General features: G+C 42.9%; 1 protein-coding gene across 4 annotated transcripts; it reads right to left on the bottom strand.

The window, feature by feature from the left end:
* Positions 1–15,600: 15,600 nt before the first annotated feature.
* LOC147892578 (peptidyl-prolyl cis-trans isomerase FKBP13, chloroplastic-like) lies at positions 15,601–49,753 on the bottom strand. 4 transcript variants are annotated; one of them, XR_015542343.1, is made up of 7 exons: positions 49,400–49,753; positions 49,161–49,253; positions 48,997–49,057; positions 31,399–31,467; positions 16,379–16,445; positions 16,231–16,307; positions 15,603–16,090 (listed from the first exon to the last, which is right to left on the bottom strand). XR_015542343.1 is itself a non-coding variant. In XM_087387319.1 (6 exons), exons 1-5 carry the CDS (start codon positions 49,727–49,729, stop codon positions 16,381–16,383), a joined length of 618 nt encoding a protein of 205 aa, XP_087243445.1. In that variant the 5' UTR covers positions 49,730–49,753; the 3' UTR covers positions 15,604–16,090; positions 16,379–16,380. The 4 variants fall into 4 exon arrangements, 2 of the variants coding, with proteins under 2 accessions (XP_087243444.1, XP_087243445.1); XR_015542342.1 differs by having other exon boundaries at positions 15,604–16,090; positions 16,231–16,297; XM_087387319.1 differs by lacking the exon at positions 16,231–16,307 and having other exon boundaries at positions 15,604–16,090.
* Positions 49,754–72,089: the final 22,336 nt, after the last annotated feature.

Below are 72,089 nucleotides of genomic sequence, written 5' to 3'. Positions count from 1 at the left end.
GGTACAATGCAGAGAGCAAGGGCTACCGTCTCTACAATCCTATCACATGCAAGATTATTGTTAGTAGAGATGTTATATTTTCAAAAAATTCAGCTCACACTCAAGCTGAATTTGATTTGCCTACTCCTTCTGATGATGTCTTTGAGGGATTACTACCCATTGCCTTGGGTTCCCCTGCTGATATATCTGATACAAATCAAAATTTTCAGATACCTCCACATGCTCCGATTCAGCCATAGGATGTCTTACCACCTCCACAAGCAGTGGAAGAGGTTTTTCAACAAGAAATTGCAGATATACATGTCGCAAAAACAGTCCCAAATTGGCTATTACAAACTCTCAGGGAGAGTCCAAGGGGATTCACTCTTCATTAAAGGGGGACATCACCTGCGTGCATGAACTTCAAGAAAACCCCCTATTTAAGATCCATGTAGGATGATAAAACACCCCTATTTAAGCTTATAAGATACCACCAAAATTCCATTATGTCCCCCCCTTTCCTTAAATCTACATTCTCTCTCAAGCATTTAGATTACACAATAAGCAAATTTAGGTTACTTTCCCTATGACTATTTAAAACCATACACAAAATCAAACTTATTTGGACTAGTTACCCAAGGTAACCTATATTATGTCCCCCCTTCTTAAATATGACATAGTCCCCCTAGCTTAAATTCAATATTGGGGAAAAAAAAAAAGGCCCCCACCCCTAATGTATAAGCTTATGCCTCATTTCAAAAAAACCCCCTATTGTACACTCACGTGATATCATAAGTTTCCCCTTGTGAATCCCCTGGGGGGAGAGTAAAATTGATGCTCCATTACCTGGTAGAACTCGGAGTGCAGTAAGGCATGGGGGAGGTGCTCTTTCATTTGAATCAGCTTATGTAGGTACTCTTCTTGATGAGGAGGAGCCTGAGACATTTGAAGAGGCACAGGATAATGTGCATTGGATGAATGCCACGCACGATGAATTGCAGTCCATTCAGAAAAATCAGACATGGGAAGTTGTCGATTTGCCACCAGGTAAACATGCCATAGGTACACGGTGGGTTTTCAAAGTTAAAAGAAAGCCAGATGGGACCATTGATAGGTACAAGGCAAGGCTGGTTGCAAAAGGATATGCTCAGAAAAAGGGCATAGACTATGAGGAGACTTTTGCTCCTACATCTAGAACGACAACCATCCGGTCAATTATCGCCATGGCTGCAAATTTTCAATGGAATGTTCATCAGTTGGACATAAAAACAACCTTCCTTAATGGAGACTTGTTGGAAGAGGTTTATGTCAAACAACCTCCATGCTTTGAAATTTCAGGAAATGCACTTCAGGTATGCAAGCTGAATAAAGCTTTGTATGGGCTGAAACAAGCCCCACGTGCATGGTATGCCAAAATTCATGCCTTTGACTAGCAAGGGGCTGCACAATAGTCCAATTGAGAGCACCCTCTACATCAAGAAGGATGGGGGGGATATTTTAGTCATCATTCTTTATGTAGATGACTTACTGCTCACACGGTCAAATGAAGATAATATTGTAGATTTTAAAGCTGAATTGCAGACCACTTTTGACATGTCGGGGCTGCTACACTTTTATTTGGGGATCCAGTTCACTCAAGAGAAAAGTGGCATCGTTATGTCTCAATCTAAGTATGTGCAGAAACTCTTGGATAGATTCAACATGCAGGATTGTAAGCCCATAGCTACTCCCATGGAGCCGGGGCGCTTACAATGCATGAAGCAGGTGAATCATTTGATGTTACACTCTACAGTCAGGCTATTGGATGCCTCATTTATCTCTACAATACACGACCTGATATTCAGTTTGCAGTTTCTCAGGTGAGCAGATATATGCACAGCCCAAAGACTATGCATTGGCAAGCTGTAAAACGCATCTTCCGTTATTTGCAAGGTACCAAGTCTTTTGGCTTGATGTTTCCTAGGGGGGGTGACTTGCAGATGCATGCCTACAGTGACTCAGATTGGGTTGGAGACTATGACACTAGGCAGTCCACAAGTGGCAATTGTTTCTTTTTGGGCAAAGCTTGTATTTCTTGGTTGAGCAAGAAACAATCTACAGTGGCTACCTCTTCATGTGAAGCTGAGTACAGGGCAGCTTTCACAGCGACAGTTGAATGTGTTTGGCTGCGTCGTTTATTTGCTGATCTTCATCTTTCATTGGAGGGTCCTTCTCCAATCCTCACTGATAGTCAGAATGCTATTGCAGTGGCAAAGAATCCTGTGTTTCATGCTCGCACGAAGCACATTGAGGTTCACTATCACTACGTCAGGGAGAAGTTGCATGCAGGAGAGATCAGTATGATCTATGTGTCAACACATGACAATGTTGTAGACATTTTCACCAAAGCACTTCCACGTGAAAAGTTTGAGGCATTTCACAGTGCCCTGAACTTATCTCCTTTTGGTGATTGATCATTTCCTTGTACATGACATTGGCACTACAGGGAGGTGTTAGAATTATTGTTATAATTTAGCAGTGACCAATGTAATGTAATAAGTAGGTTAGGGGTACTTTTCCCTCACTTAGAGGTTTTTTCCCCTAACCACAGTTAGTTCACTAACTATGGTTAGTGAAGGATAAGGTTTTGTCACTTAGACAAAACCTATCAATCTCTTCAGTTGTAACACACTCATCTATTGCAACTATCGATTTCAGCTCTCACTCTCCTGCTCTCTCCCTTTCACTCACACCACTTTACTTTTCATTCCTTGCTTTTTCCATGCAGAAATCCTTGGCCATCAATTGGCTCCTTTCATCCACCAAGGAGAGCCATCCCTCCTTTGCTTTCCTTGTGTCCCACTTCCTTCACTATGAGTTCCTTTAAGAGCGAACAATGTTCACTCACTTCATCATTGCCAATGCAAGCTCCAAGGTCCACATCCAAGCTTCCAATGGTCATCCAAACATCAAACTAGCGACAAAGTCTTTTCATCGCTTCCTGTAAACGGGGTTCTCCAAACAAGCATATAGTTATTTCCAAGATATATATTCAATACAAAAATCATCTCAAAAATAGAGGAGGCCACTGTCATGCTATTCACTAGCTACTATCTCCTAGCCTGTCCATGATAGCTACACGTGAGCCTATTAGTGCTACTTTCTCCTACAGATGAGTACTCTTGTGTATGATCTACATGGCATTTTCATCCGATACAGAAAGATATCAGTCGCACAAAAAAACCATCACTGTCCCTCTAGAAATCTCCACAAAAAGTTCTAAATTAGAGTTGTTACTAAACAAAATGTTCAATAGTTCCTCCTTATTCCGATGAATGAAATCTAGTTTCTTTCTATGTACCAGTCAACAATACTTGCGTAGCATCTTGGGTTCTCGCTCGAAAGACTGTTTTTGGTTTCGAATCTAAGCTGACGACGTAAAGCCTTACACTCATCATCGTACCAACTATTACAGGGTACGAATCCAGGGGGTGGTGGGTGGGTGGAGAAGGTGGCGTAAGGGAAAGCATGAAGAACAGCCTCGTGTAGAGAGAGAGAGAGGGAGAGAGAGAGAGAGAGAGAGACACACACACACACACACACATAAAATAATAATTTCATCCCTTAATGAGGGGGTCTTGAAACTTGAAATTTTAATTTTTTTATTGAAAGAATTTCTAAGATCCCACCTTGAGACGGAGCGAAGTGGGTCTCTAGCCGTCACAGACGGGTCAAGTTACTCATGCTCTCAAATAAACCACAATCACTAAGAAACGATCACATACCAATTAATCTAAATCGACAATTGTGATTTTCCATCTTGTCTTTCCAAAACTATACACTTCCCAAGGAATTCCAAATCCATATGAAACTCTCAATTAAAGATCAAATAACAGCAAGATTCAACAAATTGGCTCTAAAACCTCCATTAAAGTATAAAGTGACTCCAAGCTCACCCCTAAAAGTTGTAAGTCAAGGTCTTACCAATGTCCAATAAGTCTCATCTTTTGCTTCAATCCATTACGTTAAGCCAATACCTAGGCCTCCCAATAGCCCTAGTTAATTTCAAGTTGATATAGCTAGCTTGGGTGATTAAGCTTCCTGAAGGGATGACCTTTATTACCTCAAGGTCTAAAATAGCAACTTGCTACTTTGAGGATAATATAGATAACCACTAAAAAATGCAACTAGACAAGATAGAATTAACAAATTAGGGGAGAGCAAAAAGAGAGAGTACTCAACACGCCTAACTCCCAAAAACTAACTTGACTTCTAAACCACGGAAGCAATAAATTACAATGGTCAAATCTAAGGGGGGTTTCACACCCGTCCGTGGATGGGTGAGGCTCCCAAGAGTGATGTCAAATCTAAGGGGGGTTTCACACCCATCTGCGGATGGGTGAGGCTCCCAAGAGTGATGTCCACCTTCTTTAAAGACGTCTGTCCGTCAAGCATTTCACACATAAGCAGATGACTTTTCAATATATAGTAAATGTGCCATACTTATGTCACCAAAGGAGCTTGGCCCATTGGTAGGTAGTGGACCAAGCTTCGAATCCCGACTTCTTCTGATTTGCTGTTGAACTCCAGATGCTGTCTCGGGCATCGTGGGAAAGCCGCTCGAGTCTTTGCTGGTGCCGGGGCATGACTAAGATCTGTTGGATTTTTTATTAGTTGATGGAGAATGAAATTCCCCAAACACTTTCTTATAACACTAATCAAACAACAATGTCACACGTTTGACTCCCAACGTATTGGCATACTTTAGTGCACAATATCTCCTCACGTTGCTAAGTAGGATTTGAATGAATCCTAAAAACCCTATTTGTTATGCGCATGTGCTATTAACTAGAAAAGAAATCAAGGCATGAGGCTAAATGCTAGGCATGGCGACGCTCGAAGGCCAAAGAGGAAAAGGGAACGTGAGGGAAGAAGCGTTAACATGGGTGGGGAAAAGGGATTAAGAGGGGTGGGAATGAAGAGGGGGAGTATGGCACAAGGGGAAAGGGACAAGGGGAAGAGGAGCATGTACATGATGGGAGGTGAAATGTAGAGATGGAGACATAATGAGCCAGAATATCTATCTCTAGTGGTAAAAATGCCTCAGTACCGTACACCAACTCGAAAGGAGTGTGACCTATAGACGTTTTATGGGTGATGTTGTAAGCCCACATGGCTTCCATGACCTTCTGATCCCACTGGCTCCTGTACCCTGTGGCCATTTTTCCCATGGATTTACAAAAGAGGCGATTGGTCTGCTCCGTTTGTCCCATGGATGCTGGATAATAGATGCTAGAAGTGCGATGATCAATACCCATGCGATCCATGAGCAACTCCACTGTTTCATTTAAGAATGGACTCCCATGGTCAGATACTATTTCCATGGGTGTCCCAAACCTTGTGTAAATACATTCAAATATGAAATTTGAAACTACCTTACCATTTGTAGCGGGGAGGGCGATAGCTTCAACCCACTTAGTGACATCCCGAGTGGCTACCAAAAGATACTTCTTTTTGCGAGCAGTCATGGGTAGGGGTCCGACAAAATCTATTCTCCACTTTTGAAACGGATGGATGGACATCACTGGATGATATTGCCCAGGATGCAAATCCTTCCTACCACAGAATTGGCATGGTTCACAAGTTTTGCAATACATAGTGACATCCTTGAACAAGGTCGGCCAATAGTACCCAGCATGTAAAATCTTCTTAGCTGTATAGTCATCGGCATAGTGGCCTTCACAAAATCCATCATGATAATGCTTGAATACCTTAGATACTTCATCTGCATCAATGGCACGTCTTAGTATCCTATCCGTGCCTTGACGGAACAACACCCCATCAAAGAGAGTGTAGCACCTAATATCTCTATGGATCTTCTTTCTCTCATACTTAGTACTTTTTGGAGGAAAGAAGAAAGCGGTCAGAAACCTGTAGATACCACCATACCATGGATCCCCAATTTCTATGGCCGCTACAGGGGTTATATCGAGGCATTCCTCTAAATCAATCAAAGCATTCTTCAAGTTGGAACAACCCCCTTTTACAATTTTGAAAGAAAAATCATATTCATGTAGAACTGCCAACCATTTGGTCAACCGGTCCATGGGATTTGGTGATTGAAGAACCTGCTTTGCAAGACCATTGCTAGAGATTACAGTGAAGGACTTTCCAGCCACATAATGCTTAAATTTCTCAATGCAGAACACCAAAGACACTGCTACAAGAGTTACATTGAGGCACTCCTCGAAATCAATCAAAGCATTCTTCAAGTTGGAACAACCTTCTTTTACAATTTTGAAAGAAAAATCATATTCTTGTAGAACTGCCAACCATTTGGCCAACCGGCCCATGGGTTTTGGTGATTGAAGAACCTGCTTTGCAAGACCATTGCTAGAGATTATAATGGACTTTCCAGCCACATAATGCTTAAATTTCTCAATGCAAAACACCAAAGACAAGGCATGCTTGTCAGTCTCAGAGTAGCGTCGTTCAGTTTTGAGCAATTGTCAAGAAGCAAATCGAACGGGATACATGAACCGATCCTTCCCTTGCTGGAGAAGAATACCTGCTAGAGTGTGCTCACCAAACCCAGGATTGATATAGAAAGTCTTTGACCAATCAAGATTGCGTAGAATGGGTTCTGAAGCCAAAGCAGTCTTGATTTGTACAAACCCATGATCACAATCCTCATCCCAAGAGAAATCAACCCCATCTTTTAATAGCGTAGTCATGGGTCGTGTCAAAGTAGCATATTGATCAATGAAGCAGCGATAGTATCTTGCTAGATTGATAAATAAGCGTACCTGACGTTTGGTTGTTGGCGGGGAGAGCTTAAGGATAGCTTCTACCTTCTCGGGGTTAGGCTTGATGCCCTCAGATGAGACAATATGTCCCAGTAACCTCCCTTGAGTGGCTCCAATGGTGCATTTATCAAGGTTGAGACTGCCATTCACATCATTGACCCTTTGGAAGGCCAACCTAACCTTCATGACGTGCTCCTTACGTGCCGAGAATATACAGAAATCATCCAAAAACACCTCCAAGAAAACCCCCAAATAAGGAGCAAACACCATCTACATAAATCTTTGAAAGGTAGCAGGAGCATTGGTGAGGCCAAATGGCATTGAACGCAAACGTCCCCTAGGCTGTGGCAAATGTGGTTTTAAGCACATCCTCCTCAACAATTTTTGATTTAATAAAACCCGGAGTAACCATCGCAGAAAGTATACATCTCATGACGACTTACCTTCTCAAGAATGAGGTCTTGAAAGGGCAGAGGATGATGGTCCCTCTTGATGGCCGCATTGAGTTTCTTATAATTGATGCAGACTCGCCACTTGTTTTTCTTTGGGGTGACTACCATTGGTGAAACCCATTCAGTATTGTGAACCGGAACAGTAAACCCAGCTTCTACAAGCTTCTGTAACTCTGAGCGCAAAGTGTCGGTTTGTAGGGGCCCTAATCTCTGATACTTCTGAACCACTGGCTTAGCATCAGGCTTCAGCTCTATCTTGTGTTCTATGGCCGTCACATGGCGAAGGTGGTGGTAGCTAGTTGTGAAGAGGTCAGGGAAACCTTTGAACATTTCTAGGAACTCATCTTTCTCACTCGGAGTGAGGTTTGGAGAAAGCATAGATTCAAGCTGTTAGAGACTAGCTATTACCTTTTCCACGGGTGGCGGGGTCGGAGACACCCCTATCATGTAAACTTCTTCCTCTGAGAACTCCTCCCCCCCGTCTGAATCTTCCATTGACTCAGACACCGAGGATGAAAGAGTATCACTGTCTTGCTCCTCTTCTTCTTCTGGCTCAGTGGCACCTGGTTGCATCGGGATCTTTTCCTTTGAAGCACCAAAAGACATGTGTCCCGTCTTCCAATAAATGACTGCATCACTCTTTCTCGACCACAGTCTCCCGAGTATGGCTGGGTAACTCCTCCCTGTATCTTCAATGTCCACTACATAAAAATTGACGATGGTCTTCAACCCATTGATAGCGATGGGCAAATCCTCAATGACTCCCAAGGTGATGACCCATCCGCTACTTTGATTCGAGTGGAGGAACGACTTGTGCATTTCAAATTCAACCTCTTCATGATACAGGGCACCATGATATTACATGCGGCACCCCCATCAACACACACTTTTGATACGGCAATTATCTATGATGACATCTACTGCATGCGGGCGCCGATCAACATCTTCAGAGATATAAGAAATGTCTCGTACCTTTCCCTTTTTCTTGCTCCTCCTTGTTGAGAGACCTTGCTGCAGCTCACGCCTTAGGGCTTAATGATATTAGTTGAGGAAGCGTTGACGACCGCATAGTCTTGTTACCCTGAGCCGATAAGAAAATCCGAGGGCGACCACTTACTCATGCGAGATCTTTTAGCCTTCTCTGTTGGTGGGTCTGTCATCTCAGCATCTGGGGGCTCTGAGAAGGACACCTTCTTCTTGGGGTGGCCCGGTCCACGGTTTGGAGAGGGGTCCGAGGTGGTACAACTTCTCTTCCCGAGGTCAAGGACCTCTACACCAGAATCCTCGGTGCCTGATTCACCTAGAAGATTCACCCTTGGAATATTATGGCATTCGGTGCGATAATGATCCTTCTCGTGGCACTCGTAGCACACAACACTGGCACGTTCTCTTGGAGGACGATTGGCTGGGTTTTTGATGCCCACCATCTCAAGCCGAAGATCATTTAGGGCCTTGGCAAGGTCATTGACTCCGGGTTCTTTAGCAGGAGGGGCCGGGGGAGTAGGAAGGAGGGGGGCTCGTGGACGAGGCTGGGGAAATCTTCCAGGCGGAGGATGAGGATATACATCTCGTTGAGAGTAAGCATCTAAGGGAGGACCATACATTTTAGGTGGAGGCGGTGGATACATCCATGATGGGGGATGGGGGTATGCCTCTATGTTGGACCCCCTAGGTTGTTGTAAGAATTGAGGGGGTTGCAGAAAGACAATCGTCTTCTTTGAAGCAGGGTCAGACTGAACTTTGTCAAACTTTTGAGTAAAATCTTGTGCTTGCACCATGGTCTCTGGATTCTCCCATTTAAGCTTGAGGTGGAATTCATCACTTACTCCTGCTACTAGGTAGCGTAGCACATGCTGAGTCATTTCAGCTCGAAATCCGATGTTGTTCTCTTGCATGGCAATGAAACGGTCCAGAACCACGGCTGCTTGATCCACATATCGACACGCCGTCTCACCTTCTGACTACTTCAAGTTTGCCACCTGCAGGTACACATTCTCCGACTCCTCTTCTTTACCGAAATACTCAATTAAAGTTGCTGTCAACCTTGACCAACTTTGGCGAACGTCCTCAGCCTACTTCTCATACCACACTTGAGCCAAACCCTCTAGAAATGTGGGAAGAACCAACAACCATCTATCTTCAGTAAGAAAGTTGAGAGAAACACAACGGCGCTTGAAGGCCACAAGATACTCATTTGGATTTTCTTTAACCCGACCACAGAACACAGGAATGTAAGCCATGCTTGGAAAAGAGGAGGGGATCGAAGAATACAGTCAAGCAGGTATGAAAATACAAGATTATGTATTGACAATAGAAAGTGGAATTTTAAAATGGAAGTGCGGGGACGAGACTTCTAGAAAGCAAATGTAAGCTGAAAACGGAGTACTGAGAGTGGTGCGATATTCCGTACGGGAAGAGTCAATGGCGAAGAAGAGTTCGTAAACAACTCTTATAGTCGACATCATTGCGAAATATTGGGGGTGCGGCGTCGCATCAAGTTGTTCATCAAAGCAAAGAGGAAAACCATTACCATGGTAGGAAGATGCAGGGCCTGCACATCACCTTCCGAATCCTCAAGCTCTTGTAGTCTCCATGAGATTTCTTCTAGTGGGGTGAGGTTCGACATTCTCGTTCCTTTAAAGAGATATCTCCTTTTGATTCACAAAACGCTCATGCAAGTGACTCAGTGATGCTATTCTAAGTTCTTGGAATATGCTTCACTTGAATCTCTTCAAAGTTTTGACAAAGTTGAGTAGCCTGTTGATGGTGGCCTGTCAAGGCTTCACTTCACCTTCCACTCACTGCTCACTTGTCGGCATACCAATTGTGAGTCACCTCGTACCTCTAGTTGAGTAATTTGATATTCTTTGGCTTTTTGTAAGCAAAAAATGAGTGCAGAGTATTCGGCATGATTACAAGTGTCTGCTGTCACGGGGTTGTCATACAAAAACTTTTCTTCGTCGAGTGAAGTCAAGGTCACTCCTACCCTCGTCGCTTTTGTCGAAGGTCTATAAGCACCATCAAAGTGTAAGACCCAAGCCGACGTCATATGAGCACAAAGACACGTACATCCCAAGTCTCCCGATAATCTAAGATTGGGAGTGTGAGTGGATGAGGGGATGTCAAAACCTTAGCAAGGTGTTCTGTCCCAAACAAGCTCACAATTTTCTATTGAAAATTCACTTTGTGTCCAAACAAAATTACCACATGAAGTTCATGATGCGAAACAAAAGGTTGATTAGGAACAAACGGGTTCCGAGGACGGAACATCTTAACCATATAAATGCATGTTATTACATAAGAACTCGGAGAACACTAGCTCTTGGGCATAATCATAGTAATAAATCCTTGGCTTTTCTTGGACCTTGACCTTTTTCTTGAACACTCTTTTCTTCTTGACCTTCAAAGGGACAGAGTTAGATGAACAACTAGATTCTGGCATTTTGTCGACCGCTAGAGAGAATTCTCTAGAAGACTCACTTTTCACGCGTCTTCTCCACCTAGAAGGAATACTTTCTGATTCTGACCAGCCAATCGTAAAGAGGTCGGAGAACTGAACACTTCTCCTTTTTGCGGCACTGAGAAATTTCACCTCAGCAAAAAGATACGGTCCCCAAAAGCTTTGTTGCCATAGAGGATATAGGATGCAAAGCAGGGAGGAGGCGGTGAGGTGGCGACGGGCGCGAAGCGTGATGGAGTGGAGAGCGAGGCGGACAAACACGACGCGTAGAGCGCAGAGGTGATAGCATAGGCGAAGGTAGCAGAGGGATCGACGACCGCGACAACGGGATAGATAGTACGCGCAAGCTACACAGATAGCGACAGTAGGCGAAGGCGTGGGAGGAGGCGATGAGGTGGTGACGGATGCGAAGCGCGATGGAGTGGATAACGAGGCGAACAAACACGATGCGTAGAGCGCAGAGATGGCAACACAGACGGAGGTAGTAGAGAAAAAGACGATGACCGCGGGATAAATAGCAGCGCACAGGCAACACACAGGCAGCGACAGTAGGTGCAGGTGGCACAAGCCTTGGAGACGCTTGGTGACAAGCGTAGGTGGCGACGACGCAAGCAACGGTGGAAGTAGCGACAGTAGCAGGATCGACGACGGTGCGACGGATGCGACACGGATGGCGAGGTGTACGATAGCACGAATGACGAGACATCGTTTGAGGATGGCGCACGGATAACGAGGCGACAACACGCACAACGCCTGATGGCAGTACACATATGGCGAAGCGACGACACGATGCGAGGCAGAGTGGGAGGTAGGAGGTGAGGGAGAGAGAGATAATGCGAGTGAGAGTGGGGAGAGGGCAGAGGAGAGGGAAAAAAAAATCTAGAGAGGGGAGAGAAGAGGGAAAAAAATCGGCCACCTATGCAAATTGATGGCGCATCCTCACTTCATGACACAACCAAGAAGCTCTCACGAGCTCATTGTCACTAGTTAAATCAACAAGCTGTGATCTGGGTCAACAGCTTTCTATACTCATCAACAACCTCTAGGGCAACTCTGAACTGATAAAACAAGATGGGCACCTCCCACCGTAAACTAAAATGAGCCAGAAGCTCATGAAAGCATGATTAACTGCCCTCTTCAATCTGAGATGAGCGCGAAGATGCTTGTGAAACGAGGCTAACTGTCCTTTTTATAGATGGCCAACTACTAGTTGCGTTTCACCCGCTTTACTTTTCATCCCTTGCTTTTTCCATGCAGAAATCCTTAGCCATCAATTGGCTCCTTTCATTCACCAATGAGAGCCATCCCTTCTTTGCTTTCCTTGTGTCCCACTTTCTTCACTATGAGTTCCTATAAGAGCGCACAATGTTCACTCACTTCATCATTGCCAATGCAAGATCCAAGGTCCACATCCAAGCTTCCAATGGTCATCCAAACATCAAACTAGCGACAAAGTCTTTTCATCCCTTCTTGTAAACGGGGTTCTCCAAACAAGCATATAGTTATTTCCAAAATATATATTCAATACAAGATATCATGTCAAAAATAAAGGGGGCCACTGTCATGCTATTCACTAGCTACTATCTCCTAGCATGTCCATGATAGATACATGTGAGCCTATTAGTGCTACTTTCTCCTACAGATGAGTGCTCTGGTGTATGATCTACATGGCATTTTCATCCGATATAGAAAGATATCAGTCGCACAAAAAAACCATCACCGTCCCTCTAGAAATCTCCACCAAGAGTCCTTAGAGTTTGTACTAAACAAAATGTTCAATAGTTTCTCCTTATTCCGATGAATGAAATCTAGTTTCTTTCTACGTACCAGTCGACAATACTCATGTAGCGTGTCGAGTTCGCTCGAAAAACTATTTTTCGTTTCGAATCTGAGCTGATGGCGTAAAGCCTTACACTCATCATTGTACCAACTATTACATGGTACGATCCCAAGAGATGGTGGGTGGGTGGAGGGGGTGGTGTAAGGGAAAGCATGAAGGACAACCTCGTGGAGAGAGAGAGAGAGAGAAAGAGAGAGAGAGAGAGAGAGAGAGAGAGAGAGACACACACACACACATACAAAATAATAATTTCATCCCATAATAAGGAGGTCTTGAAACTTGAAATTTTAATTCTTTAAATTAAAGAATTTTTAAGATCCCACTTTGAGGCGCAGCGAAGTGGGTCTCTAGCCCGTCACAGACAGATCAAGTTACTCGTGCTCTCAAATGAACCACAATCACTAAGAAACGATCACATACCAATTAATCTAAATCGACAATTGTAATTGTCCATCTCATCTTTCCAAAACTATACACTTCCTAAGGAATTACAAATCCATAAAGATCAAATAACAGCAATATTTAACAAATTGGCTCTAAAACCTCCATAATGTCCCTTATGCCAAGTCACTCCTCACCTAACCACGTGTACTAAGAAGAAAGAATCATGTTGCAACCACATGACATATAACATCCAACCTACCACTTAAGCATAAAGTGACTCCAAGCTCACCCCTAAAAGTTGCAAGGTCTTACCAATGATAAAGCTATGGTCGTTTCACAAGACACAAGGCGTCGTTGCTTGACGAACACTCAAGAGCTCACATAGTCATGTCTCAACTCAATTATTCTCACCCAAATAGAAAGAATTGAGTTATACTAGTTAAACCTCAATCTTTATATCTGGTTGGGCACTGACGCAAATCTTCATTTTAGTCCCAATAAGTCTCATCTTTTACTTCAATCCATTACCTTGAGCCAATACCTAGGCCTCTCAATAGCCCTAGTTAATTGCAAGTTGATATAGCTAGCTTGGGTGATTAAGCTTCCTGAAGGGATGACCTTTATTACCTCAAGGTCTAAAATATCAACTTGCTACTAGGAGGATAATATAGATAACAACTAAAAAATTCAACTAGACAAGATAGAATTACTAAATTAAGAGAGCAAAAAGAGAGAGTACTCAACACGCCTAACTCCCAAAAACTAACTTGACTTCTAAACCACGAAAGCAATAAATTACAACGGTCAGATCTAAGAGTAGTTTCACACGTGTTCGCGAATGGATGAGGCCCCCAACAGTAATGTCGACCTTCTTTAAAGGCATTTGTCCATGAAGCAATTCACACATAAGCGGATGACTTTTTCAATATATAGTAAATGTGCCACTTATGTCACCAAAGGAGCTTGGCCCATTGGTAGATAGTGGACCAAGCTTCGAATCCTGGCTTCTTCTGATTCACTGCTAAACTCCAGATGCTGTCTCAAGCGTCGTGGGGAGACCGCCTGGGTCTTTATTGATACCTAAGCGTGACTAAGATCTTTTGGATTTTTTATTGATTAATGGAGAATAAAACCCTCCTTACTTTCTTATAACACTAATCAAGCAGCAACGTCATGTGTATGACTCCCAACGTATTGGCATACTTTAGTGCGCAATATCTCCTCACGTTGCTAAGTAGGATTTGAATGAATCCTAAAAACCCTATTCGTTATGCGCATGTGCTATTAACTAGAAAAGAAATCAAGGCATGAGGCTAAATGCTAGGCATGGTGACGCTCGAGGGTCATAAAGGAGAATGGAACGTGAGAGGAGAAGCGTTAACATGGGTGAAAAAAAGAGATTAAGAGGAGTGGGAATGAAGAGAGAGACTATGGCACAAGCAGGAAGGGAGAAGGGAAAGAGGAGCATCTACATGATGGGAGGTGGAATGTAGAGATGGAGACATCAAGGGAAGAGAGTCATGCTTTATTTGAAAGGAAGAAAGGATGGGCGAAATCAAAATACTAGCATAGTGGCTTTACAAAAATGAGTGTGCCACATCAAGGAATAGCCCCCTCCTTTCATAACTAAGAGAGGAGGTCTCTCGCAATAAATGCATCCTCACACATGCATGGTCTGTATGGACGAATCTTCCATGTAAGCTAAGTGGGTACGCACTCTCAATTGTGTGCGACAACCCTTTGTCTCATTTTTCACCCCATATTCCAAGTCTAAGATACTCTTTTGGTCTTTTCTCAATTTAATAATATGTTCAAACATCTAGGAGGACAAGTGGAGGGTTGACACAAGGAATCTTGCGACCTCATCCTACTTTCTCCATTATTTAACTTGCATTCTTAGACTATCTACATCCTTCCTCCACACGAGTTTATCTTATATGGAGAAAATAATCCAATATAATATCCATCTTCATCTATTTTATATTACTTCTCCCATGGTCCTTGGGCCATGTCTCACTAAATGCAGGCATGGGACCACCTAGGTGGAAGAGTGGCACATGGAGGAACCATGCCACCTTAACATTTTATAATATTACTACCATGGATTATGTACAACGCATCTATGAGTCCTCTTACGTGGAAGGATGGCACATGATCATGCCCTGTCACCTCAACCCGAGGCCCTATGCACACCATATTTTATTATACTATTGCCACACATACAAGCACACACATATTTATGCCTTTTACCTTGGTCAAATTTATCCGTAACAACGCGCACACATGAGCGTGCTTGTATTCCTGCTCAAGGCTTAAGTTCTAAATGATATGATGTCTTATAGTTTCTAAAACATTCAGCCTGTACCAATGTGTTGTTTTCATGATCCCAGTGCCCTTGGAGTGTCTCTTCTACGCTACTTCAAAAGCCTGAAATCAAAAAGCTCAAGACGCTTTGAGAACTACTAAGTTGACGCGAGTTTCAAGCAGTTTTCTAATTGCTACCCACAAATCTTGGATTCACTTCTTTCCATACTAGAATGAGCTACATGTCAACAACCTACCTCATTCTAAAGTTTAAAAGAAGAAGAAATGACCCTAAAACCAAATTATAATAATAAACCGTCGTAAGCGAATCATTGGCATCCATTTTATCAATCACAAGGCTGTATCAAGATGTCACAGAAGTCAACTTATCAGACAAAATATATGAACATTATTGCTCCAGATACAAGTGTTGGCTATTAGTATACATAGCCGAGTAAATACAGCTATATCTGTCATTCATACCATAAAGAAATCTTGTAGAAAATGAGGTCCCTCACTAATCAATAAAGCTTTTGATAAGCATGTTGCTGGTTCACAAAAGGTTTGATTACTGGGAAGCTCTCCACGCCTCCGCAAGTTCAATACATAAGATCATACAAAACTCTTTAGAACTATCAATATACTATTCAGACTCCACCATGCAGTCTAATTTTATTTGAGCATTCAGCTCTGGATGAGAGACTGCTATAACAAAATCTTTACGTAATACAGAGTTAATAAACGTATAATGCAAGGGTTACGGCACAATAAAATTTTAATTTGCCGCTGTGAAGAGCGTTTCAACATTATACAATGAAACAGACCTAAGATGCAGCTGTGGAAGGTCCAGCATGTCCAGCTATTTCCCAGGCATGCCTTGCTAGACCTGGCACAGGAATAAAGTTTGGTCATAGGGAAACCTGCTCCCAATTAAATAAAATTGCAAATAACCTTTCTGGACATACCATCACATGAAACAATTTTCTTTTACTCGTTTAATCAAAGGATGGATAAACAAAAATTCACCTGAAAGCCACCATGAGTTACATGATGAAATAAATTTTGGGCACACTAGTTCTCAAGTTCCCAATGACTGGAAAGCCCTGCAGTATTAGAGACTACAAATAGAGGCTGAGAAACTTTCATCTTCACAGAGCCAATAAATTTTCCTTACCTTCAGACTTTACCCACAAATTCGACATCGAATAAGAGCACAGAGTTTGGAGGTATAACACAGGAACCTGCAAAATTAACACCATCAGTTCAACAGTTGGGGACAGTGAATGGACTATAGGAACGCCTCTCTCTCTCTCTCTCTCGTGGATCAGACTGTCTCTCCACATGAGGATGATGATGCCAGGATGGCTGCATAGGTTTATGGTGGACATGTACTACGAGCTGGGGAGGAAGCAGTAGGTCCAAGAGTAAAACTAGGAGTGGGTTATCACACCGAGCATACAATGAATCGAGGGGTAAGTACTACTTACCGCCTCCTTATGCCTTTTTTACCTCTCTTAACTTCACGTCTGTGCTTATCATGCACACCTAGATTCTGGTTTTAACTTGGAGGAAGAGTACACCGAAGATGTGCAGGATTTGCAATGGAAATCAGAGTGAAAGATTTCAGCATATCAGAACACACAGAACATTCATCTCCATTATTGTTCCAATTGCGAATCCGGCATATATTGCCACATCAAATGGACAAGCAAAGGGCACAATCCGAGAATGAGCTCTCACACCGCATACACTGCGCTCTCACTCACCTTACTTGCATTAAGCAGACATCAATCTCAGCTACAAATCAGCTACATCACAATCTGTGCTTTGCCAATCACACAGTTCACACATCAATACGACTATCACCCGATCACACAGATCATAGAGATCATCTCAATATGCCAAACACAAATGTGGATCAAGGATAGTCTGATCATTCTTGCAGAACAAGGATCAAGGATCATGGATTTGTTGCAAGTATAACAGCAATTGTACTCCAGCTGACAAGTCACACCAATTGTGATCAGGTCACAACTGTCTGGATCACGTTGCACACATGAGCACTTCTTCACAAGGGTACCTGCCCAATTCCACGATGACCTGGAATCAAAACTAGTAGATGATTCAAAGTCTGATGATTAATATGGGTCCACTGTTGGCCACATGTTCCAGATCCAGAGTTGGTTGTCAATATTTTTAGCACACCCCGGTGGAGCAAAATCATGAGTTCCAACCCACACCTTGATAGCTAAATCTTGTATAATCCATTTGTGTGGGCGCCGGGCGGTCAATGGAAATAAGGATCTAGATACCAACAGCATGAGCTGCCGGACTACCCGATGAATCCAGCTCCTGGTCTTTATCATCCCACCACATGGTAATTCAGCCATTTGCCATGGGAAAAGTCTACAACTTGATCTACTTCCATCCACAATTTGCCCTTCTGAGATGTACACCGTCAATAGTTCCTCGCCAAGGGAAAGAACCTGTTGGGTCAGTGCCATACTCTGGATCTGCTGCTGTTGCACCACTAAATGCACACCTGGTCATCAATGCTGCAATTGGCACCAACAGTTAATCCTATATTGATGCAAACTAGGGCTACAACCAGCTCTCGCCAAGTGTCCCATCTGCCTATATCGAAGACATTGTCTTGGGAGGGCAGAAACCTCAACCCATTGACAAATTCAGTCCCATGCATTGTCTCCAGAACGATCTCCTCAGCCAAGGACTTTGGGTACTCTATGATTACTTTGAGCCACGAAACTCCATTGTCTGTTAAAACTGAGGCTGCTGTAGTAGGCAGGGACTCCAGCATTGTACCAAAGCAACCTTCTATGGAGGACAAGATGGAAGGACACTCCCTCCGAAGCATCATTGGGAATTGTGGCACATGGTGTGTCACATCCATATCATATTAAAGAAGAAAGACACCTCTCCCAGAGATGGTGTCCCCTAGAATGTGGTCACTCTCTAAGGCCTGTTGCCACGTTCCCTGATATGAGCAAGGTTAGCTAGGACAGTTAAGTACAGTCAGTATGAGTTCCAACTAGAGTTAGTACACGTAGTACATTTAGTCCCAAGTTCATATAGGCCACACTTGTACTTTCAAGCACTATCCATTCTTGCAAGTACTTTTAGCTTCCTCATTCCATTGCACTTCACTCCTCTCTATAGTGGTATCACAGCAAGTTCTTGCTCCCCCCCTTGCGTGCACATCTACAGCCCACTTTCGCTACTTGTTCTGTTCGATGTTCATCATCTTGCTTAGCTCGCTTCAGCTCAGCTATGACCAGTTCAGCTTAGCTTATGTAGCTCAGTCAGCCGTGACCAAACCAACGCCTTCAGCTTAGCTCACCTCCATACAGTCGCCACCAGCAACTCCAGCAGGCACCTACAGTCCGCGATTGTTTCACATCGATCATCATTTGCCATACGGCACCAGTCCCATGAACTACCAGTTCAGCACCGCCGTCCATACTCTTTGTTGGAAAAAGCACAGACATACCGCTCTGTACCATTTTGTACTGCACATGTCTTCTGTCCCTGTCTGTACACAATCAATCGATGAATCTATACAGGAGCAACCGTACATCCATACCTACTTGCTCGGAATCATCTGCACAGCACCATTCTCGGTGTACCGGTCCATACAATTGCACAGATATCCGTACGGTCCGTACAATTGCACAAAATATTTGCTTGGTGCCTGTCCGTACATCAAATTTAAGTATCTCAGAGTACCGTACAGTTTCTAACAACTTGTCCGCACAATACGGATTTTGGCACTGGTTGGTTCATGTCAGTTTTCAATTTGCAGGCTCAAGTCGGGTTCAGCTCTTGTTTAGCTTGCAGTCCAGCTCCCATTTGCAATCTGCAACTTGCATTGGCAGATTTAATAAACTTAGTTGACTTTGTGATTGCCAGACCCGTCACAAATTGGGAACATTGGGTGTATTGACACCACATTGTAGTGCACTCTGGACTAATACATCTGCATTTGTGGTCTCCTTTGATTTGCCCTAAAATTAGCACATTTTCTCCCTAGAAATTTGGGGCTTTTGCTCTATTTTTTCTCACATTTGGGTCTTGTGCCTATGGGGTTTTGTCTTCAGGTGCTCATTTTGAGCTAAATGCACGAATCTGCCCACAAAGGCTGACTGCAAATGATGACCTGAAGTCTATCCCGCAAAACTCTCTCCAACAACTAATTCAAAGGCAGTCACTCACTGATTTGCACTGTAGGTCATTACAAAATCCCCAAACAGAAAAATTTGACTCTGCACAAATGCAACTGCCAAAGCCTCAAGGCTACCACAGCAAATAAGCTTGCTGCCCACAAAATCTGACTGCAATGACTGCAAATGTCAGGCTAAAAGGACAGCAAAAATCCGCAAATGTGACTGCTGTAGGATCGAATGAAAGAGAGAGAGTGCAGGTATGGAAGAAGTCGCACGATAGTTCAGCCGTCACGTCAAACTTAGATAATGAAAAATAGGAGTACAAGGTACTTGTACCTAGACCTAGGACTAAGTGTCCTAGGTGTCACATAGGACTAAGTGTCCTATATGGCCTAAAAGGCACTAACACAACAAGTGCCTACATTTATGCCTACAAGGCACATACCATGGCCTATAGGGCATCACTAGAACCACCAGAAGATGGCCTACAAACCCCCCTCCATGGGATGGGCTGAAGTACTCTGGAAACGTCTCAGAATACCTGGTACATGTTCATCCAAAAGGATATAGCCACCTATGAATGTACAAGGGATGTCAGATCATGTAACAAAGGGAACCAAATGTAAAGCATGTCGAAAGACTTCGAACTTGGGACGAGGAAGTGCCTTTGTAAACATATCTACTATGTTGTCCTCTGTGGGAAGATAGGACAACTCTATATCTCCTGCTGACAACCGCTCCCGAACATAATGATAGTGAACTTCAATATGCTTGGTACGCGCATGAAACACTGGATTACGTGCAATGGCCAAAGCACTCTGGCTGTCAGTGTAGACAATAGTGGAGGATGTCTGGCAAATACCAAGATCTGTAAGTAACTGTCGAAGCCAAACACACTCTACTGTAGCGGTGAAAGCTGCCCTGTACTCAGCCTCACAGCTAGACATGGTAATTGTTGGTTGCTTCTTGCTGAGCCAAGAGATACATGAATTGCCAAGCCAAAAAAAATTGCCAGTATGTGACACTCTGGTGTCGGAACATCCTGCCCAGACACTATCTGTGTAAGCATGCATGGTAAGTGAACCCTAATCACCATAGAAGAGGGCTAAATCCTGAGTGCCTCTGAGATATCTGAAGACTCTCTTCACTGCCTGCCAATGCTGTGAACTGGGCATGTGCATGAATCTGCTGAGCTGAGATACTGCATATTGCAAGTCAGGTCTGGTGTGACATAAATAAATAAGGCATCGAACAGCTTGCTGATAAAGAGTGATATCACATGGTGGGCTCCCATCATGAGCTGAGAATTTGAAGCCAGGGTCCAATGGAGTAGAGATTGGCTTGCAATCCTCAAACTGAAAACGATCAAGGAGCTGTCCAATATACTTGGACTGAGACATCATGATACCCCCCTCAACATGAGCAAACTGAATGCCCAAATAATAATGGAGCCGTCCCATGTCTGACATGTCAAAAATCTGCTGCAAATCAGCGTTGAAAGCTGCAATTTGCCGAGTATCTGTGCCCATGATGAGCACATCATCCACATATAAAATCAGCACTAAAAAATCAGATCCACTCCCACGGACATAAAGAGTGGGTTCTGTGGGACTATTCTAAAAACCAAGGGATAGTAAGTGTGCATGAATTTTGGCATACCATGCCCTGGGTGCCTGCTTCAAACCATAAAGGGCTTTTCTAAGCCGGCATACCTTATTTTCAGAATTAACAACCTCAAAGCCAGGAGGTTGTGTGACATAGACTTCTTCCTGCAGATCCCCATGAAGAAAAGTGGTCAAGTTGGTGCACTTGCCAATGATGATGGGCTGCAATGGCAATGACACATCTAATGGTAGTAATCCTGGATGTGGGAGCAAATGTCTCCTCAAAGTCAATGCCTTGTTGTTGGGCATACCCTTTTGCAACAAGACGGGCTTTGTATCGATCTATGCTACCATCAGATTTCCTTTTTAATTTGTAGACCCACCGTGTTCCAATGGCATGCTCGCCGGGAGGGAGATCTACTAATTCCCATGTGTCATTTTTGGCAATAGATTGTAACTCAGCTCTCATTGCATCCATCCACTCTTTGCTGTCAAAAGCATCTTTATGGCACAGAGGCTCTTCATTGCAAGCTGTAGCAAGGAGTGCAAACTCAAGAAAGTGACCATGCTGTCTATTCCCTGATCTTGTCCGAGCAGCAAAAGGCTGATCTTGTTTGCTGTCCCTCAATGTATCAAGAAGCAATCTGGGAACTTGCCTGTGCTGTCTATTGGCAGCTCTTTCTTCAATGACTCCATCATGAGTAGTGGGATCATTTTGTGCCAGAACAGAAACCTGCAAATCAGCATGAGGTTGTGGCTGATTATTGCTTAGTGGAGGGCCTCCAGGAGGCTCATGTTGCTGGTAAAAATCCTCTTTTGATGATGGCAGAGGTAACCAAGATTCAAAGGCATCAAACATGTCAACATCTGGCTTTGCTTTGCAGTCCACAAGAGGAGAAGCTGAATGTTCAGCAAAGATCACATCTCTACTGACAATAATCTTCCCAGTATTTGGTTGATATAACCGATACCCTCTGCTCTCCTGGCTGTAACCAATAAACATGCATTTGATTGCCTTGTCATCAAGCTTATGTCTCAGCTGGGATGGTACATGAACATATGCAAGAGACCCAAAAACTCTCATGTGTGAAAGTGAAGGCTTCCTGCCTTTCCATGCTTCATAAGGTGTAATAGTCTTCAATGCCCGTGTAGGTGATCTATTCAGCACATAGTTGGCACACATTACTGCATCAAGCCAAAATTTATTGGGCAAAGACTTGGCCTTAAGCATGCATCTGGCCATCTCCATTGTGGACCTGTTTTTCCTTTCAGAAACAAGATTCTGCTGAGGAGTGTAAGGAGTAGTGCATGAGTGAATAATGCCCCGTGAAGACAGAAATGCATCAAACTCCTTTGACATATACTCTCCCCCCCTATCTGTGTTGAGGGTGACAAGCTTGCATCCTGATTTATTCTCAACCATATTCAGCCATCTCTGAAAGCATAAGAAAACTTCAGATTTGGCCTTTAAAGGATATACCCAACAATATCTTGTGAAATCATCAATGAGAGTCATGAAATACTTATACCCCCCAATGGCATTTGTCCTCATTGGGCCACAGACATCACTGTGTACTAGCTGCAATTTCCTTTGTGAGAGTTTTGGACAATTCTTTTGAAAAGGAAATCGATGCATCTTACCCAAAAGACAACCCTCACACACATGTTTGGAAACTGTGTGAGTCTGAGGTACATCATTTGCCATCTACTGTGAATGTAGCTTTGCAAGAACTCTATAATTGAGATGGCCCATTCTCTCATGCCAAAGATGACTTTTAGCAGGCTGTGAATCTGAACTAGCCAATGCTTCAATAGAAAGTGCAGCTGAATGATGATCAAGGTGATAAAGCCCTTTTTGCAAAGTGCCACTGAGAACTATGGCATTATCATCACGAAGATCATAAACTAGACATCTGTAGCCATCAAAAATTACTCTGAAACCTGAAGTAGCAATTGCTGAAATTGAAATCAAGTTGACTTCAATGCCAGGCACAAAAAGGACATTTGTCAGAGTGACAGGATGGCTTGAAATGGATGTGAGCTACACATCTCCAACTCCTTTTACAGCATATGAAGCATTATTAGCACATGTAACAGTCCCCCCTCGAGGTGCATCAGCTAAAGAATGAAACAACTGTCTGCAAGAAGTGACATGCTTGGAAGCACCACTATCAAAGTACCAGGACTGAGCATCATTAGCAGTAAAGAATGCATCACCTTTGGATGGATCAAATGAGCAATGGACAGCCCATGCCCAATTATCCTGAAGAGCATGTGCATGTGAAGCATCTTCTGTCTCATGGGATTCAATAGCATGAGAGGCATTAATTGTCAATCCTGCTTTCTTTTTCTCTGAAGCAATGCGCTTCCTGCATTCTGAAATGTCATGTCCAGGCTTGCGACAATAGTTGCATCTTTTCTTCTTTGCCTTATCTGCTGTATTTTTAGATGCATGAGAGGAATTGCAGCTGCTATGCGCAGATTTTGGCTTGCCCATAGGCTTGGAAGCCTTGCCTCTTCCTGTTTGATGTGATGCAAATGCATGATCAGGAATAATGGGTTGTCTATTAGCTCTACTTTGCTCTTCCTGCAAGAAAAGAATAGTGGTCTGGATTACCCATGGCCACTAATCGAAGGGTTGTAGCAAACCCTTGATATGTATCTGGCAGTCCATTCAATGTGGTACTGACAAGCTGTGAATTTAGCACCACTCATCAATGTTGGCAAGCTGTTCCATGAGGTCCTTGACCTTTGTTAGGTATGCATCCATAGAGTCACCTTCATTCATACTGACTTCCTGTAATTGCCTTCTCAAATATGCAACACGCGCTTCATTGCGAATCTGATAGAGAGAAGCCAATTTATCCCAAGCATCCTTAGCTGTCCTGCAAGACCGGATGTGTGGAATAATGATTCTCTTGCATGATAAAGCAATGCATGAATGTGCATTTGCATCTCTTGCATCCGATCTTGACTGTTCTTGAGTTGGAAGAGCAGCAGCAGGAGTGCTAGAGGAAGAGGCATCAGGAGGAGTACCCCCTGCAGAAGGACCAGCAGTAGAGGCAACCACTGTAGCATTGGCTGGCCTCAGATCAGCCCCAGAAACAATATTCCACAAATGCTTTGCAACAAGAATATGTTTCATGAGATAAGACCACATCGGATAGTTGGTGCCATCCAACTTATCATCTTCACGAAGAACTCCAAATAAATCTTGATTGTTCCCAGCCATAGCAAATGTGATATCCCGAAAAAGACTTGAAAACCCAAAAGCCTCAAGGCTATCACTGCAAAAAGCTGGCTGTCTAAAAATGACAGCAAATATCTGCAAATTTCTGACCCAAATCAAAGGGCAAATGCAGATCTGACCCAAATGTGACTGTGACAGGCAATGTTCACTGCAAAAACAGCAAATCTGGCAAAAGCCCCAAATTCAATGAGGGCAAATAGGCCAAAAAGAGGGTTGATGAGATTCTACTAGATCCCCAGGTTGTGTCCACCATGCTGAGTGGCCTTTCTGATTCTTATGAGGGCTTTGCTACGACATTGAGGTTGGTAGCTATGGGTAACCCCAACCACTATACCTTTGATCCACGTTGCTTTTGTGGGAGAAGCAGAGCCATGCAAATTGGGCTGCCTCCATTAATGCAATTCAAGCCTTTACCACTGACCATAAAGGCAAAGGCAAAGGGGCAAGAATTTCAGCAATTCTAAAATTAACGTTCGTACCTCATTCTCTATCTAGCCAGCATGATGGCAAGAAGAAAAAGAGATGCAGCTATTGCTAGAAGCTAGGCCATGACATTTCAGAATGCAAAAAGCACATTGCTTGAGAGAAGCAATAACAGACAGCAGCAAGGTCTTGCAGTTTCAGATGCTTCTACCGTACGTGATCACAGCCATGAGGCAGCAAATATTGCTCTTGGATTGGGCACTTGTTGTCACACCCCATTACCATCCTTCCAAACATGATGCAGCTTTATTGGTGGCTGATCCTATGTTACATTGGTACTGGTGCTTCCAAGCACATAACCTCCTACAAAAAGCTATTTCTGTCCTTGGATGATGTACTTAAGGGGGGCTTAGTTGCATGTGCCACTAATGTGACTTAACCCATGACACGGATCAGTCAAGTGACAGTCACTTCAGTCTCAAGTGATGCAGTCACTCTCTTGAAAGTTTTATATGTTCCAGGAATATAGGAAAAATCTGATTTCTATGTCAGCCATTGCTACAAATGGCTATAGAGTCATTTTGATTGGTTGTCGTTGTGCGGTATATGACTTTCAGCATGATAACAGCATTGTACTTACTGGAACACTTACCCGAGGGATGTATAAACTTGGCTTGTATGAGAGAGAGGCTGTTTTTTAGGCAAATGCAGCAGCTGAATCAGTTATTGCAGATACTCAACTCTGGCATGAGAGTGGTGAAGATGCATTCACATGATATGGTAGTAGACCAGAGAGGGATCCTTGTTGAAAAAAATGCACAGGTTCTCCTCTTGGGACTGTTGGTGCATCTCGTAAGTTGCACTTGGTTCATAGCCATGTACGTGGATTGATGTGAACCCCCACCTCTTGGAGGCTACCCTTTCTTTGTCACTTTTGTGGATGACTTCACCAGGCACACGTGGGTTTACCCCTTGAAAAAACCATTTTCTTGCCATGGCTGACTATGAGAGTGGAAATAAGTTCTCTGCATTGATAGGGGGGGTGAGGACACATCTCATGAATTTTCTGGTTTTTAAGCAGCCCGGGGAATAATACATTTTTGCACAGTGCCATACACTCTGCAGCAAAATGGAGTTGCAAAGCAGAAAAAATGGACTTTAAGAAATGGCTAGGTGTACGCTAAAAGGTAAGTCTTTGTCCAACAAGTTTTGGTTGGATGCCATTATGTGTGCCGACTATGTGCTAATAGAGAACCCACTAGGGCATTGAAGACAATTACTCCCTATGACGCCTAGACATGTCATAAGCCAATGCTTTCACACATAATGTTAGAAACATGGTGAAGAGAGAGAGAGAGAGAGAGAGAGAGAGAGAGTTAGGGTGTGAGGAAATAATGCTCATCTGAAGACATGAAGAAGGCTTTCATTCATTCATCAAGTATGACAAGACAAGTGAAGTACAAGCCTTATATAGGCTACTCACTCACACACTAGCACCTAGTGAATATGGGATAAGTCCCATGATGGCACGTGGCACTCACACAAGACTCACACACATAGACTAGTACTAGATCACCTAGTACTACACACCAACACTTCACATCAACACGCTTTTTGACTATGATATCTCCAACACCCCCCTTCATAGCAAAGAGAGTGAGACCCAACACGCAAAGAGTAGATCGTTCCCCCCTCCATTGCAATACCGCAAAGAGCAAGTCCAACTATCCAACACCTCCCGTGTGATCATGACTTCTCAGTCAGCTTGCGACCAGCAGGGGCAAACCATCACTCGTCATCCCCCCTTACTCTGAATTGGGTGGGCAAACCATCACTCGTCATCCCCCCTTACTCTGAATTGGGTGGTCAATACCATCAACCAAAGTAAAAGACAATACATTCATTTTTGTGGGACAACCCAAGGCAGAGTACCTCTTATTGACTCCAAATACATTCAATTTAGAGGGTCAACTCAAGGCTGAGAGCCTATTTTTGACTCAACACACATAGCATAGGGGCCTAAAAAGCCCAACCCTGGTCAAATGGATCCTCGTTATCAAGAGAGAGGCCATAAACCTCTACTGTAGCTGCATGTATCTCCTCCTGGGGCTCTTGGGGTTTAGCAAGACTGGCATGATGCTTCTCTTGTTTCTCTGCTTTCTTCTTGAAGCAATGGGCTTCAATGTGTCCTTTCCTCTTGCAAAACCTGCAAATAATGTTCTTGTTGGTCTTCCATTTGCTTGTGGAAGCAAATGCATGATCAATAGGAGAGGCAAGAGCGGCTTCCTTATTGCGACGATCCTTCTCAATGAGGAGGGCCACCATATCATCAAATGTGGTAGTGGCAAGACGGAGGATCTCAAGAGTGTGCTCAAAGCGACAAATGCCATGCATTCTCTTAATAAGGACGACCATCTTATCTTCATCATCAAGGACACTTTTCAAACTTGAGAAAGAAAGAAAGAAATTTTATTAGAGTCTTCGGAAGACTGATGGGTCTATGAGATTGAAAGAAAACCTAATACAAATCACAGTAAGGATGGAGCTATTGAAACGAGAGTTGTTGAACAAGAGATTGAAACCGGGCTAGATGATCACTCAAGTCATCACTCTCTTCCATTTTCAGCTCATAAAATTTGAGCTTCAAAAAGACTTTAGAGTTGGTGATTTTATTACCAAAGAAGGTCTCGAGCGACTCCAAATCTGCCTAGCTGTTGACTTGAAATCCACATGATGGATGAGAGAGTCAGCTAAGCAAAGACCAATGAGGGCAATAGCCTTAGCATTCCGCTACTTCCAAATCTTTTGGTGTTGTTGATTAAGTAACTCAACCTGGTCATCCTCAACAACATCCCAAACTCCTTCACGCATAAGCAAAAATTGCATCTTGGTTTGCCACGTGGGAAAACCTTCCCCCTTAAACTCCTCCACGAGGATATAACTTGAGGACAAGGAAGTCATGATTGAAGAGGACTTCATGAAGGCGGGTAGCAAGCTAAGATGAAGGACCACCAATCTCCTAGTGTGCAAAAGAACATATATAAATGCCTAGAGATGCTCCAAATATGAACCCGAATTTGAGAGCAGCAAAGATACGCCTCGAAATGTGTAAAGCAACTCAGCATAATAGCTCCAAAGTACACCTAAGTGTTTCAGCAGATGTGTGGTTGTACCAAAACACAACAGCAGGTCTCTGCGATGAAAATCGGCTGATATAGATGTCCTGGAGGCCTCAAAACAGTTCGAAATTGCCTCTGTTGTTGACAGGTTATGATCCAACAGTCTCAAAACAGCCCAGGGACGCTTCAATGAGCTCGAACTTCTGTAATAAATGTCCTGTAGATGTCTGCAGCAGATGTCCAGAGGCCTGGTGTGCTCCAAGAATGCAGTATGCAGCACCTGGGGGCGTGGAAATTGCTCAGGTGTGGTGGCTATGGCACTTGAGCTGCTCGGAGATTGTCTAGTATGCAGCAGCAACTCAAAAACCCTGATTTCGGTGATGGAAAGATCCAAAACGTCCTTGGGGAGCCACACGTGCAGATGCCTCTTGCAGGACGTACCGCCCAGCAAGCAAAGGGGAAGCCAAGAGCCTAGCTACAGCTCCAAGAGGGCTTGAATGAAGGCGGCTGGCTGCAAGGACAGAAATCGGAGGTGGAGTAGCTATGGAGGAGGTCAAACAGGGCGAAATGGAGCAGGGCTGAGGCGGCTGCAGGCTGCAGGAAGAAGGGCTAAAGCAGAATTGGGGTTAGGGCAAGGATGACGAATTAGGGTTAGGGCAAGGGTGACGAATTAGGGGTGACGTGGAAGCTATGGAAGGTGGCTCTGATACCATGTTAGAAACAGGGTGAAGAGAGAGAGAGAGAGAGAGAGAGAGAGAGAGAGAGAGAGAGAGTTAGGGTGTGAGGAAATAATGCTCAGATGAAGACATGAAGAAAGACTTTCATTCATTCATCAAGTATGACAAGACAAGTGAAGTACAAGCCTTATATAGGCTACTCACTCACACACTAGCACCTAGTGCATATGGGATAAGTCCCATGATGACACGTGGCACTCACACAAGACACACACATAGACTACTACTAGATCACCTAGTACTACACACCAACCCTTCACACCAACACACTCTTTGACTACAATATCTCCAACACATAAGAGTGTTTTGTTGTTTGGCATATGCACATGTGCCCTCTCAGTTAGAGGAAAAGGCAGTAAAGTATATATTTATTGGCTACAGCTCACAAAGTAAAGGCTATAGATTGTATTAGCCTAGCTTAGCACAGATGATGCTTTTGCTGAGCACACAGCTTTGCCTTGGCTGGACTGTTGAAAACTGCCCTCTGTAAATGCCTCATATCTATTTGATTTAATGCTTCCTCTCTTTCAGTCTCATACAAATTCAGATCAGCAATTGCAGGGTTCCAATCCCCCAGCTGCAAGCAGGTCTCAGCCTTAGATTCATGCCCATGCTCAGCCTAATATGCCTCAGCATGATGACAATGCTATTGAGCAGGCAGTAACCTAGGAAAGAGCTGTCATTAGACAGCACAAAATTGTCCCAAAATGGCTCTTTGATGCTCTTAAGGACAGCAGGCAGGCTGAACCTTTGGCTGCCCCTACGGGAGTTGCGCAACATCAAATGCATGGTCATTTTTTGGACGTTGTATTGCCACAGCTTGTAATGAGGAGCCTTTATGCCATAAGGATGCATTTGACAGCAAAGAATGGATAGATTCTATGAAAGCTGAATTGAATTCTATTCACCAGAATAGCACATGGGAGTTGTGTGACTTGCCTCGTGGCAAGCATGCTGTTGGCACAAAGTGGGTCTACGAGTTGAAGCGGAAAGCTGATGCTAGCATAGACCGCTATAAAGCCCGTCTTGTTGCCAAGGGCTCTTGCTCAGCAGTAGGGCATTGACTTGGATGAACATTTGCCCCCACTTCACGCATCACTGCCATTTCGTGTGTCGTAGCTATTGCAGCTCACAGGCATTGGCAGGTTCTCTACTGGACATTAAGACTGCCTTTCCTCATGGTGACTTGCTTAAAGAAGTGTTAGTCAACCTCTTGGTTTTGAGGTTGTAGGCTCTGAAAATAAAGTCTGCTGGCTATGTAAGGCCCTCTTTATGGATTGAAAGAAGCATCCCGGGCGTGGTATGCCAAGATTCGTGTGATTTGATAGGTCTTGGTTTCCAGAGCAGCCCCACAGAAACAACACTTTATGATGTCCAAAAGTGTGGAGCAGATTTGCTCATTTTAATTATTTGTGGATGACATGCTTATCACTGGGCCATCTACCGAGCAAATTGCAGCCTTTAAGACCGATTTTCAGACTTTTTTCCCCATGACAAATATGGGTCAATTGCACTATTATCTTGGCATCTAGTTTGCTCATTTTGAGGGGCGCATTATGATGAGCCAGTGTAAATACACTGAACAGCTCGTACATTGCTTTCAGTTTGAGGATTGTAAGCCAGTATCGATATCTTTGGAGCCTAGCTTCTGTTTCTCCTCAGAGGATGGGCGTGATCCTTTTGATGCCACTCTTTATCAGCAGGCTCTTGGTTGCCTATTTGTGCCACACTTGGCCTGCTATGCAATATGCCGTTTCCCAGTTAAGCAAGTTATGCACAAACCTAGTACCCAACGTTGGAAACCAGTGAAACATGTCTTCCGTGCACACAACATTTGGGGCTCTATATGATGATAAGTCTTCACTGGGCATGCATGCTTTTACCAATAGTGATTGGGCCAGTTCTTATGACACAAGGGTGTCACACCATGGCAACTCTTTCATGCTTGGGGCTTCATGCATATATTGGTTAAGCAAGATGCAACCTAGAGTTGCTACACTTAGTTGTGAGGCTGAGTATAGGCAGCCTTACACTATATTGTAGGGTGTGTTTGGCTTCATACGCTACTTGCAGATCTGGATGTCAGTTAGACATCATCTACTACCATCTACACAAACAACCATAGTTCGTTGGCTATCGCGTGCAATCTTATCTTTCAAGCATGTATCAAGCACATAGATATTTCCTATCATTATGTCAGGGAGTCACTGTCTGTTGGAGACATATAGTTGGAAAATCTCTTTAGGAAGTCTCTACTACGACCCACGTTTAAATCTTTCTTGCAATCTTTACACTTGGTGCCTTTTGTTACGTGATTTGCTATTCCTATACTATCATAGGTTACCATATCCATCCAGGATAAACATGTGCAGCCATAATTTAGTTTCCAGCATTCTTAAGATGTTTCCAAGATACTTCAGCCACACCATGGAGGGGGGTTTGTTGCCACATTCCGTGGTACGAGCCTTGTAGGCTAGTTAGGATAGTTAGTATAGTTAGTACTAGTCCTATCTAGTTTAGTACACTTAGGACATTTTGTCCTAAGTGTTAGAATTATAGTATATGCCTTATTGAAATGGGATGTTGAAAGAGGAAGTCTACGTGCAACAACCGGAAGGTTGAGTCCATCCAAGGTACATGGAATATGCATGCAGGCTGAAGAATCCCAATTATGCGCATGGATAACCTTCTTGTTGATCTGCTATTGCAGCCTCTAAAATATGCTTTGCAAAAGTTGGTCAAATGTATTGTAGTCATTTTTGACACGAAATTCATACATTGTAGCAGTTTAGAAATCCAACTACCCATTTCACAAATGATTAGAGCCTTGAGATGAATCGGACTACAACTTAGCAAAACGGATCTCCCTAGAAAGCATACCTCCTCGGCAGCCTGCACCTCTTTCACCATAGCCTAATGCAGGTGGAATCCTGAGTGTGCGCTTTCCACCTGTTTGAACAAACATACTTGCAATTAAGAGCCTTAGATCTCAGGTTATAAAATAGTGCACCATTGATTCAAGTGTGAGAAAGCAACAACATCAATGAAGGTAAGAAGCTGTCCAAGCAAACAAATAAAACTTTGATATATCCATTCAAAAACCAGGACATTTGAAGAATGGAGAAAGATGTCTTTCACAAAAAGGATTCAAGAACCTTTTAAGTAAAAACCAAAAATTGAGAGAATCCGTGACTGGATCCATTTTCATTGGCATGAAATGGATTATGCCCTCCAACTGCATTAAAGTATGAGCCAGGTGAAGCAGCACTAACCAAACTTAAGGTTATATTCAGGAGAATTAGAAACAAAGGGATCCAGGCGAAACACCATGACTACATCCCCCGCCCCCTACTCCCTTGAGGCCCTTCCTGAAAGAAAAAATCATGTCAGCCTAGATTTACACTTTTCAGCTGTCAAGTCAGAATCCAGCACTTAAGTTCTGTGCAGTATCAAATCCTTTGCTTATTGAAACAAGTGCACCTCACAAGATGTCGAAGTAAAGCATAGAGCTGCTTCCTATTCTTGTACTTCTTGCACAAAGACCTGAACAAGGCGTGGGTGGCCTTTCAGCTTCGAGTCCTTCCCAGAAGGGGCAAGCCTTTGTTTGGTGGATCCTGCAAGCTCCAGCTCAGTTTTTTGGCCCTCTCTATTGCCCATTTTGCTGCCCTTTCTTTGGGTACCAGCCTTAGACGCCTTGAGCTCCTGTAGGCCTAGCGCAGCTCTCTCTTTTTAAGCTCAAGATTAAGGAGGGGAAGGCATGTGCCTCCTTATCCGTAGTTGAGAGCCCTTTTCTTTTCCTTTCTCTCCTTTTCCCCGCGCCTTCCTTTCCTTTCTTGGCGCAATGCTTTGCGTTTTTCCTGAAAGAAGGAATCTTGGTGGCAACAATTGGTTCGGCAAGAAGGGCTCAAATAGCAGCACCTTCAAATCCCCAAGCCATTAAGGTCCTCCTTTCTCCATAAGATAAGAAAAAGGTGAAGAAAGCAATTCGGTCTCTCCAGGACACAGCAGTGGTGCGTAGGATTATCAGTGGGTCTCACTCCCACGAGGAGTCAGGTGCGTGACTGATCCAAGCAAGCTTAGCATTAGAGGGAGACCACATCCATGAGGTTACGATTGTTGGTGAACTGAAAGGAAAGCATGGAGTGAACACAAACTGAGAATTCTTGCTTATGGAATGAAGAAAGGTGAGGTCCTTAAGTAGGCACCTCTTACATGATCACTGACATCACTGATGACCTCTGAGCTCCACAATCATCTCCTCAATCTGCTCCTAGATTCTCTCAATCATCCTATGTGGCATCTACCACCACCTAACAGTGCTTATGGGCACCTAACTGTGCCTCTAGCACACACACATAGAAACCAAGGTGTGCCTGGGTCATACACCTTGAGATATCCCATCATACCCCCCCTCAAGGGAATGCCTCAGGCTATGTCAAGGATACATCTAGTCTCATCGTTTCTCATGCTATCTCATGGTGGTCAAGGATAAATCTATGGCTAGGTTCTCATGCTAGCAAAGGGTTCCCAAGGGTGTGAAGTAAACAAAAGGGATACAAAAGACCTTCCAATTGTTATCTCCCTTGCATGTACATGCACACAATGTCTGCAGGAGGTACCATGGAGCAAAACACATACACATGGCCTACATCATATGGTGACCAGAGGTGTTTACAAAACACAATAGTTTATTTCATTCATTTTGGAGGACTATCCAGGTTGAGTACCTTGACTCAACATAAAAAAGGGAGATCTGGAGCATATATGGAGATGATTCAAAAAGCATAATCTTCATAGGATGCCTCATCTTGTGGAGGCACATCAACTGAAAGTAGATTGGCAATTTCTAACTTTGTAGTTGCTTCCTTTTTGGCTCTACAAAACTTTTCATGGTGATTGTTTTTGAAGGAATAGAGAGAATGAGAGCTAGAGAGTCGTAAGCTTAGAAGCAGTAGTTGCTCAATAGAGTGTGTGAAAGAGTACAACACAAAGTAGTGTAGATAAGGTTTTGTCATAGTGACAAAACCTTAGTAGTCACTAACCATAGTTAGTGAACTAACTGCAGTTAGGGGGAAAAACCTCTAAAAGAGGGAAAAGTGCCCCTAACTAACTTATTATATTACATTGGTCACTGCTGAATTATAGATATAATTCCAACACCCCCCTGCAGTGCCAATGTCATGTACAAGGCTGATCAATCACCAAACGGATATAAGTTCAGGGCACTGCGAAATGCCTCGAACTTCTCACGTGGTAGTGCTTTGGTGAAGATATCTGCAACGTTGTCATGTGTGGACACAAAGATCATACTGATCTCTCCTGCATGTAACTTCTCTCTGACGTAATGATAGTGAACCTCAATGTGCTTCGTGCGAGCATGAAACACTGGATTCTTTGCCACTGCAATGGCACTCTGACTATCAGTGAGAATTGGAGAAGGACCCTCCAAAGACAGATAAAGATCAGCAAATAAACGTCTCAGCCAGACACATTCCACTGTTGCTGTGAAAGCTGCCCTGTACTCAGCTTCACATGATGAGGTAGCCACTGTAGATTGTTTCTTGCTTAGCCATGAAATGCAAGATTTTCCCAAAAAGAAACAATTGCCACTAGTGGACTGCCTAGTGTCATAATCACCAGCCCAATCTGAATCACTGTAGGCATGCATCTGCAAGTCACCCCCCCTGGGAAATAGTAAGCCAAAAGACTTGGTGCCTTGCAAATAACGGAAGATGCGCTTAACTGCCTGCCAATGCATAGTTTTAGGGCTGTGCATATACCTGCTCACCTGAGATACTGCAAACTGAATATCAGGCCTAGTATTGCAGAGATATATGAGGCATCCAACAGCTTGACTGTAAAGTGTGGCATCAACTGAGTCTCCTGCATCATGCATTGTGAGTTTCAGCCCCGGTTCCATAGGAGTAGATATGGGCTTACACTCTTGCATGTTAAATCTGTCCAAAAGTTTCTGAACATACTTGGACTGAGACATAACAGTGCCACGTCTCTCATGAGAGAACTGGATCCCCAAATAAAAATGAAGCAGCCCCAAATCTGACATATCAAAGTGGGTCTGCAAATCAGTTTTGAAATCTGCAATTTTGTCGTCATTGGACCCTGTGAGCAGTAAGTCATCAACATAAAGAAGGATGACTAATATTTCCCCCCCATCCATCTTGATGTAGAGGGTGCTCTCAGTAGGACTATTGTGCAGCCCCTTGCTGGTCAAAAAGGCATGTATCTTGGCATACCATGCACGAGGGGCCTGTTTCAGCCCATATAAAGCTTTATTAAGCTTACAGACTTGAAGTGCATTTGCTGTAATTTCAAAACCCGGAGGTGGTTTGACATACACCTCTTCCAGCAAGTCCCCATTTAAGAAGGCTGTTTTGATGTCCAACTGATGAACATTCCACTCAAAATGTGCAGCCATTGCAATTACTGAGCGGATGGTGGTCATCCAGGATGTAGGAGCAAAAGTCTCCTCATAATCTATGCCCTTTTTCTGAGCATAGCCTTTAGCAACCAGCCTGGCTTTATATCTGTCAATGGAGCCATCTGGCTTCCGTTTGACTTTAAATACCCATCGTGTGCCAATAGCATGTTTACCCGGTGGCAAGTCCACAACATCCCAAGTCTGATTTTTGGCAATGGACTGCAACTCATCGTGCATGGCATTCATCCAATGCACATTACCTTGTGCCTCTTCAAATGTGGCAGGCTCCTCTTCATCAAGGAGAGTACCTGCATATGCTGATTCCACTGAATTAGCACCTTCCATGTGCCTTGCTGCACTGCGAGTCCTGCCAGGTAACGGGGCATCAAGTTTACTCTCCCGGAGAGTCTGTAACAGCCAGTTTGGGACTGTTTTTGCTGCATGGATGTCTGCAATTTCTTGCTGTACCACTTGTTCCACTTCCTGTGGAGGAGGCATGACATCCCGTGGCGGAACTGAAGCATTTGAAGGTTGCTGTAAATTCTGATTTGGATCAGAAAAATCAGCAGGGGAACCCAATGCAATGGGTAGCAACCCTTGAAATACATCTTCTGAAGGTGAAGGCATTTGAAAATCAGCCTGAGTGTAAGCTGAATTTTCAGAAAATATCACATCTCTACTTACAATGATTTTGCGTGTAGCAGGATTGTAGAGACGATACCCCTTGCTTTCTGCACTGTATCCAACAAATATGCATTTGATGGCTTTATCTGACAATTTGTGCCTAAATTCAACTGGCACATGTGCATAGGCAAGGCATCCAAAGACTCGGAAGTGATCCACTGAAGGCTTCCTGTCATTCCAGACCTCAAAAGGAGTTTTGGTTTTTAAAGCCTTAGTGGGAGCCCTGTTCAAAATGTAATTGGCACACATCAAACCCTCTAACCAGAATTTATGGGGCATGTGTTTGCTTTTCAGCATACATCGGTCCATCTCCATGAGGGTTCTATTTTTTCTCTCAGCTTTGCCATTTTGCTGAGGGGTCAGCTTGACTGTGAGCTGATGCACAATACCCTTTTGTTTGAGGAAAGCATCAAATTCTGCAGATAGGTATTCCCCACCTCTATCCGTGCGTAATATCTGTATCTTGAGCCCGGTTTCATTTTCAACCATGGCTGAAAAGTGTTTAAACACTGTGAACACTTCAGATTTCTTTTTCAGCCCATAAACCCAAGTAAAATTGGAGTAGTCATCAATAAATGTGACAAAGTAGAGATGACCACCCAATGAAGGAGTCCTCATGGGACCACAGACATCACTGTGTATAAGCTGCAATTTGCGAACAGCTTTAACTGAACCATCCTTCTTGAAGGGAAATCTATGCATTTTACCTAAAATGCACCCTTCATAGGCATGTGGAGGAGGTATCTCAAGAGGGGGCAATGCATCAACCATTGAAAATTTCTGAAGTGTCATCAAGCTGTTGTAATTCATGTGGCCATATCTGGCATGCCATAATTCTGCATTTTGCATGGCAACTGTAGGGGAAGAAATTGCCAAAGCATGAGCTGCTCTTTTCTGAAAAATATCAAGCTGAAAAAGCCCACGCAGCAGAGTACCAGATAACATTAAGGCATAGTTAGCTTCCCTGTTCCGGACAGCACATTTGTCATCCTCAAAGATGACCTGAAATCCATCTCTGTTAAGAGTGGACACTGAAAGGAGATTTTTGGTTATGCCAGGCTCATATAAAACATCAGAAAGTCTGAAAATTGAGCCATCAATTGCAGTGAGCTCAACTTCTCCTGTGCCACGTACTGAATATGAGGAGTTGTTGGCACAAGTGACTTTCTTACCAACAGGGGGTGGATGCAAGGAAGTAAAGAGACACTTCCTCGAAGTGATGTGCTTGGATGCACCGCTGTCAAAATACCATGTGTTCAGTGTTTCATCAACACTGAAAGCAGATGCATCTGAAGGAGAGTCAAAATTGCAAGTCAAAAAAGCATATGTATCATCACTGCATGAAGCTGTACTATCCCGAGCATCTGGAACAGCCAACCTAGAATCAGAAATGCAAGATAAAAAGGCATAATCTTGACCAACAAAGTTGGCTGCAGCATCCCCACTGTCAGATGCACAAGGGGCTGAATCTGAAACAGCCATTCCTGAGCTGTTTTTCTTTTCCTTTGCAATCCTTTTCCTGCATTCTGCTATGTGATGACCTGGCTTTTTGCAGTAGTGACAGAAACCCTTCTTTTTGGGCTTGCTTGCATCACTTTTAGCCTTTTGTGAAGGCTGTCCTGACCCACTGGAAGGCTGATTTGCTGCTGTTTTTGCCTGTCCCTTTGTTTTTTATTTGAATTTTGAGAGCATGGCTTGTTCACCTGCACGTGAAGCCAAATTGTTCCTGGTCTGCTCTTCCTGAAGCAGAAGTCCTATCAGCTCATGAAAAGAAAGAGGATTTGCACCCCCCCTCAATGATAAATTCAGCGAAGTATGAAAGCTGAGATAAGACTCAGGAAGAGAATTCAGAGTGGTTGTAATCATCTCTGAATCAGGAATAATTTCATCTATATTTAACAACTGCTCTCTGAGATCCTGTAGCTTAGTGAGGTGGGCTGACATGGAGTCACCCTCCTCCATATGTGTATTGCTTAACTCTCTTTTTAAAAAAGATACCCTGGCATCATTCCGTGCTGCATACATACTTTCCAAAATATCCCACGCTGCCCTGGAGGTCTTACACGACCGGATATGCGGAATGATTGATCTTTTCACTGAAAGAGAGATGCAAGACAAGGCTAAGGCATCCCGTGAATCCCATCTCTTTTGCTCAGGAGTATTAACTGTAGCTGCACCAACAACTTGTCCTGCAGCTGCACCTTGTGCACGACCTCTTCCACCTCCTTGGTGAGGAGGGGTAGCAGGTGCAATATCTGCTGGTCGGATTTCATCCCCATTGACATAATCCCATAGATTGCGAGAAATCAGAATATTACGTACCATGAAACTCCAGAGGGAGTAGTTGGTACCATCCAATTTGTCTTCCTGAGAAAGACCACCGAACTGAAAATCATTCTGATTTTGATGGGCCATATTTGAAAAAGGAATTGAAGCAGATACAAAGCTGAATTCCCTTACTGGGAATAGAATGCACAACTCCCAAAAACCACACCCAAGCACGGGCTGTATATGCAACTTAGATTTCTGTACTTGAGCTGTCAGAAATCTGTCCAAGCATAAAACACTCTCCAAAATCTGCCAAAAGTGTTCCAAACACTCCAATAAAGGCAGTATATACTGAATACTCCAAAAAATGCTCTCCAAACACAAAAGCCCCAATTTGTGGCTAGAAATTGCAGCCAGAAAGGGGTAAAAAAGCCAAAAGCCCCAAATCTGCAATTTTAATACAAAAGCCCCAAATTTCAGACAAATCTGTAATTTTGCTCTTGTGATAGCTTCAAATCTGCCCAATGATTGCAATGGCTGCAATCTGCAAAATGCCCCAAATATTCTTGCAGAATACTTAGCCAAACAATGGCTGTCTGCAAACTCAGCCTAAGCTCGAAGCTGTACGGCAGATATGTCGACGACAGGTACAGCCTCGATGTACGGCGCTGTACGGTGTACGGCCACAGGGTACGGCGAAGTACGGCGCAGTTGACGCTATTTTTCGGCGCTGGTACGGCGGGCGTTAGAAATCGTACGAGAGGCTTTTCGTACGGCAGGCGATAGAAATCCGTACAGTCGTACGGACTGTACGGGCAGATTTGCTGAGGCTGAAAGTCGAGGTTATGGTTGAAGCTTGAGGGAGCAAGGAGCACCAGACTCTTGGACCTGCTCTGATACCAAATGAAGGAATAGAGAGAATGAGAGCTAGAGAGTCGTAAGCTTAGAAGCAGTAGTTGCTCAATAGAGTGTGTGAAAGAGTACAACACAAAGTAGTGTAGATAAGGTTTTGTCATAGTGACAAAACCTTAGTAGTCACTAACCATAGTTAGTGAACTAACTGCAGTTAGGGGAAAAAACCTCTAAAAGAGGGAAAAGTGCCCCTAACTAACTTATTATATTACATTGGTCACTGCTGAATTATAGATATAATTCCAACAGTTTTTGCCACAGTGTTTGCATGGATTGATCTTGAAGCAATCTTTTGAGAGGTGATTAGTATTCCCACAATGTTTGCAAGGTGAAAACTTGCCCTTCTGGATTTTTATGGCATAGGTTGTGTCATTGCCTCTTCGGAGTTCCATGTGCCTTTCTTCTTCTTGAAGAGCAGAAATAAGACCTTCAAGATTAGGATTAGGAAGATTTTTCAAAGTGGTAACAACATGATCATAATCTTCAGGCATACTCTTTAGCAACACTGCCATTGCATCATCTGTAGTAACATCTGATACTTCGCCAGGAGTTGCAGAGGGCTATGATAGGACGGCCAGTGGATTTCCTTCTAATGCACATATATTTTCAACAGTAGATGTCGAACCCAGACACCATCTACTCGCAAGGCGAGGCCTAGAGATGTGATCCCCAATAGTAGGCAGGAGTGGCAAACTCTGCATTTCAGTCTCACAAGCGCTAGCTACGGATGTCTAGGATCAAGATGACCTGATCATAGGAAAGGTAGTATGGATCAAGATGAGTTGATCATAGGAAAGGTAGTCTGGATGGAGTTACGCTTGGGTGATTTTAGAATTGGTATTCTGAATGTTTACGACGTAGCAGCGCCCCACTTTTTGAGGCCACTGACTGAGAGCCTCTCTTGGGCCGTTGGAGGAGACTTCAACAATCTAGAGTTCGGGGAGGACAAGCAGGGTAGAGCCATTTTCTCAGAGATGCCAACAGTCGAGAAGAGCATGTGGGAGCAGTTTATCTATGCGATTTGTGGTAGGGATCCATGGTGGGACGCGGAGTTCTCTAGACTCCCTGGCATCCTCCACTTCCCCTTTGGCCAGCATCGTCATGATGACTACTAGAGAGGCTGGACAAGTTCTATGTTGGAGACTGGGCTATGCACTAGGGGGGAGCCACTAGCATTTTAACAAGTACCACAATGTCTGATCACTCCCAATCGTTCTACACCTTGAGCAACCCCATCAAGTACTCCCCCCGCACCCCAGATGCCTCATTCCAAGAGGAGAAGGTACAACAGGTGGTCATAAAGATTTGGCAGCAGCCCGAGACCCCACCAGAGGGAGGTTAGGCTCTGTGGACAACAGACGCCATCCAAAGGAGAAGCAAGGAGACTCAGTCTCCAACTCTCTGTTAGCACCACTTGCTTCACGCACAAGAGAGGGCATTGAGACGAGTGTTTAGTTCCATTAAGCACCTCATGGAGTAGAATCCAGGCTCCCACAGTGGCTTGCGAATCGGCACAAGTGCACACGCTTGACCTCTAGGACACAAAGATCCACCGTGCAGAGTTCTCTTATCACTCTTCTGAAGCAAAGTTGATATAGTATGGTGACAGGATCACTAGACTGTGTTCCTAGACCACAAGGCAGTTGCAAAGATTGAAAGATGGCAACGGACGAATGCACTCTAACCTAAGGAGGTTCTAGATATGACCACAGACCGAGGAGTCGTCCACCCAGGTACTTGCAGACTTCCGCAGTCTCTTAGTTGCGGATGGAAGTCCACTAGTGGTAATTGTTTCTTTTTGGGAAACGCTTACATTTCTTGGCTCAGCAAGAAGCATCCTAATTCGACAGGAGGAAAAGTTGTTGAGGATGAGACCCCCGATTCGACAGGAGGAGACGCTGTTGGATTCGGAGTTTGCAGATGACACTGCTCTTTATGTAGAGGGTTCAACTGCGAGCCCGCAAGTAGTCAAGGGGGACTTGGATCTATACTGTGTGGCCTCCGCTCCTAGGATAAATTGGACCAAATCTGTCAGCTTCCTTGCCGCAACAGAGGAGGTTCAAGGAGTTGCGATGGGAAAATAACCCTTTGTGGATTCCGTGAGGGCAGATAGTGAGATATCTCGGATGTGAAGTGGAGATAGACATTTCAGCACAGCGGCAAAGAGGATGTGCCGCACAAGCTTCTCTATTGGAGCTCACCCAAACTCTCCCTTGCAAGAGACTTTTTTAGGCAACTAAGTCCTTACCACAGGGTAGTGAGGGATGTATGGGTCAACTTAGGTTGGACAGGCTCCGATGGTATGCTAAATACTAGAGCCAGGGTCAATTGGCAGACAATGATCTTACCACAGGCACAAGGAGGGCTAGGAATAATCGATCCAAAGATACAAACAGAGCCCTATTGGGCAAGCTAGTGAATTGACGCCTCACTCCCGTTTCAAAACCCTGGAGGCTCTTGCTGCAGGGGATTCTTTGGAACACACCTTGCACAGGAGGACATTGGCAACAGTCTCGCAGATGGATCTTTTCATGGGCTCCCCTACCCAGGATGGGTTCCCCTTTAATAAGAAGTGTCAACAACGTATGGTAGCAACTATCGGGGGAGCTCATTCGGGCCAATCCTCGTTGTTCTGAGGAGTTACAGAGGCATCCACTCATCTGGCATCCGGAGGTAAGGTTCTCATATTGGGACAGGGGACCCACATCAGCTAGTTGCAATGGGATAGTGGTAAAAACAAATCTTTTGGCACTTGGAGCCATCTCTCCTTGAAGGAGGCATGAGTGCAACACTCTCACATCTGAGGGGAGCAAGCACACCGATGCTCAAGATTGATGCAGCAATCACGGTCTCGTGGTGGGAGGGGCTACACAGTCCCCCGGCTCCTCACAACTGGTATGGACAATTCTCAAGGATAGGAGTGCCCCTCAAGGTTCAGTTTCTCAGGCAGTCTCTTGGCTCCTTCCACCGCAAATACTGCAAAGTGGGGTCGAGGGGCCTCCTCCAGCCGGATGATGATGGAAGACCTCAGGGATGACGAGGCTTTGGGCTTGATAGACCGGCAGAGGGTCATGGTTGTGGGCCAGTTCCACAGAGTATGGACTAGTGACCCCGGCACAGTCTCTACTGATTGTTGGCAGATTGCCGGATATTTTCAGATTTGCAGGTTATTTGCAGTTATTACAATGACATTTGGCTGCTTTGATCTGAAACTTAGGGTTTTCTAGTGACATTGGAAAGAAATTGTAGAAGATTTGGTCAAGATATTTCGACTTCTTTTGTCATTCGGGCCCTCCTCCAGCTGCTCCAATCAGGTCTAGCACCATTTGGCTGGGACTTCCTCCCTCTCAACTCAGATCTGCCTAATTGCTGGCAAATTGCGAGACATTTTCAGATTGGTAGGGTATTTGCATTCATCACAGTGACATTTGCTTGCTTTGATCTGGAATTTAGGATTTTTCAGTAACATTGGAAAGAAATTACAGAAGATTTGCTCACGCTTGCAAAATTACAGTAAAATTTCACATTTGCCCTCTTTTTGGCAGATTTGCCCTATCGAAATTTGGGGGTTTTGTTAGATTTGCTGATATTTGCAGTGATATTTGCTTGGCACAGCCAGATTTGAGTTCTATCTGCATTTGCCCTTTGATTTGGCTATTTGTCCTTCGCAATTTGTGGCATTCAGCCAACATTTGGGTCAGACTTGCATTGGCCATATTTTGCAGACATTTGCCCTTTGTTTTGGGCTGGTCATTTGCAGGACAACTCTTTTGCAAGGGGGTCCTTTGATTGGACAGACATTTTCTTACAGGTCTTTTTTTGGGACAACTTGTGCATTTTGCTCAATGTTTGAGCAGCCATCTTGGCATTGACACTTGCAAACATTTGCTGTCATTTTTGGTCTGACATTTGCAGCCAACAGTCAGATACTTGGGCAGCCAGCTCTTTGCATTGTAGCCTTGAGGCTGTGACATTTGCAGGACACTTTTATTTGAAGTTTTTTGGGGATTTTCATTTGCAATGGCAAACCATGAATATTTTGGGATGCTTGTTGCTGAGGACAAGCTTGATGGCACCAATTATCCCATGTGGTCGTACTTGGTACACCACCTGTTGGTGTCCAGGAACTTTTGGGGAATTGTATTTAGATCAAAGACTAGACCTGTCTCTTCATCACAGGCACCTGCTGCCACTGCAGCCACTTCTGCCACTCTAGTTAATCTACCACTACTCCCTCAACAGATTCGTTGGGATCGACGAGGTGCACAGGCACATGCAATGATTGCCATGAATTGCAAGAGAGTTCTTATACCTCACATTCGGTCTTGCAAAACCGCCAAGGCTCCATGGGACACTTTGGCCAATCTTTGTCAAATACGCAATAAGGCCAGAGTTGCTTATTTGCGCAAGCAGCTTGACAATGTTAAGACGAATGAAGGTGTACCAGACTCACAGGTTGTGTCCACCACACTCGATGGACTCATATCAAGGATTTGCTACAACACTTAGACTAGTGGCCATGGGTAACCCCAACCACTATTCTTTTGATCAGTTGTCTCCCTACTGCTGCAGGATGAGTAAAGTCGTCAAAACAGGGCTGCTTCTATTCATGCAGAACAAGCCTTTGCTATTGATCATAGGGGCAAAGGAAAAGGGGAGAGAATTACAGCAACCCCAAACCTACATCTGGTGCCTCATCATCTTCTTCTTCTGCTGATGGGGAGAAGAAGAAATGCTGCAATTATTGCGGAAAACCAGGTCATGGCATCTCTCTGTCCCGAAAGCGTATTGCTTCCGAGAAGAAGCAGGGACAGCCAAGACAGCAAGGTCTTGCTGTCACAAATACTCCAGCTGCTAATGTCACAAATACAGAGGTAGCCAATCTTGCTCATGATGAGTGGGCATTTATTATGGAGTGCCATTATAATCCTACTCTGCATGATTCAGCTTTTGCAGCCTCAGATTCTGCCTCTGGTACTTTGATAGCGGTGCTTCGAAGCACATCACTTTCTGCAGAAATCTCTTCTGCCTCAGACTGGTACTTTGATAGTGGTGCTTTGAAGCACATCCCTTCCTGCAGATATCTCTTTCACACATTGAGTGGTTCCAAAAGAGGGCACTGTTACTTGTAAATAAAGCAGCATATCCCATGAAAGGGATTGGTCAAGTGCTTGTCACTATAGTGTCAGGTGATACCATTCCACTTGTGGAAGTTTAATATGTTCCAGGTATCAAAAAGAATCCGATTTCTATCTCAGCCATCTCCACACATGGCTTTAGAGTTCTTTTTTATGGTTATCGCTGTGCCGTTTATGATAATCATTACAATAACTATAGTTTACTTACTGGAACACTTGATAGAGGGCTATATCATCTTGACATATATGCACAACAAGGTGCTACAAAAGCTAAAACCGTGGCTGAATCTGTAATTTCTGATACACATCTATGGCATGAGAGATTGGGACATCTCAACTTCATCAGTTTGGCGAATATGCATTCACATGACATGGCTGCAGATCTTTCACCCATGCATGCACTTAAATATCATGTATGTGAGGGCTGCTTGTTGGGCAAAATGCATAGGTTTCCATTTCCCAAGGACGGGACCCTTGGTGTATCCAGGAAGTTGCATCTTGTAGATAGTGATGTGTGCGGACCGATGCGAACATCATCACTTCGGGGCTACTATTACTTGGTTACTTTTATAGATGACTCCATCAGGTTCACTTGGATATATCCCATGAAGCTCAAGTCAAATGTCTTCTCTTGCTTCAAGCATTGGATTGCCTTGGCAGAGAATGAGAGTGGGGAGAAACTCGACCTTCCACATGGATAAGGGGGGTGAGTACATGTCCCAGAAATTTTCTGCTTTTTTAGCAGCCCGAGGTATCATTCACCCGTACACAATGGCATACACTCCGCAAGAGAATGGGCTTGGAAAGCGTAAAAATAGAACAGAAACAGAAATGGGCCGGTGCATGCTTAAGGGAAAGTCTTTGCCCAATAAATTCTGGTTAGATGCAATTATGTGTGCCAACTATGTGCTCAACCGAGCACCCACTCGGGCATTGAAGAACATCACTCCCTATGAAGCATGGACAGGTCGTAAGCCTGTCATTTCTCACATGCGGGTGTTTGGGTCACTTGTGTATGTGCATGTATCGTCTGAATTGAGGCATGAGCTTCATGATAAGGTTGTCAAATGCATCTTCGTTGGCTACAGCTCACAAAGCAAAGGTTACAAGTTATTTCAGCCTAGCACAGGCAAGGTGATTGTCAATAGGGACATGGTTTTTGCGAAGCATGCCCCTTTACCTTGGCTGGACTGTAAAACACAGCCTTCAGTGGAAGCCTCTAATGTGCTATTCCGCCTTTCACATATACAAATTACGCAGTGCAGAGCACCATGCCACATGCTTCTAGCAGCTCCAATCCTCCTCCCGTTGCACCTAATCATGCCATGCTATCGAGCAAGCAATGCAAGAGGAGAGGGCTGTCAAGAGACAGCAAAATCAGTCCCTCGTTGGCTTTTGGATACCCTCAGGGACAGCAAGCAAGCTGAGCCTTTGCCTGCCCGCACTAGAGGTGCGCACAAACAGATACAATGCAATTTTTCAGCTGTAGCTTTGATTGCCACTATGTCATAAGGATGCTTTTGACAGCAGAAAATGGATGGATGCTATGAATGCTGAACTTGAGTCCATTCATACAAATGGAACTTGGGAGTTGTGTGACTTACCTGCAGGCAAGCGTGCTATAGGCACAAAATGGATTTACAAGGTCAAACAGAAAGCTGATGGCAGGGTTGACCGCTTCAAAGCTCGTCTTGTTGCAAAGGGTTATGCACAGCAACATGGCATTGATTTTGAAGAGATCTTTGCTCCCACCTCACATATCACGACCATACTGACCATCATTGCCTTTGCATCCCACAAACAATGGGAGGTGCATCAATTGGACATTAAGACCGCCTTCCTTCATGGTTATTTACAAGAAGAGGTTTATGTCACTCAGGCTCGTAGCTTTGCGAAAAAAGGTAGGTTTGCTGGCTCAAAAAGGCCCTTTATGGATTGAAGCAGCACCCCGGGCATGGTATATATGCCTAGATGAGTCCAGGAACATGCCCAAACTCATCCTCTAAAAACACAATATCGTGCAGTTACAATCTCATGATAGTCACTCATAAGGTTGAAAACCATAAACTCCATCACGCATAGCAAGGGCTAGCTACTATGACATCCCCACTCACGTCATCAGCGCCCAACAGTGGGTGTAGACCATAGTATAAACATATGCTCTCACACATACAAATCCACACACCCACACATACTTGAGCATCCATTTATACACAGTCTTCGTACTGAGTTTCTGTCGGCTCTCTGGAGGTGAAGGGCAGACTCAGCCATGACGAAGGCTAGAACTAAAGGAGAAGGCTAATCAAAAGGTAGTCCAAAATCTCTTCATTCAAGCTACAACTCCTTGTGAAGACTAAATGATTTCATTTTTGTCTCTCTCAAACGAGCATCTTGATCTAGCTGATAGGGCAATGCACCACTTAAGATAGACAGAATTATCGCAAAACCAGTAGGCCGCAACATGGACGAAAACTTCACAAGGTGAAGTTTACATGTCCGCTAATACGGCAGAAGCATATACCTAGATGAGTCCAAGAACATGCCCAAACTCACCCTCTAAAAACACAATATAGTGCAGTTTCAATCTCATCATAGTCACTCATAAGGTTGAAAACCATAAACTCCATCATGCATAGCACGGACTAGCTACTATGACATCCCCACTGATGTCATCAACGCCCAACAGTGGGTGTAGACCATAGTATAAACATATGCTCTTAGTGGGTATGCCAAGATACATGCATATTTGCCATCCCGTGGCTTTCAAAACAGCCATAAGAAGCAACCCTTTATGTTCGAAAGAGTGCCGCAGAATTTTTAATTCTCATTCTTTGTGGATAGCATGCTTGTCACTAGGCCAAATATGGAATCTGGATAAAATTGCAGATTTCTAAGCTGATTTGCAAAAATCATTTGCAATGACAGACATGGGCCGGTCGCACTATTACTTGGGCATCCAATTTCCAATTTGAAGATTGCAAGCCAGTTTCTACACCATGCTGTCGTTTCTCCTCCGAGGCTAGGAGTGCACCCTTTGATGCCACCCTTTATCAGCAAGGCGTGGGCTGCCTTATTTATTTATGTCATACCTGGCCTAATCTTTAATATGCCGTCTCCCAGTTGATCACGGACATGCACATGCCTAGTACACAGCATTGGCAAGCAGTGAAGCGGGTCTTCCGTTAATTGAAGGCCACACAAAATTTGGGACTGTTCTATGGTGATGCGTCTCCATTGGTCTTGCATGCATTCACGGACAGTGACTAGGCAGGTCGTTATGACACGAGAGTGTGTCTCACAATGGCAACTGTTTCATGCTTGGATCTCCATGCATTTCATGGTTCAACAAGAAGCAGCCTACAGTTGCTACTTCTAGTTGTGAAGCTGAATACAGGGCAGCTTTACAGCTATAGTTTAGTGTGCTAGCTCCGTAAGCACTCGCAGATCTTGACATCAACCAACCAGCTTCTACTATCATCTACACTAAGAGCTAGAGTAGGTTTCATGCGCGCACAAAGCACATTGAGGTTCAGATCATTATGTTCGAGAACAACTATCAGCTATGAGACATACAGTTGTCCTATGTTCCCACGGAGGACAACTAAGCAGATCTCTTCACGAAGGCTCTACCACGGCCCAAGTTTGAGGCTAGTCGACATGCCATACACTTGGCCCCATTTGTTACGTGATGTTGATCTCCTTGTACTGTCATAGGTTGCTATATCCATCTTGGACGAATATATGCAACCATGATATAAGTTTCCAAGTATGCCTAAGGTGTATCCAAGATACTTCAGCCATACCATGGAGGGGGGTTTGTTAGCACTTAGCCCTAGTATGGCCTTATAGGCTAGTCTTAGGACTCAGTCAACCCTTAGGTTGACTTCAATATTCAACCATATGGTTGACTTCGGGGCCATATAGGCCACCCCTTTGTACTTTCTCATTATCCATTTGCGAGTACTCACATTTGCTTTGGCTTGTTGTTTGCTCCCTTGCACTCCACTCCCATTCCATTGCTTCCCGCACCCAACAAACCCAATGTGAACATTAGATTCACAAGCTAGATTTGAAAGCTCCTTTTCGATGAGATCACCTCAGCTCAAACTTCTCTAGCACCTTCTACACACATGAGCTAAATTGGAGAGTCCATATTCAATAGTTCCAACTCAGCTTCAAACTCGCCTAGCACCTTCCCATACACAGAAAAAAGCAAATCGCAGATTTATAACCACCTTGAGTTTTGTGAACACTTAAGTATCACGTCATTGAGAAACAAAAATGTTGGGTAGAGCACTTGTCTTTGGTCCAAACAACCTTTGAAAATGCATTTCAAAAGCATCAGCCACATTGTTTTATGAAGAATCTACTCAAGTTCAAAGTTTGGTTGGATGATAACTTCTTCACACATTATCCACACCAACTGGCAACTTACAAAGAAACCATACACTTGACTTCTTCACACATTATCCACACCAACTGGCAACTTACAAAGAAACCATACACTTGACACCTATTGAATCCACGTAGGAGATAAAGCCTGCCACATGCGTGGAACATGACTAAGGTAGCGTTGAGGAAAGACGGTAATGACAGCACCACAGTAAGCTTTTGCAACCTTAGGACGAGCAAAAGCCTACTAAGCTGACCAGAAAGTTAAGTTAGTTGGGCCAACACTTGTCAGCCAGCTAAACAAGGGCAAATACAAATTTCAAACTGACAAGCTGAGTTGCCTGCGCTCAATAACTAACTCTCTTAACGCTAAAAAAGGCCAACCCAGTGGCCACTCAAAAGTAGACATTCATCCATGGGATAGAAAGCCGAACCCCCGCCCAGGTCAGTGAAACATGCATCTCGGTGAGGGCTGTTGAGCAGTAGGGAAAGGAAAGCCCGTGCAAGAGTTCAGGGCAAAAATATCCACTCCAAATGACAATGCTTGGAAGACCGTCTTTCTATTCTGACTATAAAACAAAAGGCATGGCAAACGAAGGAAATGCATGTCCACTATGTGACAACTTGAGCAAGATCAAACCTAACCTGCTAACATTGGTGGAATACCTTCTCCACCCAAAATTCCTTGATCCCATCCCTTGATGACCTGTACATCCAAAAAAAGTGGAAAAGTCATACTGATCGCTCAAAACTTGTACTGTTAAATGTGTGGTAAAGGCATTGGACCAAAAGTCTGAAAAAAAGCGTACCTCGCCAACACCTACACGAAATGTAAGAGGTTTCCCTCGGTTGTAACTGCTATCAAACACCTGTCCGCTTTCTAATTTACCCACGTAGTTGGCCTGAAGCCACAACCAGAATTTAAGACTCCGAACAACGAAAAAAACTGTTTGTGTAAGTGGTTTTACACACGCGAATGATGGGTACTAGTTTTCAAGGGTCAAACACACAACAACGGCACGAAAAGGTTGTCCACAATCAAATTCACCTTGATAAGCATCCCCTTGGAGGCTTCCAACCCAGAACCAGGCGTCGTATCACAGAAGCCTAAACCCGAAGGGGCAACAGTGAGCTCGCAGGGGGAGGGTGCTGCGAGGGCATTCTCTGAACCAAGGCCCAAGGTAAGCAAGCCAAGCAAGGCGAGGAAATCACGTCGGGATTCCGACTGAGGTGACTTGGTGGGCGCGTGGGAGAGAGCGAGTACTGGAAGGGGAGAGCAGGTGCGCTGGGGGTGGTGTTGGTGGGGAGAGGCAGTGCGTACGCTGGCAATGCTTGTGATGGGGAGCGCCCAACACACTCTTGAAGTGCAGCTCGCCATAGCTGAGCTCAGAGCATTCTTAGAGCATTCGTTCACGTCATCTTTATCTTATAAGAAGATGATATCATCTAATATATATATTTTTTTATTTATATGTCTATCTTAAGGTGGTTTCACCACCCATCTGCCCACAAACAAGGGGACGACTCTCAATTGTCGCCTTCAAGGAGGGCTATTCACATGCATCCGCTTAGTGCTCACCAAACCCGGTTGAGCATATAAAATTCCCGGTTGAAATTGAAAATTCCCAGACATATTTTAGTTATAAATCCCGGTAACACTATAAATTTTTATGGACTTTTATAATTTCACCCTGGTTCGATCTTCGTGGTACCTTTAATTTTCAAGGCTCAGAAAAACATTTTTTTCGAGCACTACATGATCATCCGCTTGCCGCAACGGAAAAGCTGAGGTGGCATCCTACTCACGCCCGTCCGAGCAAAATGTCTTGAGCAGCCTAGGTACAGCGCCCAACTCCGTGTTCACGAGACCCCATCCAATGAGGAGATCCGAACTTGGGGCTCGGTCTCCTGCATGCAGACGATCTTACCACTGAGTCCAACCTTTTTTGGTGTTAAATAGAGGAAGCATTTATTTTGTCCTGTGCATACGAACTCTCCTTTTCTCAGCGTCACAGCCGTCTGGGGACAGGTGTGAAACCGCCCTTATATATTTGTACAAATATATAAGAAGATATATATATACATATCATCTTATCTGGGTGTCGTTTTGTTGTGGCAATGCAGATTCGCTTCAGCTTCGTTAATGGCGTTCGGCTGTGTTTGTATGGCATCTCCAGCGTACTCATCTTCGACGTCCTCTGAACAAGGCCTCGGCTACGCACCTCTTGCAAGCGAGGGAGGAACAAGGCCTCGGCTCCTATGTAAACGTCGATCATGGTGGATTTGTTCACCGCTTTGTGTTCACTGTTGCACGTCTTCTATTTTCGTTTGTATCTTCGAAGCTCTTCCTGGATTGCTGGCTTTTTTCGTAGGAAGTTTCAGATTGGCGAGCACTAGTTCAACACGATTTGGTGTGATTAGTGTTCGTGCTTCGTTCGTCTGTCAAGCATCTGTGTAGGAGAGGTTGTGTTGGTTGGTGTTCCATTCAGCATACAGCATGATGTCCATCCGTCTCCAGTTAGCGACATGCAAAACTCCAACGTCTGGGTAACAATACTGTCGTATTGTTGATTTTTTGCAGAGTATCCTCCAATGTCAGAGTCGTCTGGAGGGAAAGAGATTGGGGAGTGCTCAAAGTCTCGTCTCACGGACTGATACGAAGGTAAAATCGTTCTATGCTGCTATGTCGTCTGCATGGTCCCAAAATCAGGATTTTCCCTCGGATTAAAACAAACATATGCGCTTATTGGCTTCGCTGGCTTCCATTTCGCATTTTCTATATTGGTAACTGTGTCTGGAACGTCTTCCTTCGCTTTTGGGCGTAATCCCCCACATACGGCTCCGAACTGTAGATGTTTCCCTTGCTCGGGAGAGAATACATGGTCCTATGCATTTGCGTTGTCGTTTATGTCTCTAGTGGTGCTTGGCATTTTCTGCCTCTCGATTCTGCGATTGCAAAGCATTTCAATATCCCTGCACTTCCAATTTGAATTCCGTTTTCTGCGTGATGGCGAATCCTCTCAATTTGCACTTGTTTTGGTTTTCTTTGTTTTTTTCCCGGACGGAACAGAGAAGACTGCCTCATCAAATAGCCCTATTCTAACTGGATACTCTAAATCTCTAAAGGTTGGTGGCCTTGCAAATCATTGTGGCATTCGGAAGTGTGGCTCCGCGAAGTCAATGCGTAAGCCTTCTCTTGCTGCAGCCTGGAGGGAGGCATATGCCGAGGGTAAGTTTTCTTAAAACTTTGCTGCAATTTATTTTACATGTCTTTGATTTTCTTTGATTCCATTGCTAAATGCAGTAGTCGAAATATTTGTCTATCTGCAGGTTTTTATTACTCGAATCGTAGGCTCAGTTCTTATTGCTGCAAGTATAGTTTGTGCGAAGATGTTGGAATGTCAAGATTTGTACAAAGACGTCAATTGCGCTAGAACAAGTTGATGCAATTTAGTCTTTGTTCTTGTTCTCTTAGAACTTGGGAACCATGTGCTTCCAATAGTTAAATATTTGGAGTATCTTAGATATCAATTTGCATTGAGGGGAAGCTACTTGTTAAGTATGGCACTTGCAAGGCAAGAGAGGCATATTATCTTACTTGTTTAATGCGGATTTTAAAGATTCCATAATTGTGACGCTGTCACGTTGGTGGTTCCCATTGGGTATGAGGACACCTTGGATCTCGATACATTCTACTGAATAGAGGGGCTACAATTGTAAAGAGAGCAGTTGTGGAAGGTGGGAGCTGTAGCTTTTCACTCCATGTTGATGCCACCACTAATGTGATCAAGGGGGAGCCTTTTGATGGGACCATAGCCATGATCCCTGAGACCTGCATTGCTTGCTACGTTCCTTGGGCATCTTCCCTTATTTGTACTGGAAGAGGCACAATCTCCACAGTTGTTGGGACTATATCATTTGTCATCATCAAGGTGGACTCCGGTAGTTTGACCATTGCTAATGGTCCTCTAAATGAAGATCGTGCTACTGTAAGTCTCTTGCTCTTATTTCGTGTTACATAGGGTTATGAAATGCCAGGCCTTGGTTGTTCTCTTTGTGATTGTTGATGCAGTTGGTGATCGAAAGAATGTTCTATCATGACTAACTGAGGAGTATCATGAGGAAGACATTGTCATGTACACTCTACGGAATGTGTCTTACATGCATGGCAAGAATAGATTGGGTTTCTTTGATTTCACTATCTTGGTAGAGATTCTTGATGGGAACAAAAATTTGAAGAATTGCAAGAGTCCTTTATGAGCCAAATCTCCAACTTGGATTATGGTCGTAAGGTGATTTTTAACACAATATTTGAACTGGAATTACTCTAAAAGCACTATTTGAAGCTTATCAACTTGTGTTTGATCATGGCAAGTGACTGGAGTTCTCCACTTAACCCACTTGAATGCGCAACTCATAGATTACCAGTGTGCTTCGTGTGGTGGAATTCAAGTTATCTAGGACCTGGGACACCCCTTCTGCTTTGGCTATGCTTCCATCCAGCGCAACATCAAGATCCCTTGTCTCATTGGGCAAATCCAGCTCCTTGATGGAGGTGACATGCTCGTGGAGATTCGTGGAAATCACGTCATCATTCTTTTGTGTTTGGATTCACCCTTCTTAGAGCTACATAATGCTAGTGTTCAGGGCACTCAGTCCATGCTACTTGATGTTACATCGAGTGGCACGTTCACAATCATTAGTGTTGGTTGCATCATAGCGTATGTGTTAGCACGCATGATCTACTTCTACAGTGCAAGTACACTATCTTGTTAGCATTTTACTTCTAATAAAGTGTACTCGAATAAATTGTGTGTGTAGCGAGCTCTTTGAACTCCCTTGCTACAAAGAAATAAATCATTGTTTCCCCAAAAGTGTTACTTTAATCCCGTTCAAGTTAATACTCTTGGATACTTGTCAATAAAGTAAAGGATGGACTATGAAGAAGAATGTTTCAGTGGATATAATAAAGAAAAAATCAAGGATTTCATCACCCAATACTCTTTAAGCATTGATATCTTATGTTGCTTACAATTGTTCTTTAACAAACTATCATATGAGGATCTACTTGAATCGCTCTATGCCAAGATCTATAATGATCTCGATTGAACATCTCCTTGGGTATAAGTTGTCCATACACTACAAGGACGTTGAACCACTACCATGAGAGCACGTTCTCCAATTACTTAAATTTGGATCTAATTCCAAGTTATTGTTACTTGATATATTGGGATTCTTCTCTCACAAAGGGTTCTTGCTTCATTCAAAGTAATGAAACATGAAGGGAAAGGACTATCAACCATGTTTCATGTTGGAGCATCCACTCCAAAGAAATCACATCATGTTTTGGTTCATGAGTATGGCACGTTATAGCTCCATTAGTAGGCCAAACGGTGACACGAAGATTCTTGCAAAGTTTATATGACAGGGTGGACCCACAACCATGAGGAACAGCTATGCTCGCTACCTAGGCACCATTCTTCAATGACCACTCAAGAATTAGCAATGATTTATGACAATATTTTCCTACCTGAGCATTACAACATAGGAGCAATAGAGGCCAAAATATATAGGATACTTGTTCAAAGCTCTCACTGGCAAAGGACAAAGCAAATGACACAGAGTGTCTATCAATGGAGAATATGATACCTGAAGAAGATACTTCATGGTTAAGCTGGGCACGGAAGTGCAAAAGACAGCAAAGAGAATTACTCGGTTGGAGGAACAATATAAAAGAGCCATTGAAGATACTCCTCAGCTCCCATGTATTTGTTGTGGGTCATTTATGTTCAAGCAAAAACTATATAAGGTAAGTGAGAAATGTATTCACTTTATTATGCAATCACAATCGATTGATGATTTTGTAGCATTGATGGATGAAGATTATGTTCTCTATGCGTACAACAAACAAAGCACAACAAGATTCCTGTGTTTGCACAAAATCAAATGGCTATTCCAAAGGAAACAACATTCACCTCTTCACTAACTGAAATCAAGGCTAGGCTAGTTGCGATAAGAATTCCCTTTGCACAAATAAGGGAATTGTCGCATGATGGACAATATGTTCTACGGAGTAGCGTTATTAATGTCTTTGCAGATGTTGATAGAGTCCTCCCACGTTTCTTAACAAACAATTCCATTGTTCTCCTTGCAATCAAATGGAAGATGGGATACATGCACAACTACATGAGTGGGGTCGTGCGTCGAACATTGACTATGCGTGCATTAAAAGAACAAAAAGATAAACCAGGGAACAACTCCTCACTAGACAATCAAGAAGAATTAGACACAGATACTTTGGTACACGGTATATACACATTCCAACAAGTTGTCGACTTCAAGGACAAGAGAGTGGTTGTTGCGCCATCACAAAGTTTCTCGCGACTAAGCATCTTCAAAGAAAAGTTCTACGAATAAATTTTTTACCCAAGAATATTTTTTGGACACGCACGAAACTATACCATCCCTTCACGAAATCTTACTAAGAGATAGCACGATGGGAGCTCATAAACAAAGACCACCGTTTCACATACTCAATAGAAAACCTCTTCTTCAAAGCCATTAAAATATCAGTTTGACAAGTACTATCTTCTACATTAGGACAGCTATGAGGAAGAACACTTCAAGTAAAAGGCATGCTAAAAGACATAAACATTGAGAAGATTTTGCCCTGATTTTGCATTCAAACTCACATTCACAAGAAAACATGCACAAGGAGGAATAAGCATTGTAGGTTCAAATTCCCTAGACCACCAATGCGAGAAAGTGCTATTGTTTTACCGATGGAACCAAGCCTAATAACATCAACTACATAGCAAGCCATAAAAAAGATTGAAGCAGCACTAGCAAATCCAAGTACAATGACAATTGAGTTCAGTGAATTCTTATTGAAAATGATAGAGGAGGACTACATGCTCAGCCTCAGTGCAAGAGCAGCACAACAAACATTGCTGCTTCAAAGGAAACCTAAAGACATCTATACAAACAATTTCAATCCTAAGATGTCTGAGCTATGAGGTGCAAACACAGACATTCAATTTGTGCCAAACTCTCATGGAGCAGCAGCATACTACACATCTTACATGACTAAAGAATACAAAGCTACTTCTTTGGCAATCAAATAGGCCATGACAACATGTTTGGATAGTAACGCTCCAACAAGCGAAAGAATAAGAAAAGTTGGGAATGCCATTCTCAATACACATCATATAAGTGCACAAAAAGTAGTTTACCTAGCTTTATCTCTGTCACTCACAAGTAGCACGAGAGACTTCACATATATTAATAGCAGCAGGCTTGAAGACAGGACATTGTTGTTGCTGAAACGACACAATCAACTAGGGAAGATGGACCCAAAAAGTCCAAACATCTCTTTTAAAGACCAAATCAAGAAGTATTGTAAGCATGAAACTTGGATGGAACAACTATGCTTGGAAGACTTCAGCGCACAATATAGTAACAACAAGGGGTGCTTATGAACAAGAAAAAGGCCAAAGATACTATGTTTCAACCTACAGCATAGCAACAGAGCCCAAAAACCATTATCAAGAATTGTGCTTACCATACTTGCCATTCATACAAAGTGAACATATGCACTTTGTGATGACTTTCCAACATAGCACGACAAGTGCAATGCACATAAAGAAAAGATTGAAGTAAACAAAAGTAAATTCAATAAGCTACCACTCAATGATAATGACAGTGCAAGGGACATAGTCATGCAAATGTCAACATCAAGCAACTCTGACACCCCTGAAATGCATGAGGGATTTGACATAGAAAGGGAAATGGACTTGGCTTGCACTAGAAGACAGACAACAACTACTGAAACAATCACATATACCACAATCCTGAATGAAATTTCCACAAAAGGGTTAGGCAACTAAATCCACAACAATAAATACTCCTAGAAGACTTGATGCTCAAGAAGTGCACCAAAGTGAATTCAAAGATACATTTATTCCTGACAGGGCATGTAGGAACTGGCAAGACTTAAAGACATGGAGAAACTTAGGGCCTTTTATCTGTCGGCACGTTTTATGGATGATTTAATTTTTGTTAATAATTATTTTAGAGTGTTTCTCTCACAATAAACCCTTCAATCAAAGCTGATCCACTATGTATTTGCCCTGTGCTAGATAGCATAAGGAAGAGAGGGCATCTTCCTGAGACAATTACACGACGAGCATCAAGTTCCAAGCACTTACCAAGTAACAAAGTTAACATCAGCCAACCAAGGGCTGAGGAAAAAAGGGTATCAACATATGTGCATGAAATGACTATGGAGGCTCAAACTTAATGATTGAGCCTCTATATGGGTACTTGAGTTATTGGTGAAATGGTTGAAACAAAGAAGAAGTCAAATAGGCCTCAAATCAAGTTTAACCTTGCATAAATTTGTGGAATCTATGTTATGTGCCTTAGGATGAATTTAAAATTGTAGTTTTAATGATCGGTTTGATTGTGTCTTTATGAAATGATGGACGAGAAGCTCAAGCTTGAGTTTGAACATGATCTCTAGGGCTATGTGATTTATTGATACTCATGGTTGAGATGGAGGCAACGTGTGAATGCTACATGTTTTGAATTTGAAAATGGCATGGTAATTAGCCTATTTGTAGGTCAAGTACAAGGAAAGTACCCTAGAAATTATTATTAATTACTATTGTTTATTTAAATCCTTTGGCAATATAGATGATGGAGCATAATAATCTTATTATGGTGGTTACATCCATATCTAGAACAAAATGAGTGTATATTTAATTGATTGCATCTTAGGATAGAGGCTACAAAGGAGGAAGCTCTTGCATGGACACGGTTTGAGCGGCATTGCTCATGCGTATATATGGCCAATATGGACTACTCGTAGCATAAAAGACACATAAATGCTCTCCAAGAAGTCTCTACTGACAGGGGGCCCATACCCTACAAAATGAACACAGAAATGCTCTCTAAGAAAATTCTACCCAACAAGGGGGCCATACCCACCTTGATACCAAGGATCTACAAAAGGTAGTCCTAGGGCATGGATCAAACCATAAAGGTTGCAGGATGTGACCAAGGATAGAACACAAAAAATGGCAAGAACCATTCTTATATGCAAGACATATGACCATGAATATGATTCCTCAAGGGTTCATAAGGCCATTCCTATTTATGAATACATAAGGATAGCATAAAAGTTATACAAGGTTAAATACCTTTGTGAATTTGTGGAAAGTAAAGAAGACGATTCATAATGGAATCTTCCTGTCATTGAGTACTAGGAGAACATGTTTGCTACCTTGAATATTGCAAATGTGCAAGCAGCAAGACAATACTTTCTATCATGACTTATGTCTTAAAAGTATGTCTCCAAAGGATGATTGCATTGATGATAATAACAAAGATGAAGATCCACATGGAATAGAGAAAAACAAAGGATACTCTTGTGGACCCAGCATGCCATAAGCCGATTTTGATAATTTTCTTATTTTTTCAACATGCTTTTCAATATTAACGTTAGTCTTATTTTGAATATTTTAATTTTATTGAATACTACTCATGGAGAATCTGTGTGTGTGTATTTATCTACCTATTTGTGTATCTATGTATACATACATACATACATAGATATATACATGCGAGTGTGTAGACTAAAAAGTCCTATCAATAATTGAGCCATACAATTAATTCCAACAATTGGATAAAAAGTAAAAAAAGGGAAACACATAAGGAAAAAATGTTTGAGACATGTAAATTGAAAACTGCAACAACTAGAGTTTGCAAAAATTTCAATCAAAATTAAGAATTTCTAATAATATTGAGTTTGACAAACATAATATTGAAAAAAGACGTCAAATCCTCAGGCAGTCCAAGTTTCTAGGTTGAGGTCCACTCACTATCACCATCCAAACAAACTAGGTGTTAGAACATCATAGTTACATTTGGGTAGGCAGATAATGCATGTTTCCCTCAGCTTGTTATTGCTTTATGTAGGAATATAAACAACCATATGGATTCTTATATAATTAAAAAAAATTTAAGCCACAAGTGAGGTTTAAGTCACAAGTAGAGTAAGGAGAGAATGAGTGATTTCACGGGGGGTACATAAAAGAATAATTCTAGTTGGAAAAGTATACATGTGTGTGTGTGTGTGTGTGTGTATGTATATATGTATGTATGCATGTATGTATGTATATATGTATGAGGAAGAGGTCGTGGTGAGAGGGGGCATGTGAGAGGTGTGATTAGTGAGAGGAAATGGGAGAGTTGCAAGAAAAACTTACCAACAAGAGTGGACAGGTGAGAGGTGTGATTAGTGAGAGGGAATGGGAGAGTCGGAAGAAAAGCTTACCAACAAGAGTGGAGAGAAGGAAGAAACAATGTTATGGGAGAGAGGAAGGGAAGAGGAAAGAAGAGGGAACTGCGGGGAGATTCACATTTAAATTAAAGAAAAGGGGGGTGCGGGAGATTCAAATTTCACTTAAGAAAAGGGGAGTGCGAGAGATTTAAATTTTTTTCTTGCATGACATTTTCTTAAACATTCTCCTAGATATGATATTCCTTTACTTTATGACATTCCTTCCTTGCTTCACGACATTCTCTTCCATAAGACATTCTCTTCACACATTCTAGTACGTTGGTAAGTTCTTTGTCTCTCTTTCTCTCAACACTCTTTGTCTCTCTCTTTCGTCGTACTTCTCCTGACACTCTTTGTCTCTCCTATGCTGTATTCCTCTCTCCCTCTCCTTTCATCACCTTTCTCTCTCTCTCACTATCCTTTCTCTTCTCTCTCTATGCTCCCTCACACCTCTTCTCCCTTTCGCACATTCTTTTGTCCCTTCTCCTTTCTATCCGTTCCTTTGAACACAACTTTAAAAAAAATTTTCCATCTGTTCCTCCTGGTGCAACCTCCCTTCTCCTCTTCTCCTCATCTGTGTGCATCACCTGTGTCTGTCACCCCGTGAGGAAGTAAGAGGAGGAGGAAGGGGGTTTCCCCATCTGCCATTGACTTTCGTCCACCTGTCGTTGACCATCCGTCCATCCATGTGTCCATTGTTGACTGTAGTCATTGCTCGCTCCTCTACTTTCCCTCCGTTACCTCTTGGAGACCGTGGCCACGAGGGGGTAAGGGAGGGTGATCATAGCCCCCTCTCCCTTACTGTTACATCATTGAGGGCTTCGCCATATTTCTCCACCCAACCGCGGATTCCCGTGAGCTCCCTCTTTCACCCGTGAACTCCCTCTTCGAGTTCCCTCTCTCTCATACTTTCCATGTGGAGCTCTCTTTCTAGAATCCTCCCCCTTGCTCAGCACTTGCCACTTGGCCTATGGCTTTGGTGCCACATGTCCCACAAGGGACTCTTTTCTTTTTAGCCCTCTCTTGGGCTGCCCTATGCACCTCCTCATCAATGCCTAGGCCTAGGCATGACCCTAGACCCAAGCCCTCTAGGCCCTACCAATGCAAGTGCTGCCAAGCCCTCTGGCTTCCCACCTTAAACCATGGTCACGATATTATAGTTGACGTAACATTCCCTTCCCCTTAAGAATGGTTTACATCCTCGAAACAAAATTGGGAAACCTCATCTGGAGATTGCTTACCCTTTCTTATGTTGAACTCTCTTCAAGTCTATCTTTTCACTTAACCAGACATTCTTGCCATATTGTGTGTCGCGTTCTTTTTTCTTGTCTATCTAAAATTCTTTCTGATTCATGTGGTAAAGATGCAGGTTCAATGAGTTCAACTAAGACTTCATTTCCAATGAGATTATCAACATCTCCTAATTTTCTTTTTAGCCTACTGACATGAAAAATTTTCTTTTTAGCCTACTGACATGAAAAATTGGATGTACTCTACATCCCTTAGGTAAGGTCAATTTGTAAGCAAGTTCTCCAATTCTCTTAAGTATTGTGAATGGTCCAGAATACCTAGGAGACAAGTTTGGGTCAAAGCCGTGCCACCTCCTGTGGTGAAGACACCCTGCTTCCTTCTCTAGGAAATGCCGAATTATTATAGTGAAGGGGGCTTTGTTGATTCATCGCATTTTGGCTCCGGTCGATTCATCGATTCATTGTGTTTTGGCTCGGCCAATTCGCGGGCTACTGATTACAGAATTCGATCGCTAGGCATGTCCCAGGCTCCTCATGAGACGAGATCAGCATTGAGATTGTAGCTCATAGGATCATTATTCTCCACTGTCTCAAAAGCACTGGTAATTCTATGAGGCTCTTTTGAATCATCGGTCTTGTGCTCTGGGAGGTTGTGGTGGTAGCAGAAGGTATTCTTCAAAAAGCTACGACTTTAAGGCAGGCTGAAGCTTAGGTAATCAAGCATAATTTACTATGGCTCTGATACCAATGTTATGTCACCAAGGGCTTCGCCATATTTCTCCACCAAACCATAGATTCTCATGAACTCCCTCTTGCATCCGTGAAGTCCCTCTTCAAATTCCCTCTCTCTCATACTTTCCATGTGGAGCTCTCTTTCTAGAATCCTCCCCCTTGCTCAACACTTGCCACTTGGCCTATGGCTTTGGTACCACATGTCCCACAAGGGACTCCTTTCTTTTTAGCCCTCCCTTGGGCTGCCTTATGCACATGCCTAGGCCTAGGCATGACCCTAGACCCAAGCCTTCTAGGCCCTATTAATGCAAGTGCTACCAAGTCCTCTGGCTTCCCGCCTTACACCATGGTCATGGTATTATAGTTGATGTAACAATTACCTCTCGGTGCTCATGGTCGCCAGGGGGTAAGGGAGAGGGGGTAATACCTCAAATCCTCACTTCTCCTCTCTTGCCACTGCTACTACCTCAAACTCTCAGACTCTCACTCCTGTTGGGGTAAGTATGATCAAGGACTTGCTCTATGGTGCATGTGTGCATCTAGGGGAGTCACATGTGTGTTTGTGTGTGTTGTAAAGGCACATCAAGTGCTATGATGTGTCTAGTGTGTGACCTAAGTGATGATGTAAGACAAAGGCAATCCCACTGATGTAGGGATTGATTCCCACTGATGTAGGGGCTGATTGCCACTATGTAGGGAAGGTATTACCTTCCCCCCCTTTCTATAAGAGAGAGTCCTCTCTCTCACAATCATAATAGAGGTCTACCATCTTTCTTTCATTGTGCTCTCACACCTCTTACAAGATGCATCTATTCTATCCTACAAGATCCTACAATTGGTATCAGAACTTTAGGTTCTAGATCTAGCCTAGCCTAGCATTAGATGCTATCTCTAGCATAAACTACTAGTTTCTCATCTTCTCCATTTTTCTTCTTCTTCCCCAAATCTTTGAGAGCTCTGCCTACAAATGACCATTGTTAAAACCCTTTGAGCTACAAACTCCTCACATATGGGCAAACTTCCAGCTACAAGCATTTAGGGAAATTTTGTCTGTATGAGCAATGCCAACACTCACACTCCTCGACAAACTTTCGCGTAATTCCGCCTTTGTACCTACCTATCTGCAAATTCCTCTGAAGGACGACACTGAGGGCAAGCTACTGCTGAAATCTGAGCTCATTTGGACAAGGAATGGAGGTGCAACAGATGAAAAACCAGTCGGTCTTCTCAAGCTTGGCTATGGCGACCTGACGCAACATTGCGCCCCTCGTTGCTGGTAGCCCTTCTCTGGTATAAGGCCCTTCTTCCTGCATAGAAATCCCCTTGAATAGAGCTATGAGGTGTGAGAATTGCACCCTCCAAGTTCTGGTCTCTATTTTGGACAGTTTTGACAATGTTGTGAGTTTGATGCTACATTAGATGCTACTTTAGCATTTCTGATGTTTTAAAGTGTTGAATACTTTAGTACAGCTATGGCTACAGCTTTGCTTTAAGTTGCTACACCTGGATTTGCTTGGAATGCTTTCATTTAGCCACCTCTATGTTTGTAGTATGGAATTTGGTTGCAAGCCTTTGCTACTCTAAATGCTTGTATTTTGAAGCTCTTTAACTCTTTCTAGCCTTGTAAGAGAGTAGACACTGCCCATTTTGGGTTAGAACCTCTCATGGCTACCATCTTGAATATTGATAAGTTCAATGGTAAAGGCTTTCACACATGGCAAATGAAGATTAAGTTTGCATTGATGAGGAAAAACCTCTAGGGGCTTGTCAAACCTGCTTCAACTACTTCTTCAATAGCCTCTAATGCTAGAGAATCCTCAGCTCTGACACATCCGGCAAAAGATCCTGCTAGAGAGGAGAAAGGCTATGGCATCATTGCTCTTAGCTTAGGAGATGACTATATTCATCACATCTCTAATTTAGAGTCTCCTTCTAAAGCTTGGCAGAAGCTTGACATTATTTTTGGTGCTAGCTCTCACATCTCAAAATTATCACTTAAGATTGCTTTCTTTGAATTGAAGATGGTTAGTAGCACTCCCTTGGCTGCCCATGTCAATTACATGTGGAGTCTCATAACTCAACTTGCTTCTATCAACTCTCCAATCACTACAGATGATGCAATGGCAGTATTGCTCAAAAGTATGCCTGAAGATTATGATCATGTTGTTACCACTTTGAAAAATCTTCCTAATCCTAATCTTGAAGGTCTTATTTCTGCTCTTCAAGAAGAAGAAAGGCACATGGAACTCTGGAGAGGAAATGACACAGCCTATGCCATAAAAATTCAAAGGGGCAAGTTTTCACCTTGCAAACATTGTCAGAAGACAAATCACCTCTTAAAAGATTGCTTCAAGATCAATCCATGCAAACATTGTGGCAAAAACAATCACCATGAGAAGTATTGTAAAGCCAAAAAGGAAGAAACTACAAAGTCAGAAACTGCCAATCTACTTTCATTTGATGAGTCTCCACATGATGAAGACTATGCTTTTTAGGCACTTTGTTTATCATCACTTGGTCAAAATTTTGAGGCTCTCTTCCTGGAGTAGTAGTCCAAAAAGAATATGTAAATCACCTCTGGTCACCATATGATGTAGACCATGTGATATGTGTTTTGACTATCCCATTTTTGTAAACCTCACACCCTTGGGAACCCTTGCTAGCATGAGATCCTAGCCATAGATTAATCCTTTACCACCATGAGATGGCATGAGAAACTATGAGACTAGATGTATCCTTGACACTGCAAGAGGCAATCCCTTGAGGGGGGTTTGTTGGGGTAAGTATGATCAAAAGCTTGCTCTATGGTGCATGTTGCATCTAGGGGAGTCACATGTGTGTTTGTGTGTGTTGTAAAGGCACATCAAGTGCTATGATGTGTCTAGTGTGTGACCTAAGTGATGATGTAAGACAAAGGCAATCCCACTGATGTAGGGATTGATTCCCACTGATGTAGGGGCTGATTGCCACTATGTAGGGAAGGTATTACCTTCTCCCCCTTTCTATAAGAGAGAGTCCTCTCTCTCACAATCATAATAGAGATCTACCATCTTTCTTTCATTGTGCTCTCACACCTCTTGCAAGATGCATCTATTCTATCTGGGATCCTACAACTGCCATCGCTGATCCCCTCCTTTGGCCTACCTCCCTCTCTTGCATAGGCATCCCTTCCCCTTCCTCCCACGACCGACATTCCTTCTCTCAGGCCAACCCTCCCTCCCACTATGCCAATCTCTCCTTCCCTCCACCTCGTCGGGCATTGCCCACCGCCAAATCCCTCATTCCCTCGACCGTCGATACCCTCCTTTCCTTAATCCCCACACCATGCCTCCCCCTCCCTCTTCCTTCCTCCCGCCATGACTGCGCCTTCCCTTCCCTCCCTCCCTCCCTCCTCCTCTCTTCTCTTTTCCTCCCCTCCTTCCTCCCACTGTGGCCGTGTCTCCCCCTCCCTCCTCCTCTCTTCTCTCTTTCCCTCCTTTGTCCTGTAGCCATGCCACCTCCCCCTTTCTCCCCTCTCCTCTCTCTCTCTCAATTTCTATATTTTATTTTTTTACAATGGTTAAAAACAAAAGTAAACATGGACTTAAATATTCATGCCTGGTTGAGAGTTGGCAGATAGGGAGTAAACTCACTCTTCTTGCTCTTCCTTGCTCTCTTTTCTCTTCCTTGCTCCAACTAATTGAGGGAAGAATGAATTAAGGGAAGGAGACCTTTTATAGGAAAAATTATGATTTACCTTCCTTTCCTTTTCCTCTTCTATTTACTTCCCAAATATGCTCCACAAATAACCTAATAAGAACAATTGTCTATAAATATGTTTCATACAATTCATAAATATGCTCCAGAAATAGCCTAATAAAAACAATTTTCCATGGCAGTCGCCTATCCATCAATCCAGTCAATTGTGAGAATTGTACCAACAATTCGGTTCAAATCAGCACCATCAAATATGCACGAATCACGCCTTTTTGAAATCGTTAGATCTAAAGAAGATATAATGGTCTACAACTGGTGCCTATTTCTGACAATTAGATCTTCCTCATAAGGGCTACCATAAAACCACCATGAGTAAGTTAAAAAGCACATTACTTACACCACTTGATGGGTGACAATTGTCACACCGCCACCTTTCTGCTTCTTTTGTGATGATTGTCTTACTAAAAAGTTATAACTTATAGGTAGATTATTGAAAAGAGAGTAATGTTCTTTATAATTGTTGTTACAACTTGCTTGCAAAGGAGATGGTTACAGATTTTGTTCTTGGGATGGAGCTGATCTTAAGTTGCAAAAGAGTAGTTGCATTTTCTATAATCCATGATAGTGATCCAAATTCTATGTTGTCAGTTTAAAAGACTTGGCAAAGATAAAGTGGCAGTTACTATATCAAAGGTTCTTAATGTACATGTTGAGCAAAAGCATAGGAGATATGAAAATACTTTGAGATATTATGCCTTATAATACTTTCAACAAATAACTTATTGCATGGGAGAGAGATGAGACTTATCGAAAACGTATCATCGAGAATACAAAGTGCATCTCTTTGGATTTTAGAGTGGTAGTAGATATTTTACAAATGATATCATTTGCAAATAAGAACATAGCAGGAGGTTAAGTATTGGGGTTTGAACAAGTGGATCAGTGGTCATTTATGTAGATGGGGATTTTGAAAGTTACTGATGATGATATACATGATAACGTAGTCTCATTGGATGGTTTCCTACTATCAGGACGGAAAGGATTTGAGATGGAGCATGCAAATTTTGAAGATTCGAAAGAGGCATGTGGTTTTCAATGATAAAGATAAGGAATACTACAATTTCAAAGGACTTAAAGAAAATGCCAATGAGCCAAGCTTTGTCCCTTCAGACGTGGCTGATTTCAATGTACTCAATCATAGAAGTGACATCCTATCAGGAGTGGATGAGTTCATTGGTACCGAGAAAGAAAAAGATTTCAGAAGCAATGTCTTATCTAAAGTAGATGAATTCATGCACATTGGGAAGGGCAAAGATATCAAAAGTGTAGTCCCTTTAGACTTGGATGATTTCAATGCACTCAATTATAGAAGTGACATCTTATCATGATTGGATGAGTTCATTGGTACCAAGAAAGCAAAAGATTTCAGAAGCGGTCTTGTTTGGAGCGGATGAATTCATGCACATTGATAAGGACAAAGATATCCAAAGTGTTGTCCCTTTAGACTTGGATGATTTCAATGCACTCAACTATAGAAGTGACATCTTATAAGAGTGGATGAGTTCATTAGTATCAAGAAAGCAAAAGATTTTAGAAGTGATATCTTGTATGGAGTGGATGAATTCACACAAATTGAGAAGGGAAAATATTTCAAAAGTGCTAGCTTATCAGGCATGGATGAGTTTATGGATATTGATGCAAATGGCCCCACGATTGTTTCACAGGCAAGTAAAGAGATTAACAAAAGATTATTTAGTATTTGACTTTGATTGTGAAAAGATCAAGGATGCAATATTCCATGATAGGAAGACATTAGGGGAGAATTGGGGTCTCAAAAGGGCTCCAATTAGTGTTTCCTAATTTCAAGGGATTAGAAAGTGATTTGAGGTGTACCAATGAGAGTGCTAGAAGGTGTGGGGCAATGGTATGTTGAGATGGAGGGCGGACAGGCCTGCAGAGAGCCCCTATTGGTTGCTCCCCTTATACTAGGGACCACCCAAACCATCCCCCCCCTCTTAACCCATGTTTGACCCTCCTACTAGGTGCACCTCCCCCACATGAGCCCAAAACTGCATTCAAAGGGATGGTATGGCCCAAATGGCGAATTTTTCTTCTCGCCTCTCTCTTTCTAGGGCCTCTGCCCCCCGCTGTTCTAGTCCAACCTGCCAAATCACTCAGATTTGGACCAAATCCCACACATTTTCCCTCTTCCCCCTCTTTCTCTACTCCCTCCTACTCTGGCCTGCTTTGTGCTACAGCTCCTCTCTCTCTCTCTCCCCTCTCCCTCTCCTGTGCCTCTGTTGGAGCTGCTCTATCCCTCTCCTTCTCCCTCTCATGTGCCTCTGTTGCTGTTGCTTTGTCCCTCTCCTATGCCTCTGTTGCTGCTACTTTGTCCCTCTCCTTCTCCCTCTTTTGTGCCTCTGTTGGAGCTGCTCTGTCCCTCTCCTTCTCCCTCTCCTATGCCTCTATTGCTACTACTCTGTCCCTCTCCTTCTCCCTCTTTTGTGCCTCTGTTGGAGCTACATTGCCTTGTGTAGGAGTCCCATTCTTATTGTTGCAACACCTGCAAGCATGGTGAGGAGAAAAGGCTACATATGCGGCTTCCTCCATCATTCAATCAATCTAGGATACCATCACACTGTGAGCCTTTCTATCTATGTACCTTTTTCACCTATAAGTGTAATGAGTCCATTTGGGAATTTGTGTTTGGTTTCTAAGAGCTCTTATTCATGGTGGTAGATGTTTTCCCTTCGGATCTCAAGGAGTGGGAACCAGTTGAATCATTCATAGGCAAGTTCACTATGATTCATGAGGATTTAGGTAAGCAAATGCATGCCGGGGAGAAGTTTGCCTCCTTGCAAATGAAGAATGTGTATGGGTATAATGCAACATACATCACTCCAACGACATCATCAAGCTATGGCCATCTGCAAACCATTGCACCAGCACAACTTCAAGACATGGATTGCAGTAATGTGGACTCCAAGACATTGCAATCGTAGAAGGACAAGATTGCAAAGGATGTGGGCATGGCCATGAAGTTTACATTTGGATCCAAATGAGCAAGGTTATCTTGGTTTATGCCTCTGCACATTTTTGCTTCTTTATTTCATAATATACATATGCATAGAACAAAAACTATGTGGTCTTGCAAGCATGTATATGAAAATGCTTTTGAAGATTTACTTGGGATGAAGTGGGGAACCAGGTCAGGCGACCAAAAGGGTGATGTGTTTCAATGTCACGCATGTAAAGACAATGTGGTTATTAGATACCATTTGTCATGCCAAATGTTGTATTTAGCTTTTTAGTACAGGTGTTGGAAGAAAACGAATGGCCGATGGCTTCCCCTTGACTCTAATGATGAAGACAATACAGGGGTAAGTTTGTCTATTGATGTTAAAGAGGGAGATGTCAAGAATGTGTACATCAGATTACAATGGACTCTAAGGGATGTGCAAGAACACCTATTGGTCATGGAGGATGGCATGTCAGAGTCCTTCTACTTTACCTTAAATGGTGGTAAGATCAGTCGCCGTGTGGAGAAGTGCATGCATAGTGCCAATTTCATTCCTCTTGCAACTTTGAAGATTGCTAACAATGTGTTTGACTAGTGCAACATTTAATGGTTTGTTTGTCAAATCCTAGTTATTGCTTCAAAAGATGATGGATAATTAAATTAAAATGTTATTTCTTTTAATGTTTTCTCCTTTCAGTTCATGGTAAATGTTTTTCAAAAATTTGAGGATTGTATGATTAATTTTAATTTTTAGGGTTTTGATATATATTAAGGGGTAAGAGCCCTTTTTACATCACATTCTCACTTTCACATTTAGAGAGCCATAGAAACTCTCGTCCTCAGAAGTTACTCCCTCCATCAACTGCTATTTGCCATGGATTCAGCTAGAACTGCATTCCATGACTTCATCTCACGAATTGCATTTGCAGATCGTGAGGAAGAGCTATTTTTAGTGTTTGATAGGACTTTAGATGTCCTAGGCACATATATGCGAGCCAAGGATGACTTCTCATATCTCATCCTTTACATGCAAGATAATTTTTGAAATTTTGCTATACACTTGACCGCACTTCAAAGAGATGGGTTCCCATAGATTACATAAAGTATCTGTTCGAAGAGGAACCCAAGTTTGTAAAGCGCTTGGCCCGCTTTTGTGACAACCTTATAGACGAAGGGTTTAGGACATTCAAAGTTCAAGACATCCTAGATGCAGGGATCATAGGAAATACAGGCACCAAATTCCTTTCATGGGAGATGACATTCATCTTCCTTCTCCAAGAAGGAAATTTAGAGGAAGAAGCCTCATCATCTAGCACCCCCTCTAGTAGAACTGCTGATCTGATCATCCCTAGACTAGACTCAGACATCTACATGGAAGAGAGTCTTGACGATCCAATAGAGGAGATGGAAGCAGCTCAAGCATTGAGCCTACTTCAAGAGCCCCCAGTAGAGCAAGAATCTACATTGGAGATCGTTGACCTAGACTCAGAATTATGGTCCTTGTCCCCCCTCATCATCGATGGAGAAGAGTACGTATTCCTCCATGACATAGAGATTCTTTTTGGACTACGAGAGGATGAGGCACTCGGAGTCCTATTGGGGTTCGATGTAGGTATCGAAGACCAGACAATGGAAGACTTTCTATTGACGATGTTGGTTTCAATGAGGGATGCAGACATGTCCGTATACGATGCACAACCCTCTCATGCAGAAGCTTCCACCTCCAACACAGGTTAGGAGAAAGCGTCCACCTCCCAAATGGAACATCACACAACACCTGGTTCCATCAACATTGCAAATGAGGAAGGGATAGAAGCCGATGACGTTGTAGTGATAAGTTCGAACAATATTTTTTCTTTTGATGTTCTTTCAGTATAATTTGTTTTGTTGGTCTTCTAATGTTTGTTGAATTGTTATAGGATGCGTTTGAGCTTAATTTATTCTCATATCGACAGGGTAATGTTCGCAGCACATTTGGGCAAAATCCTTCTTTGGCCCATTACCTTGGCAAAGTTGCAGAGCATATCATGGTCTTTCATAGCAAATTTTCTCCTCGAGGTCCTTTGGAGCTGCTGAAGTGCAAGGCATTGTCGTTCACTATCGGATACTCCAACATTACTCGGAATGCCGACAAAGTCATTTTGGTACACTGCCTGGCTGCTATAAATGCCTTTGGATCGAACATTCATGGCAGGTCATTGACGGTAACGGCTATGTCTTTGGTAGCAAGAGAAGAGGATGTTAGTGTTGTTGCGGCTAGATTTATATCTAGGAATCCACTAGGGGATTCAAAGACCCCTATTCTCGATGTACTCGAACTAGCTAAGAAGAAAGATAGCCTGTGAGGCCTTTTGTATATAACACCTATTTCATTAATTTTGGACTAGTGCACTATCCAAATTCGTTTTGTGAGATAATTTTGGATAAAGCATTTCAAAAAAAGAGGCTCTTATAAAACAAATCTTTGAGTCAAAAAGTAAGATTTTAAAAAAGAAAATTAGAAAAAATGACGTGACATGTTATTAAAACTAGAGTACATTAAAAAAAGAGGACTTCATGTTGTTAAAAGAGACAAAAAGTAAGATTTTAAAAAATCAAATTAGAAAAAAAACTAGAGTACATTTAAAAAACTAGAGTACATTAAAAAAAAAGCATGACACATTTGTACAAGAAGTAGATCATATAACTCAAAGCCATATGGTGTTTAAAAACACCTTCCATTAGCTCAGCCTAGAAGATGTCATCTTTGTCTCTTACAGTTACTTTAGAAAACACATAAGTCTATGGAATTAAATTTCACAGTTACTTTAAATTTCTATGGAATTAAATTTCCATCACTTGACTATTAAGTCATTAGAGAGAGCATATGTCCTCGAAAGTGCCTACTATGGCATTGGCTTCATGAAAACAAGCAGACTTTAAACTTGCAGGCCATGCGTTAACAGGGCTGGCATTGCAAATCTCATCACAGACTCTCCTCACAACTTGTTTCGAATCTTCCACCGACTTGTAAGCATTCAACAACTCTTCTTTTCTCTCTTGGCTTTCCTCATCTTCACCATTTTTTTCAATACAGCTTCTAGCCACCGCCATATCCTGTATGAAAATTTAACTCGTTCGCATAAGAAGTGTGTGATTAAAAGACTTAGCAAAAAAGAAAGCTAAGGATATTCACCTCTTCTACTGAGTTCAAATCAAGCAACCATGTGCGTAACATATCCTCCTCGAATGATTTTCCCTTCATTGGTCCATACAAAAGAGATCTAAGACAGAATTTGAGTTCACTAAATGAAGTCGGGTAGTAAGTAGTCATTGTCTTAGAGGGAAAGTGGGAGAAGGAGAGTGAGGGAGCAATAGCGAGGGATGCACAGTGAGCTACCCCTCCTTTAAGAGTGATAGAAAGTGAGGGAAGACGTAAAGTGAAAGATGAATACAAGTTAATCAGAAGGACTAGGATGTAAGAAATAAGAGAGTGTTTGTGGAAGGACTACGATGGAAGATTACAAGTGCACTAAGGCACGATGTGTTCGCTATGATAAGGATAAGGATTGGAATAAAGTGAGAGAAGAATTGGAAATGCTCTACTTTAAGTGAGTGGAGACTGTCCAACTGAATAAAATTTTGTAGAGCATTGGGAATAATGTACTTTAACTGAGTGGAGCATTGGGAATTGATACTTTGCCATGAAATATATTACAAATATTACATCATCACATATTCATATCAAAATTCTCATCACAGAAGGTTATATTTCCTAATAATCACATCATCACACATTCATATCATAAAATTGTGTGCATGAAATAAATATATAAATATTATGACTAAATGCCACTTAAGTAATAAGTCAGAAATTGGTGTATAATCAACAAAAACTACATCATGATTCATACATTGCAACAAATAAATGTCAACCATAATATTCATGGAGTAAACAACATCATGAGAATATGCTCCTCATGCATATATACAAACACAACATCATACATGCATCACAACTCTTCTGATGCTTCTAGTGGAGACTGTGGCAACTCTTCTGATGCTTCCAATGGAGGCTGTGGTGCTCTAGATATACACTTAGTCTCTACTTCTTCTATAGTATGTAGTGCTTTCGGAGTAGACTCAGTATCCTCTTTCTTAAATGCAAGCGGAGGCTGTGGCAACTCTTCTGATGCTTCCAGTGGAGGCTGTGGTGCTGTAGGTGTACACTGGGTCTCTACTTCTTCTATAGTGTGCAGTGCTTTCATAGTAGACTCAGTCTCCTCTTCCTTAAATGCAAGCTCTGATATTGCTTCAGTTGCATGTTGTATTCTAATGGCAGCAATTAGGTCTCGAATGATTTCAGCCCTAAACAATTGTATATCCTTCTCTGAATATTTGAGCTCCAAAGAGTCTTCCAATGAGATCTGTGGCTTAAGTGAGAAAATTTCTTTGAAAATCAACATGCAGTTGTAGGCAACTCTCCACCCACAACTTTGCCCATCTTCCTGCTCTACTACTAAATGCTTTTGGAAGTCTACCGAGTCTTTGTACTGTCCTGTTTCTCTAATAGTAGATACCAACTTCTCAATCGACCTGCTCATCATGACATATTAAAAAAACTTAGTGTGTCTATTACATAAGGTACATAATATAGAAGTAACAACAGATTAATAGAATACTTACGTTTCCACTGAGCCATGAAAGCCTGCAATCGAGT

This window comes from Dipteris shenzhenensis, chromosome 16, assembly GCF_047967505.1.
Source record: "Dipteris shenzhenensis isolate YYH24624 ecotype China chromosome 16, Dip_SZ_1.0, whole genome shotgun sequence".
Classification (NCBI taxonomy): domain Eukaryota; kingdom Viridiplantae; phylum Streptophyta; class Polypodiopsida; order Gleicheniales; family Dipteridaceae; genus Dipteris; species Dipteris shenzhenensis.
Note: the sequence above shows the minus strand (reverse complement) of the source record. Positions and strands in the feature narration are given on the sequence as shown.

Bases quoted from the DNA above. Each gene is read 5' to 3' on its own strand.
- LOC147892578 (XM_087387318.1), bottom strand. From the start codon at position 49,729: ATGGCGAGCTGCACTTCAAGAGTGTGTTGGGCGCTCCCCATCACAAGC. The intron at 31,468-48,996 runs GTTAGGTTTGAT...TTGTTCAAACAG, and splicing joins TATTCCACCAATGTTAGCAG to GTGGAAAGCGCACACTCAGG. The intron at 16,446-31,398 runs GTATGCTTTCTA...TTAATTTTGCAG, and splicing joins AGGTGCAGGCTGCCGAGGAG to GTTCCTGTGTTATACCTCCA.